The sequence below is a fragment of the Typopeltis vanoorti genome, chromosome 11 (genome assembly GCF_054136105.1).
Source record: "Typopeltis vanoorti isolate ZY-2024b chromosome 11, IOZ_Tvanoo_1.0, whole genome shotgun sequence".
Classification (NCBI taxonomy): Eukaryota; Metazoa; Arthropoda; class Arachnida; order Uropygi; family Thelyphonidae; genus Typopeltis; species Typopeltis vanoorti.
In genome coordinates, this window is record NC_143559.1 from 75258822 (window position 1) to 75330910 (window position 72089).

Here is a 72089-nt window from a genome sequence, read left to right on the forward strand (position 1 = left end):
CATTAACATTTATTTTTAATGTGCATTATGAATAGGCTCAAGGGTTTTAGTAACATATTAATTTTGCAAAAGTCTGCCAAACCTCCATATCGTAAAAACGGATATTTAAGTGGAGTATTCTAAACACGATAGAACATTTATTATTATTATTATTATTATTATTATTATTATTATTATTATTATTATTATTATTATTATTATTATTATTATTATTATTATATTTTTCCCCTTCTGATTTTTGTTGAATGGGAAATCATCTGTTGTTCACACCATTAGCGGGGGCTGTATGTTAAATCTGACCTGTCGCATCGACGAAATGTAGAAGGCAAATAGGGAGAATTTTTTTCAGCATTTAGAGGATGGGAAGCGGTTGCAACATATAAAAATGTCTCCGTGGCTGGCATGTGCCCTTTTATTGGAAAGACCTGGTTCGAATCTCAGCAAGAATGCAACATTTCTGAGCCGTCTCTTCTCGAAAACTTGAGAAGATAAGGATCATAGAATCCCTCGAAAGAATGGAGTCATTTCCAAACTTTTGATACGCTTGTGAGGAAAATTTGCAGTAGTATTACAATATCTGGAACTCAGTTCTCGAGACTATATTTGAGAATAAACTACAAAAGTTCAAGGGGGGACCGTCCTTCCATGTCTCTGTTTCGTCTTGCGTAGCAGCAAACGGAAATAAAACTCTGAGGTATTTTTCTCTCAACGAGGAACTTTTCCTTATTAATGTCATCGTGATCATGATTTAGTTGACATTCGCATTTATCATTCAAAAGATTCTATGGATATTATTATTATTATATTTTTCTCCTTCTGATTTTTGTTGAATGGGAAATCATCTGTTGTTCACACCATTAGGCATATTTTTAAGCAAGAACATGAAAGCTGTTGAAATGACATGGTGACTTCTTGGATCACTCTGTCCAGTAAAAAAAACATTTCTCTCCTCAACTCAGTTTCGTATGACAATTCAGCATCTCGTGATTCTTCACCTGCCATCAGTTTCTTCTTTCTATACTGACGATCCATGACTATCCCCAGATCATCACACATTTCTTTGGCGTAAGCTATTGAATTGTTAACCATTTCATCCCTATTTTCAGTTAAAAATGCTTTAAAGCCTCGAGGTTTATGTCACATTGTTGTATGTTTAATCCTTTGGTTTGGAGGTACATTTGTGTGTCGTTAATTTCTAGAAGGACGGATTCCCACTGGCCAAGCAGGAAGGACAACGATTGTAACCCAACAAGCAGCACGCCTTGTAACCTGACCTGGTAACTCTATTTTCTTCTTCACCAATTAAATGTTCTACAGCACATAAGATTTTCGAGTAATTTTTTTACAACACTCGCAGCATCTCCCTGTGCACTCCACCGAGTTTCTACTACACGCTTGACACTTTGACCAATGACTGAAGTCAGAATATCCAAGCGATAGGTTGAGGGGAAAAAAAACGTGAACAAACGCTCCACAGTTCCAAAAAAAAGATAACAGAATTCACAGCAACAGAAGCTGCATGTACACCCGCCAAATTCAGCGAGTGACTTGTACATGCGACAAATTCTGCCTTTCCATTAATTTCCTTGATGCATCCCTGAACGCCAGTATGTCGACCAGCCATCACAGCAGCATTATCATATGCTTGTCCTCTACAATTCTGAATATTAATTCCATCGTTTTCTAATTTTTGCAAAATCATAGTTGAAATATTTTCGGGGGGTTTCACCTTTTGTTTCAATGAAATCAACAAATGAATCCACAACCTTCACTTTATTTTCATCGATCATAACGTAGCCTAAAATTTGGCTCGTTTGATCCTTATGAGAAATATCAGGGGTGCTATCGAATATTACAGAAAAACACTTTGCTTCTTTTATAATACTATTAATACGTAAGTATTAATAGTATTGTAATTATTTCTGACTACATATAATGTAGTCAGAGTTGAAAAGAAATTTTTTTAAAAAATCCAAAAAATTCTATTTGAAAAATAAAAATTTTCCTTTCGATTCTTAATGGTGCATCGATGTAATAGATCGGATGACGTTACACTTCTAAAGAAAATTAGAAATATTTTTTTCTTTGGACTGTAATGGTATTACACTGAGATCTCATGCTTTGCAGTCTATCAGTTTTCTTCCCTTTTTTAATTATGAATCTCTTACTTGATAATAATTAGCAATGTACCGTTGTTAGACGCACTGGTGTGGCCCGCAGTCAACAGTCCAGTTCATCCGAAACGATTTTCAAGCGCTTTTTATAGTTATCCCGAAAACGTGGCATAGTATCCTTAATTCAATAACGACGATGATGCCCTTTGGTTGAAAAGATCTGGGTTTGAATCTCTTATCAATTGCTTAGATTCTTCGATCGGAGAATCTAAGAAATTGATAAATACAGCAGATGTAGATATAATTAAACCCCCCCCCCTACCATAGTATTAATTAGGATAATACGAAGGCAAGTTACTTGACCATGATAGACATACATAGCCTTTACCAATTCGTAGTAATATGAGTCAGGTATTTTGAATCATTATTGCACCGGTCCATGTTGCCCCGTTAAGGAAAAGATAATTCGAATTCGTTTTTCAATTATCAGACTGCATTGGTTTACATTCTTAGGGGGGGAGGGGTATTTGTTGTGAAGAAAATCTAAACTTATACAACGAACTCCAATCCAGTTCCGTCCCTGCTGAGTAAACCCGCATCCTACGGTGCCACTTGGGTATCAAATATTAGAAAAATACATCGAGTCAAATTTATTTTCATTTGACACCACGGTGATTACTTCTCACCCAGTGTCTGATCAAGGAGGTTTCCCAAAACTGTTGGATGAAGTTCAAATCCGGGTAATAATGAAGTGGCCCCCTGATGTTGACAGCAGGTTGTTAAATTAGTGTCAAGCAGTTACCTCTGGTTCAAGGTGCTCGGGTCACGTGGACAGGTGAACGACACCAAACTACCACCCTTGTAATTCCCCCTGGTGTGCTGACCCCACGAAATAATTTCTAAAGTTTTCGATATTATTAATTGGACTGTACCACATGTCAGATCGTATCCAATAATTAAGGAGGGTCTCTAGCTATTAGGTTACGTCACCAGGACACTTTTTCGATGATCAACCCCGCCTAACGAAGAATGACGAAGGTTACTAGAAGGTGAGGGATGGACCGGTTAGTCAACAACAGTTGTTAACGAACTGACCTCACCGATCCCGGTCTTTGATGGGTTTTTAAGAGACTTTCCTTCTATGGAAAACATCTGAAGGAACGATAATTGGATGGGAATAATTATTTCACCTTCGGTTAGAGCTTTAATTTGTCCTCTTTTATTCTTGGGATGTTTTGGATTTTTTTTTTTTAAATAGATAAATAAACAAAGAATATCATTTTTTATACCCTTGCTCCAAATATATGTGGTTTTCTTTAAGCATTTCTTAAAGAAATATTAACCTTGAATTCCAGTAAATCAGTTTTACTTCTTTCGGATATAACTGCAAGTAGATCATAATTTGTGTTTGTTATTTTTAATCACCGACATGCCATAATAAGTATTTAATTTTAACTTGTTAAGGGCAGTTTCTACAGCGTAAGGAAAGGTGAAACAGTTTCAGAAATAGTCATTAATATAGTCTGAGAACAACTTGGAAAACCATAGGTTCCACAGTCTTCATATACACAAAAAATCTTTCTCATTAAGATAGCAGTCGAAATCGAGTTTGTAGTAGCAGTCATTACGTTAATTTTGTTTAGTCCAGAATTCGGAATCTTTGAATGTTTACATTCGAGGTTCTGTCGACTGCATTAAATTTTAGGAATTCAAAAGTTTGATTTTCTCTCTCTCTCTCTCTCTCTCTCTCTCTCTCTAACTAATACTTTTATGCGCCAGCTGAGAGAGAAAGAGAGAAACCATTGCATTTAAAATAAAATAAAATTATACTGAATTGTACGTTAATGCAATAAAATCATTAAGTCACAGGTATCGGTGTGCATTTTATATTGTGCAATAAGAATCCCAGATAATCCAGGTTATATGTTCGTTTTTCAACCAATCCTTAGTTGTCATGTGTATGCTTTCATCTGTATTTAACCATCAGTGTATTGTATCATTTTACTTTGTTCCTTCTCTTTGGATTTAAATTAAAGGCATTTCTTATGGATTAACTCTAAGGAAGTGAAAATATTAAGATAGATCACATTCTGAAAAATGTCCTATTCAAAGATAACAGTTTATAATTATTGATTTTATTAAAACATGAAGACGTTAGGCCCTACCTTAGCGACTTTTCAACTCATTATTCGTGTCAGTTGGTCTCTGATAGCGGCTCTCGAAACTGGGTTAAGAAACGTTTTTCGTGGGTGGCGGTGATGTAGACTAGCCTCTGATGAAAGTAGAGGATTTTTCCCTCTCCTTCTGGATAAACTTGCTTTTCCTGAGAACACTTGTATGTTTTAGCGATAACAAATGACTCATCATCGTCATTTTTTCCCTTTTTTTCTATGAAGCTTCCTCTTTACTGCCGCTCCCATTCTGTTTTCAAGTCACGTCAACAAATGGGACGGTCTCAGTAATTTTTATTTCTCTCTTCCTAATATAAAGATTGATGTTTTCTATCCTTTTGATGCAAGCACGTTCAAATTCGAGTTACTGTAATAACATTTTTCCCCAATGACTTCCATTCCTTATTTCAAGCTAAATTCTCTCATTCTTTGCCCAAATTTTGGTTTATTAAATAACATCTAAACAAAAAACAAGAAAAGAAAAAAGCAGTGGTATTTCCGTCTTCTGGTTCTTTGTAAATCCACTGCAAATGCTTTCGAAATCGCTCCCATCTCTTCTGCTGCAACAATCGCCTAAGGAAACTGATCTTCTGACGCCCGCCTCTCCTTCAACTCTTTCATCGAGTCATAGACGGATCACTCCTATCATGGCTGTAATCCACACCTTTGCTAGAAAAACAATCTTGTCCACTCTTCATCCGATACATCTTCTGGTTCTGGTGACATCTTACTATCTGTGCTCCACATCACAATTGGCTCCTATTTTGTTTGTTTTTTTATTTTATTTAAATTCTTATTTTCACCGACATCTACTTGTCTTGGAAGTTAATCAGCGTGTAGGTTATTCTTAAGAGGAACTACTCTTTACCGTCGAAATGTCGTTCCACAGCTCTTATTTCCATTCAATCATTTGAAAATAATGAAAAAATCTATCAGCAGCCAATTTCTTCACCGACTGATAGTAATCAATATTGTGGATTTTCCTACCACTTTCGATCATAAAGGGAATCTTTTATCCAGCAAGCAATAATTAAACTAGAAACGGTAAAAAATGAGAGGGGAGTCTTCTTAGATTTATGTTTCTTATATTGTATAAGCTCCAATGAATTCTTTGTTTCTTTCTGTTTCATTCTATGTTTCTTGCTATTTTTGACTATGAACTCTGTACATTCAGTATGGAAATAATAATAATAATCTATCCCGCCTTATAATGCCTTTAATCATTGCCTATGCATCAATATGGTCTTTCAATTATGGCAAATCCTAAGTATGGTTTCGCTAATGAGAATATGCTATGTGGTTCTCTTTCTTATTTGGCTAACATTACGGTAATTGTCTAGTTTTGCTTCTCACAAGGAAAGATGTCTCTTCCTCTGCCATTACCTGTGATAATACTGATATCTTCTGATATCTGAGATTCATATTAACACGAACATAAACATTATAGCTGCCTTAGCCTAAAGTTGCCCTTTCTCTTACATGCAGCAGGTTATTTAACCTGCTGCATATAAGTATACACTTACTCTTCTCAAAACCATCGTAAACTAGGAACGCTGTGTCTACATTTCGAGTGGCTTACATAATACTTTAAAATCATCGATTCTGATCATAAAGCAGTTCATTCACCATTCCTTCCTTTCTTAACTGTCCCATTCGTTTTCACAGAAAAGTCTTTGTCCATAAGTACTGTTTGATGGAACCGGCAACATCATTCCTCCATTTTCCATTAAACCTTAAATAAACAGCAAGTAATCGACATTCCTGCAGAGTCTCCCCAACCTGTTTTTGTGTTTTTATTCACTTATTCCCTTTGCGACTGTTCTTTAGGAATGTGTTCTTCCTCCGGTTGTCCCTGTGTATTACAATCCACTGTTAAGAAATCAAATGCCAATAAGTTCTTTATCTTTTATCAGTTACCAGTACATGCACTGACAATTTACGCATTAGATTGGTATTAAAAACTAATATATAAAAGTATATAAAAAACCGAAAGACGAAACGCTTAAAAAAAAAAAGAAAAAAGATTTTCGAAGAATAAGGTAAATTTAATAACAATGTTGGTTTATCACAAGACTTATAACACTACAGTGCCATGTATGGGTAAGTGATTAAGGAGTTACGTAGTCTGTTGATACCTTTCTTAAAGAATGGGAGGTTGTTCTCAGTGGGAAAAACGGTATGGGGGGGGGGGAAGATTGTTCCAAAGAATAGAGGTGGATGAAATGAAGGAAGTTGATGAGAAGTTAGTTTGGTGTGTTTAGGCCTGGACAGTGTATGGGTGTTGAATAGTGGCCTTGTTCTTCTGTGGTTAGAAGAAAGTGGAAGAATGATAGCAGTAGTTCTAGGCGAGTAATGCCAGTGAAAGTGCCTATAGAAAAGGCATAGCGCTGAAGCAAAGCACCTATGGTATAAAGTGAATGAAGGGAGTCTATGAGGGAAAGAGATCATCTAATAAGCAGATTTTCCTCTTCTGAATATCATCAAGAATACATAGGGAACTATTGGGTGCTCCACCCCAAATGTGGGAACAGTACTCCAAAATTCGACGGATCTGAGACTTATAAAGTGTTAGAAGTTGAGAGGAAGAAAAGTAATGTTTAGAACGGAAAAGAATACCAAGCTCTTAAGAGGCTAAGGAGGCAATGTACGAGGGTGGACTGAAACGTTCTCGACCTAACAATGAAAACAAGAAATTTATAATTTCAAAATTATTTTTATTTTTCAACATAATCTCCCTTAAGACTAATACGGTACATTTATCCCATCGTATTACTCCAGCGCCATTATCCCATCCCTGTAGTAGTTCTCAGTAAAATCCACAAAATACCCCTCTACAGCTGCAATCACTTCTTGATTCGAAGAAAAACGCTGACCAGCGAGGAAGAGTTTTAGTTTGGGGCAGAGATAGAAGTCAGAGGGAGCCAAATCTGGGGAATAGGGTGGATGTTCCAACAATTCATGGTGTAGATCCATCAATAATTTTCCCATTGCCACCTTTGTGGGCAGGTGCATTATCCTGATGAAAGATGGTTTTTTTTTCCTTCTGCAAACCGGATCTTTTCTCACAAATTTTTTCGTTTAGTCTGGTTAAAAGAGCGGAATAATGTTCCCCGGTTATTGTTTTACCCTTTTCAACATAATTAATAAACAAAATGTCTTTAGCATCCCAAAACACCGATGCAATGACCTTTCCTGCTGATGGAACCGACTTTGTCTTCTTTGGCGCTGAACAACCTGCTTCTGTCTACTGTTTTGACTGCTGTTTGAATTCTGGTGTGTAATGGTAAATCCAAGTCTCATCTATAGTAATAAATCGACCCACAAAATCAGTTTTATTCTTGTTAAACGCTCCAAGCACTGTTCAGAGATTTTTATGCGAGTGCGTTTTTGATCTGCTGTGAGCAAGCGCGGCACCCATCTTGCACAAAGCTTTTTCATTTGCAATTCTTCATGCAAAATATATCCTACACGTTCTTTGGAAATGCCTATAGTCTCAGCAATTTCACGCACTTTGACTCTTCGGTCATTCAATACCATATCGTGCACTTGATGAATGATTTCTGGTGTTGTTACACTTTTTGGACGTCCTTCACGTAGATTATCTTCAAAGTTGGTACGGCCACGTTTAAACTCGGCAGCCTATTTCTTAATTGTCGAAAACAAAGGAAGAAAAGTGCTCATAAACGTTTATGAACTCGAATGAATTTCTTTTGGCGTTAAACCTTCTTTTACAAAGAATTTTATAACCGCACGATACTCAATTTTATCCATTTCAAGGCATACAGACAACACCTTTGCGTCAGGCAGCTGTATAAAACAAACTACTTGATAGAATGAGCTGCAGTTTCACGTGGATGCTTATGACAGATGTACCAACTTAGAAAAAAAATCTTCTCGACAGTGTTGCCATTTATGGTCGAGGCCTAGAACTTTTCACACCACCCTCGTAAGTAGTGTGTTTGTGCCAGGATAAACTGGATGTGAAAGTCAACCCAATATTATGTTATGAATGTAACGCTCACCCGACGCTCCAGTTCATCCCACAGATGTTCAGTAGGGTTGAGCTTAGGGCTCTGTGGAATCCAGTCCGGTGTGGTGACTGAGAGAGAGCAATGGTCATTTCCATAGAAACCACAAAATAGGAAGTATTGCATTTTTCCAGAATGTTCAGATATATACCTCTCGGAATTTAATATTCGTGGCATCACAAATCCAGGTCAGAGGCCATTCCAGAAAAAACAGAACCATACCATCACACCGCTACCTTCGAATTTCATAGTTTGGGTTACACACTCTGGTAAGAAACATCTACTGGACATCTGCTTGGTAGAGGATGTAGCGTGATTCGCCGCCGCTCCATAACACAGCTTTCCAAGTTTCCACGTTCCGCTGTACATGATTTTTGTACCACTGAAGACGATGCTGCATGTTGATTCGGCTAATGTGGGGCTTGCATATTGCGATTTCTACCATGGAAACCCATGGTAGGAATCGATGTGAACCTCGGTTCTGAATGTCTTTTGTGCAGATGCATGTTCCAGTCGATGCCCGGAACTCTGCAATTACCGTGTCGGCCGACGAATGCGGTTTTTACATATTATTATTCGAAACAACATACAGTCACGTTCGGTGAGTGGTGGGTCGTCCACTACGGATATCACTTGTAGTTGACTCCCTGGGCTTCCATCTCAGTATGGTATCACTGACTATGGACCTGGGATGGTCCAATTTGTTGAAGAGATAGGCTTGCAGAATGCATCCTGGCATAACGCCTCTTTCAAACTCCGTCAGTTCCCTTCCCGCAGCCATTTCACCCGAACACTTCTTTTTGTGTAATGTGTACCAGCATGCCCAACTGACGGCCGTAGGCTACGTCCCGCTCATAAAAGTGGTCTATAAATAAATACAAATTTTATTCATAATTGGAGATAATAAATTAAATACTACGATAGTATGTCAGATTCTTTTGCATTAAAAAATGCTAAAAGCAGTAGGCAAGTTGTACTTAATCGCAGAGTCAGTATCATTCGTGAATCTGTTTTCGGAAAAGTAGCTCTTTACTTGACTTTAGGCAGGCGACAATCAGTAGCACGTATTCTATTATTTGGTTTGCTATCTGATTCGTTTTCGTTTGCTATGTGAGTCCGTGGTTAATGATAAGTTATATTTGTTCAATACATTATTAAATGTATATTGTATCGAGGACACTAAGCTTGAACAGATACGTCGAATCGAATCACCACAACTGTCGACGTGAGCATAAAAAGTACTTGAAGCATTCAGTAGTTCATTATTATTATTATTATTACCAGAGACCTCCAAGGAGTCAGAGACTCATCGAGGGAGGCCACATACTACACAAACCAGCTATCATACTTATTCTTAAATTTATTCACACTGCTTACACTCACAACATCTAATGCAATCCATTCCCATCACGCATCACCCTCTGAGAGAAAAATCTAGCCCTTATACCCTTCTTTGGCAGCCTTCATTCTCAGCATTCCAAGGCTTTCAATCTCAATCTCAGCTTTCAGTTTCGTCCATAATGCTATCATTAAGTATTGATTTTATGAGTAACCTTTGAAATTTGTTTAAAAACTAAATTTTCATTAAAAATTCATTGTACATGACTATTATAATTAAAATTACATCTGTAATGAATTTTATTTTTTTCAATTATCCATCAGCTAATTTACCTTAGATGATTTTTTTAAAGTTTCGTAGCCTTCATCTATATTTGGCTCTTGGATGTATAGTTGTATAGCGTTGACTTACCATATTTCAATTGTTTTCTGTCGCTTCCTTACTTGACCGTCAGATGGCAGCATAGACCATTTCTTAGTCTAGTCCAGTGATGGCGAACCTTTTTACACAGGTGTGTCAAACATCTTTTTTTTTTTTTTTAACTATTGACGTTGTTGATGTGCCACTTGCCTACATGCATTATAAATTTAACTACTTAATCATAGATGGTAACTTATACATATCATATTAGGCTATTTATTTAATAGGACATTGATATACAATCTATGAATTCATATTATACAATTAATTTAATTAACTGAAATTACTGAAATTAGTTTTTTCATCAGAATACCAATATTTTTCAACATCCAAGGTGTGTCACCTGAAATCCTCAAGTGTGTCAGTGCTGACACGCGTGTCATAGGTTCGCCATCAATGGTCTAGTCTGTACTGTACAACACAGTGCATTCAACACCTGTAAAAACTGATAAAGTTTAAAACATAATCTCATCAGAATTTGAAAATGACCTGAAAGGTCATGTCGAGTTTGGGATCATCCTTAACAGGAGAGCTTCATCCCCTTATGTTTTTTAATGAATATATTAAATGTTACGTTTCAGATTTTCATGTACAGTTTGTGACAGAATACAGAATGTATTTACTTTCGAAAAAACTCTCTTTTCCCGTCACATTCCCTAATTATATTTGGACACATTTTTGTTAATGTGGAACATTTTGAAAATTACATGTCCCGCGTTATATTTCTCTGCAGCAGTCAGAATTTAAAACAAATTATAAATATTAGCTGAAATTCTATCATATAAACACTGCGCTCGAAGATATTTTTCTGTGATATGCAACCCGCTGTTTGTTCAATGTGTCATTCTGAATTGTATCAAGGAATTATCTGGTGAAAAAATGCAGAAATTTGTTAAGAGAATTGTTTTCGAAAAGTTGGCGAAGAACCAATGATGCCGTCGGAGCTTCCCATAACATGTTTTTGGGAAGTTCTGTTTTAATAATTAACATCTACTATTCTTTAAAACTATAGTGACAGAATCATGGCGATAAGCATTCAAAATGAACCAGTAAACCTCAATATTATAATGGTCTACATGCCAACATCACAACATAGCGATGAAGAAACAGAAGAAATCTGGAGCAGCTTTAAAGACAGAGACAATACAATAATAATGGGAGATAGATTGGAATGCTATAGTGGGAGAAGAGAGCAATGATAATGTTTCAGGAAGATTTGGTCTTGGACGTAGGAATGAAAGAGGAAAGCAATTAATAGAATTTTGTACACAAAAACAGTTAGTTATAGCAAATACACTATTTCAAGTTCCAAAAGAAGAAGATACACCTGGAAAGCACCTGGGGATTCAAATAGATATCAAAGGGATTATATATTGGTCAAGAAAAGATACAGAAACCAAATAAAAATAATGCAAAAGCTATCCAGGTGCCGACATTAGTAGTGACCATAATCTTGTCTTAATGAAAACAGAACTGAAACATAGGAAACAAATCCAAAGATACAAACCAATAAGATGGAACCTTGAAAAATTAAAGCGTAAAGAAGTAAAGAGAGGATACCAAGAGACAACTGATCATAACATTCCAGAAAACATAAATAGTCAGAATAATATTGAAAACCAATGGAATATGATTAAAGAGTTAATTACAAATTCATCAAATCAATTATTGAAAAATGCAGAAAAAAAAAAGAAAACATTGGATAACAGATGAAATACTTGGCCTTATGGATGAAAGAAGAAAATATAAAAATGCTGTTAAAGAAGAAGATGTGGCCAAATACAAATATCTTAAAAATCAAATTACAAGAAAATGTAGACAAGCCAAAAAAGAATACCTGGAAGAACAGTGTAATAACATAGATGAATTATATAAAAAAGAAAACATAGAGAAAGCCTATAAAGAAATTAACAAACTGACTTTCAAATTTAATAAGAACAGCAAAAACAATGCCATCAAAGATGAAAATGGAAAATTACTAATAGAATCTGAAGATATATTAATGGAATGGAAGAATTATCTTGAAAATCTCTATAATGGCGACGAACTTGATGTTGATATCAGCATAGAAAATCAAAATGAAGATAATCTAGGACCCCCAATAATGCGAGAAGAATTTGATAAAGCACTGTCCGAAATGAGTAAGGGAAAAAGTCCAGGTGTAGACAATATTCCTATAGAACTGCTACAAAATCTAGGTGATGAGACAAAAACCTTACTCTATCAATTAATAGCCCAAATCTATGATAGAGGAAAAATACCAAAGGAGTTTATGAAATCAACCATAATACCAAAAAAGAATAATGCAAACAAATGCAGCCAATTTAGAACAATAGCTTTAATCCCACATGTTAGCAAAATTCTGCTAAAAATTATTCAAAATAGAATTTATTCAAAAATAGATTGTCTATTGGATGAAGACCAATTTGGATTCAGAAAGAATAAAGGAACAAGAGAGGCAATACTCTGTTTAAGAACAATAATAGAGAGAAGATTAGACCTTAGTCAAAATACTTACATTTGCTTCCTTGATTTAGAGAAAGCGTTTGATAAAGTAAACCAGCAAATACTCCTAAATTGTCTAACTAATATCGGCATAGATTTGAGGGATAGGAAAATAATTTATCAAATTTACAAAAGATAAAATAAATAGTGGCATAAAGATAAATGGTGAGCAAGTCATGTGTATAAGATTTGCTGATGACATAGCCCTTGTAGCAGAAAACAGAAGAACGTTAAAAACAATGCTAGAATTACTAAATAATAACCTTGAAAAATATAAAATGAAAATCAAATCAGATAAGACTAAAATAATTGTTATAGGCAAAATCCCTATCAATAGAAAGCATATAGACATCAGCGGGGAACAAATAAAACTAGTGAAAAGCTTTAAATATTTAGTAAGCCTAATAACAGAAGATGGCAGAACAAGAGAAGACATAAGATCCAGAATAAACAACGCAAAAACCCAATTCGCTAAGATGAAAAGCATTTTAACAGGAAACCTCAACCTACAATTGAAAAAAAAAATTAGTACAGACATTGATATGGAGCATTGCACTGTATGGATGTGAAACCTGGATTCTAGGCAGAGAAGATGTAAGAAGATTGGAAGCTTTTGAAATGTGGTGCTGGCGTCTCATGAACAAAATAAAATGGACAGAAAAAAAAATCATACCAACAATCCTGAGAGAGAGATAAACGAAACAAGAACTCTAATAAAATCGATCAAAATTAGAAGGGATGGGTGGTTTGGACATATACTTCGACATGATGGACTTGTGAAAAGAATAACTGAAGGCAAAATAGAGGGGAAAAGAAGAAGAGGTAGACCAAGGAAAAGCTTTCTTGACAAGTCAAAGACAGCACGGGTTTGAGGAGTTACCAGGAGGTTAAGAAGAAAGGCCAATGACAGAGCGGAATGGAGGAAATTGCTGCTGAGCTACCAGTCCCAAGACTGATGCAACTGATGATGATGATTCTGTAAAATTATTTAATGTCCCTTAAAAATAATTATAAAATAAATATTTTTAAAAAAAATAATTATTAATCAGTATTTTTTTAAATTTAAAATCTTAAATATTTTATTTAATTAAATAATTAAAAGATAAGTTGTTTAATTAAAATGAAATAAAAGTAAAGCCAGCATATCATCCGTAGCTATTTTTTTGTTGTACAGAATCTGCACAAAATAAGGCAGTGCCTACATTCTCTCTCTCTCTCTCTCTATCTCTTTCTGTGTGTGTGTGTGTGTGTGTGTGTGTGTGTGTGTGTGTGTGTGTGTGTGTGTGTGTGTGTGTGCGCGCGCGCGCGCAAAGATTCTGCAGACAAAATATTTGCAGAGAGAGAGAGAGAGAGTGAGAGAGATTTTATAAACAAAGCTGAACTGCTGTAATGATTGTTTGAAATTATTGCCGACACAACTTAGAATATGAAGCCGGTGTGTTATGTCTGTTAATTGAGGTTAATTGAGTGTGTTCTTCTTCTTCTTCTGGCCAGTTTGCCTTCCGCAGGATAAAAAAAAAGAAAAAGAATTTCCTTAGAGAAACCTTGCCACAGTCATTTGAGATCGGATAACTGATCTTCTGTTGGAAAAAAGTTCCTTTTGAACTAGCTAGATTTCCCCGAATGGTTTAAAATTGGTAACTGTTTCCATTCAAGAAAAAAAAAAAGTAGGGGAGGGGAAGAAACTGCTGATTTGATTCTTTCAAAGACGAGTGAACGGTTCACTGACTCTGTCAGACGTATGGTAATTAATTTCAGTTGCCTCCGAATTATTATTACACGTGAATTCAGAATCTAGTAATAATACTCATTTGTGTTATTTTGTCAGTTCGATATTCAGTTTTTTTTTAAATTTTTTTTTTTTTTAGTTTAATAACGTTTCATGAATGTAGTCACTTTGCCGGATACAACAGAATTACTTAATGATATTTTGTATGCGGGATTTTTACTCAAATTTCCAACCTTTTGGTAATTTTTTTGATTCATAATGCTAGAACACTAAAAGAAAAACCAATATAAGTTTGATTCTAACAGAGGAAGTTTTTCTAGACATTTTCCGAATGAGTTGCTCTTTTATCACAGGCAAGTACGCGTTTTCCCCCTTCTGAAAACTCTGGTTTTAACCCCGCAAGTTAGAAAATCTACCGCTACGAAGTGGTAGCAGTTGTATGTATGCCGTATTCCAGTCCCGAAGTCTTCGAAATCATGAATAGTATGAGCTCAAGTATTGGTGACTAGTTAGGCTAAGAGTTCCGCCTCTCACTTTGGGGAATAAAAGACGTAATGTTATTTATTTGCTTTTTTTTTGTTTTATTTACTCTTTAAATGTGATTAAATAACCATAAAACTACTATTTCTATTTCGCATTTTCTGCATAATTTAAGTTTTTTTCTAAATTTTCGAATAAAACCATTATTGCAAGATGTAATGAATCTTCAAGGGTATGTTCAAAGAAATGATACTTCAAATTTCTATCCGAAATATCTCATTTATTTAAAGTAAGAGCTGATGCAAACGCAGATACCCACTTTGCATGTGTGTGTGTGTTTCAGAGAACGGGTCTTATGATTTTATCAAACCTGGCAATACCACTAATCTGACATCAGTATATCGGCAATGATATAGATTTATTTATATGATTGAATTCATGATTTAATAAGTTTCTATATATCAAATGAAACGCTTGCCATACACAAACGCATTCTTTACAATACAAAAACATCACTGTCAGAACATGGATTATTTACAAAGCTGAAATGGTCGCATATTTATTTCGATACGTACATTGCCCAGTAGATGGAACAATAGGCAATAAACCCGACAGGAAACAGAACTCTGCATACATAGTCGATGGCATCTCCCGTGATGATGAACTCGCTCTCATTTGAATCATTTTTTTCTTTAACTTTCGGCGATGGCTGGGATTCTGTCCACTTACCTGAATTATTACTTATTGTTTCGGGTTCCACCTTGGTGAAGTACAAAACAAATAATGTTTTGACATATATATATATATATATAATGTCAATTTTTAAATACTCATAAATATTATTTTGCATTTTAATCAAAATAAAATAATATCTATTATGTACGCCTCTGAATAAAAAAGTAGAATAATCAAAGAAAATGTGTTGAATAATTTGCAGTTCTGATTTTTTTTTTTTTTTACGTAGAAAATAATTATTACCAAATATGAATTAACATCATCTAAATCTACGTACTTTGTAGATTATATAACCATGGAAAAATCTAAAAACGTAATAAAAATTATAAGAAAACTGTTATTTGAAAACATTCACAAAATTAGAATAATTTTTAATGGTTCAAAATATTAGAATATTCCAAATTTTTCCGGTTGGTTTTGAAGAAAGCATAGAAATCGCGTATATTTCAGAGCTGCATTACTGACTACTGTGTGAGGAATTGTTTGCGCGTGATTTCAGTTAATCATTTGCTAAACATGAGTCGAACGAGTGACATATTAGAAGCTAAGAAGTTTCGTATGGTGTCTCTACACAAAGAAGGCCAAACTCAACAGTTTATACTAAGGAATTGAATGTTCTCAAGCAAGCATGTGTAGAGTATTGAGACAATATTCTAATAACCAGAATTTTTAACCTCTGTCATGGTATGGGCTTGCATGACCACAGAGGGTCCATGTAGGCTGTGTGTTGTGTACGAAAGAGTCAATTCCAAGGTGTACCAAGAAATTATTAAGCATTTTATGTTACCGGCATCAGAAGATTTATGTGATGATGATGATTTCCTTTTTCAGCAAGATTCAGCTTCTTGTCACACTTAAAGTCCACTAGCAGATGGCTCAAAGAAGGGCAAATTAACGTAATTCCTTGGCCGGCAACCTCACTAGATTTAAATCCCACTGAGAATTTGTGGGGAATTATGAAGAAACATATTCAAGAATTGCCCAAGCGATAATAATGAACTTGTTTCTAGTCTGCAGACCATATGGGCATGTTTTGATTAAAAAAAAAAAAAAAGACTGTGAACCGTTAGTAAATATATGCCCACATGGGGATGCAACAAAGTACTAATTATCATGTTGTTTCTCTTTGTGATTTTTGTGCAGTTATTTTCGCATTATTATAATATTTCGAACCACGTTAAAATTTATTCTAATTTTGTCAATGTTTTTAGAAATAACAGTTTTATTTAATTTATATTACAGTTTTATGTCTTTCCATGGCTATATAATCCACAAAATACGTATATTTAGATGAAGCTAATTCATATTTGTAATAATTATTTTTTACGCAATAAATTACAATTGCAAATCATTCACTACATTTTCTTTGATTATTCTTATTTTTTGATTCGGAGGTGTAAAATAATATCTAAACGATGATTACAGATAATAAACAGCAGAAAGAATAGTTAAACACGAAGAAATATGATAAAATGTTGATAGCAACTGACGACCTAACAGATAATGAATATAATAAAATGTTAGCGAGTTTACAAACGGACCGAAGTGTCAGTTACCAAAGTGCAGCGTTTTGGTTTTTCTACTATTTTTAATGTATTGCAAGAAAGATCCCAATAAACGAAGCAGAATGCTTTTCATGATGAACTGTGTTATTATTATTATTAATTATTATTTGCAGCGATATCACCATACTCCTCAAGCCCATTCAATGTCGATACACTCACCACCCCTTTGGAAATTCATTCTATTTTACCGCCTTTCCCTTGCAAAGCATGTACTCCTTTGTTTAAGCAATCTTATTTAAATTCCAAATATAACTTCTTGTTTTGCACCTCTTTACACAGTGAAACTGTTTCCTGCATCCATCTGGTAAGCTCTTCTTGATTTTTTAAAATCTCACTCGTATTACTTGTTTTCTCCCATATGCCAAGCTCTATAGATTACTTTTCCTTGATCTGTTTTCATAATCAATACTCTTGATGCTGTCTTGTTATTCGCCTCCGAAGTCTGTCTAACGTAATTCAAGTAACCAAAATGTGCATACGTCCAGGTGGGACCTGATCATTACTTTGCATAGCAACATTTGCTTCCTGATGGAAACTTGTCAATATACTTCTTATCATTACAACAATCCTCAGAGTTGCCCTTAACTACTTTGCTTATATGTCTTCTTAAACTTAATCGCCTGTCTACTTTTAAATCCATTATCTCCTTCAGCTCTTGAAATCCAGTTCCACTGGATTTCAAGAGCTGAAAGATTTTGAAGTCTTCAGTTATATGGTTTCCATTCCATGTGCAAACCATATAACTGAAGACTTCAAAATTATATCATCGGCCTTGATGTCAGCGTATTCAAATTTTCTTGAGAAGATATCACACCGGAGTAATTATTCACACGCCATCCTACCAAAAGTCGAGGCATCCTCCTTCCGATTGCAGGAAAATGGCTTTTTTTCAGGTGTTTCCAACCAAAGGGCATCATGATGCCACATGTGCTACGGAGCTCCCTGCAAGATAACTAAGCCTATAATACAACCAAGTAGGCTTAAAGTACAGACTGAGGGGGGGGGGGTAGACGGGTTGGATGAATCTTGAGAAAGATATTTTGTTGTCAGGCCTTAGAAATCTATGTTTGGAGATGCGAGCAAGTAACCCCTCAAGTGTTTCTGTGACATATAGAGAAAAACTTCGTGAAATGAATTTTCTCGAAATGATTGCATTCACAAGTTTTAATGATCATTGATCATACCTTTTTGTAGGTCACTCAGGTCTGACATTTTGCACACTGAGTGCGGCTTACAGGAGCTGCCATAACTAAAACTGCAGAAATTGTGCATGTATCACGAGCCACAGTATCGAAGATTATGACTAGATATGGAAACGGACAAGGCAATCCGAGGTTCGATCATATTTTCCGCCTTCAACATCACTGGCACTTAGGACATATTTTGCCTGAAGAAGGGTCCCAAATTCCATTGTCTTATGTACGTAACTTGTATCAGTCTATTCCACGTCGAATTCATAGTGTTCTAACAGCCCGAGGTGGGCCTACAGTTTATTAATAAAAAATTCTCCAAAAAAATTGTAGATGTTTCCTTATTTTGATAAGCCCTTGTATTTTGTTTATATCTCTAGGTGTCCCGTAACGTTTCATAAGACAACATAAGTCTCTACAACTTTGTATCGCATGAAATAACTGAATTTCTTCTTTTAAATTACGAACTATATTTAGAGCAACACATTTTCTCAACCGAAAAATCAGGATGTAGTCTCTGAGTTTGTTTTATACTTAATGGAAGTCAGTCATGATTGACTGTGGAAAGCAAGTGCGTGCGCACACACACAAACATCTGAACCATAGAACAGTGTTTCACAAGTTATGAATAAATAAATGTATTCAATACAACTTCTTCAAAACGTTTTATTTCGATCATCACATTGAAATGTGTAGTATGTTTTTAGCAGCCTAAAATGTGGCATGACAAATACACGGAGGAGGAGCCATGGGAAACGTATGACAGACCATCAGGTTGAACGTACCCAATATTAGGCTGTTAATTCAGTTGCGTGCGGTTCACAAGTTTTGCGAGTAGAAACGTGTTGACAATCAATTGAATGGTCGTCTCTCACAGACGCATAAAAAGCACGTAGAACACATGTACATAATAATGAGTAATTATGCGGATGTTTCGTGACTGATTCTTCTGTGATCCTATCTATATTGTGTATGCCCGTCTTTTGCGACTTATATTTATTTTAATTTGCAACATTGGGCTTCAATCTTTCAGTTACAACTTAGGAAAAAACGTTTGAGTCTGAGGGACATTTCCCCCCCCCCCTTAAATGTGACTTCCACCGACAAACGATATAATACATTGGTACCGCACATGCGCCAACAACCTTATCCATGAAGCTCACACGTTATTTTGATTGTATTAGTAGATGTGATAGCTACGTTTTTTGAAATGCGTTTGCGTTAAAGCGTAGAAAAAGCTCGCTATGGCAAATTATTACTACTTTCACAACTTTACAAGTGTCTCCGTCATATCTGACGAACCTAGATTCATATTATTTAAGATAAAGAAATTCGAGTAGAGTTCGAGATTGGAAGAGTTTTTTTTTTTTTTTTTCAATTTTCTAACACGAGCTTACCTTTATCTTGGTTTTACTTTCTGCCAACTTATTCTGTGCTCTGCTGACGAGAGTAATCACAACCGCATATTCTAAAAGACTGCAAAAGACAAATGTTATGCAACCCGCAAGCCAAACATTGAGGCCGACAATGTAAGACACTTTTGGAATGTATGTCTGGTACTGTTTAGTTATGATGGTCAGCAGACTGGTCACCCCGAGAGTTACTCGAGCAGGTACTGCCTTCGGAGGGATCCAAAACGTGAGCATGGACATCAGAACGATGAGTATAGATGGAATGTACACGTTAATCGTGTAATAGCCACCGCGCCGTTTGAAGATGATCGTTCCTCCAATACAAGGAATCCTCCAAGCGATACCTAAAGTAACAAAAATAAATTTAATAATATATAAATAAAATAAAAACAGTTACAGCTGTCATGATTATTATGGTTACTTGCAAAGGCTAAAGCAATTACGACATTATTACAGTACCAGATGACACACACACACACACACACACACACACACACACATATATACAATATAATTAGTACTTACGATCATCCTTACATGCGCTTGTAGTGAGATTCACGATGTCGAACTGTGGCAATATTGTCGTACTGTAGATCATCAAGCCATCTTCTCCTTGTATCCAACTGAGTTTCAGTTCGTCCACGGAATGGGCCACTGTTATACAGAATCACAAAATAATATAAATAAATAAATATAGCTATAAAATACTAGCCACGTATTTTAATAAGCAGTTTTCGAGATCTGGAGGAATTAATTCTTATTCTGCTTTCATTTTCAAACTAAACAAGTAGAGCTCATCCATAAAAAAATTATCTCTATTGTCCAAACATTTAAATCTCTTCTCCTCGTTATCACAAAATGACGCAAAGAATAAATTCCTCTCAACAATTAAGTAACGAATATGCAACCTTCGATTCACAATTTTTGTAAAAACTGAATAATATTATTTTAGTTTTGTAATATCAAATAAAATGTGAATTGGCGAGAGATTAGTCATCAATGGATCTAAATGCATTCTTCTGTACCACGTTAAGTATTCTTAGAGGGCTCTTATTGGCATAACTCCAAATGTAAAAACAGTATTCTACAATTAATATACGAGTTTGTGATCTGTACAGAGGTGGCGCTGCTCAGTTGTACAGCAACAGCTTGAGTGAAATGAAACGGAAGTTCTAATTTCTTGGATACTGTGGAGGGGGGGGAATAACATTGATGGGATAAAGTTTATTTTTATTTATTTTTTTCCTTTTTTTTTTGCAAGAAATAAGTAAGGATTAAGTTTTACTATCTTTTGAGTTGAAGTTGTTGTTATCGGTGGTGTTATTTGGGATTAACGCCAATAGTAGTAGGGGCACTTCTGACAAGATCAAGATAAGATAAGGAATCGTGACATGATTGGTTGTTCATTTGATGACTTCATTCTTTGTGTGACGTCATGAGTTTGGAATGTTTGGAATTTTTCTGGGGGGACAATCTGTGTGCGTGACGTCACGTTGTTTGTTTTCTTCGCGTATGGAATTATGGGTGATGGTAGCGATAAGGATTCGTGTCGTGATTGGTGGGACACTTCTGACAAGATCAAGATAAGATAAGGAATCGTGACGTGTATGTGTGTTATTTTCAGATGTAGATAAGTGACGTAATTGTTAGTTGTAAATAAGTGACGTTATTGTTTTGAATGGAAAAGGAAGATATTAGTGGATTACCATTCGTGTCGTGATTCGTGGGACACTGTAAACCAAATAGGGGTAGGGTGAATGGGGAAAGCAATGTCAGTGTCCTAAATGTGTGTTGTTATGAGTTGTAGATAAGTAAATGATTTGCATATGGAATTATGGGTGATAGATAGTGATAAGATAAAGTTTGGATATATTTGGAATTTCGGTGGGGGGCCCCCCTCATCTGTCAGGGACATCACATGATATGTTTGGTTCGCTTATGGCCTTGTGGGTATTACTTAGAGATAAAAATCGTGACGTTATTTGGTTGGAAATTTCTAGGGAACATATGTCTCTCTGTGATATCACATGGTGTTTTGGTTTGCCTATGGAATTGTGGGCGATATTTTTGAGATAAGATATCTTAGAATTTTCCCAGGGTGACACACATCCATCATTGTTGTCATGTTTTGTCTTTGGTTGTCTATAGATGGCTGTACTAATTTTCCAATAGTGTTTGGGGTATTTTCTTTCCTGTTAAAGGGTGGGAATTCTTACAGTAGAGTCGTAATGGCGGCAGTGATTAGGCTTTTCTGAATTATTTAATTATATGTTCGTGTCCCTCAAACACACATTTTTTTAAATAGCTCATACATATTTTATTCTATATTCATAATCTAAAGACTATGGGAATTCTTTCTAGAAATTCTAATGATAATTTAAATTACTCACAGTCTTTCCAGAATGGCTCTTCTAAATGCGAATATTCCAAAATAGTTATATTTTATATCCACAGCACAACACAAACGCTCACACAGAACAATATTTCTGTAAATTACCAGAAAATATAGTTGACTACATCGTTTAGATTTCCACCAGTTTGGTTCCATTCGTTTTCTTGGAGATGAGTCATTGATTTCCTGTCTTAGTTTTTGACCTCTATCACACTATGCAACTGTTTGTATTAATCACATCCTGTAATATATGAGTTGCAGTATTGTTCAAAAGGTATCGTTTTCCCATGATTTGATGTTTCTCAAATACTTACATATGACTAAGTGATTAGCATTCACATGATTGTTATGACACATATTCTAAAATTATTCATTCCTGATTAAGGATTTTATACACTTATTGTTTAAAGTAGTTGGCTTGTTTGTTTGTTTACATTTTGTGTAGTTAGGAAACTGGAATTTATTTCAAATGAATATTAGCTCTGTAATATATATTGTTGGATTCTGAATATATACAGATTGGAGTAATTATTATTTGCTTCAGAATCCAATATGATCTTCCATCACAAAGACTAGACTTGTAAATATTATTTAATGTAAACAACTTATTTTACAAATTAATATTCATATAACTACCTTTAATTTTATCTAATATTTAATTAATTATTCAAAGATATATGTATTAATAATGAAAAGACTGTATTAAATATTATTAAGCTATTTTATTTATTACTATGTTAATATTATAAGAACTTGTATTTGATAATTTAACTGCGCATTAATTGAAATGTAAATATTCTCTATTTATTCCTATTTGTAGAAGTTTAACGTTATGCAATAGCTCAATTTTATTATATTTTGTTTTGTTTTCATGGAGACGCATGTAAGTAAGAGAGTGCGAGTTTTGGAACACCATGTGAGGAGAAGGTTTATTGAAAAGAGTTTTAGAAAGAAATCACGAGAATAATTTAGGCGGGAAGAATGGATATAAAACGGGAAGAACGCTGAAAATATAGAGAGATTAGATTAATTAAGAGAGAGAGAAAGGAGAGGATTGGCATTAGGTTGGAATCGGAGCATTCGGCATTCGAGAATCACAGTGCGATAATAGCGAGTTGGCAAGTCACTCAAGCAGCTAAATAAAGTCTACTAGTAGAGAGGCGGTTAGCTAATAAGTTGTAGAATGACAATTATAGCTATGGAAGACAGCTGAGTGACTACTAAATAGACTAGCAATACTTGAGTTGAGATTTAATTTCAGGGCTGACCTGTCAAGGACACAGAATCTTGAAATAAAGCACAGAGTTACTAGAGTAGTAGAGGCTGTAAAGTTGAAGTTTACCGTTAGCTGTGTTTAGAATTATAGTGCCTAAAGAATTATTTGAATGCAGGAGGAATGAACAACTGTGCATATACAACCTCAAGAATTATTGTGTGTTGCCTTATTTCATGAGTGATCAGTAGTACTTTATGCAACAACATTTGTTTATGTCTACTGTGACCAATGATTAATTCAGTTATTGCTTAGAAGAATTTATTTAATGAGTGCCGTTTACTGTTTTAAGTATTTACAATTATAAAAAGTGTATATGTATAAGTAGATGAAGATAGAAGATTATCGGTAAGAACATTCCAACCATTAATATTCCTATACAGAGAGGTGTGTTAGTTTCATCCTAGAATTTCCTTATACTAACAGTAACTATTGCCAAAGTTAGCTAAAGTGTAAATTTAAAAGTGTTTGTTTGTGAAGAGGTATTACTGCAATTTTTGTCGTATTTGGAACTTAAGGAAATGTAAGAAGACTGTGTTATAGAGATGACAGATTTACAATGGTCTGAGTTTGTATGATGGAATTTATCAGAGAAGTTAAAGTATTTGTGATATCTTAATAACTGATTTGAATTTAAGTGTAAAATTTGTGATTGTAAAATTAAATATTTGTTTTTGTTAATCAAAGGATGTATTTTGCCTGAATCTCTTTTACTGCACCATTCATAAAATATTCGAAAAAAAGCAGGTAAATTAAGTAAGTTAAATATACTCGGCCACTATATATAATAACAACATATAAAGGAAAGGTAGATGAGAGTTGGTTTATCTTCAGTTCTTGAACTAATTCAGATATAAGGTGGCGCAGTCTTTAAATATAAATTTTCTTTATATTTGAATTAGAAATCAACTTACAACTTATCAATTAGTTAAGAACATCATAATAGTAATCATGTTGGATCCAAAATATAGATTGAGAAGAAGTAGGATCCAACAATATACTTTGTTAATTTCTATGTTACCTTTTATTTGACTGTAATATTATTAACAAATTGTATTTACTGAATCTAACATACAAAAATTAAATAAAGTGAAAAATACAGTATTTTTTTCTCTTATTCTTCTGATTTCACATTTGCACAGATGTTCATAGTGTATGATTTCCCACTGGTGCTTACGTATAATTCATGCGATTTTTCTCCATGTGACATTTCAAAACAAGTTGAACTATGGTTTTTTGCATAGTTCAATTATGTAAATCTCATTATCATTAGTCTCAATTGACTGTTATTCTCTCAGCCCAACATTTATTTCACAGTAGGGATATTTACATATATATTTTAACACAATTATTATATTAGATATTCTTTCCAATACAAATAAACAATTATTTATTCTTATTTCAAATAAAAATTAGCTCAGAAAGAAAGAAAGAAAAAATGTTTACCTTCAAATAAATATTTATGATCACAGCAAACAAGAAATTCATCTGATTTTTCAAAGTTTTGAAATTAATTCAAGCATTGTTTCCATCATTTGGTATCATTTAAATGAAGGACGGGTCTGGCTATTAAGTTCGTTAATGTTTTTTTTTATTTTCTCTTCCAATTATGAGTATTATTTGATATATGCATGTTGATTCACTTGATTTTATCTGCACACTATGATACCTTTTTTCTACAGTAACCTTTTTTAAGAGTTTTAGTAATATGTTGGTTTAAAACATCTAATGTCTCTCTGTAAAATAACCAAATTCTAACAGTATTGTGACTTTTCAGGTGAAATCTTCTTCACTAAAATTCTTATTATTAATTTAATACCCAATTATTCCTTTTGCTTCCAAGAGTTGACAGTTTCTTGAAATATTTGAGGGCTTGCATGAACAAATAAGACTTTTAATTCACCGAGTCAAAAAAAAAACAAAGTCTCTGGTTAGTTTGTGGCTGGCATGAAATTTCACATGGAAAAAAATGTTATGGTCTTACTTAAATTTGTATAACACATCAACGACACCCAATTTGTTCATTTAAATTTACCCATTTTATTTGAGTGAAATATCATTTACAAATTGTATTTACTGAATGTAACATACAGAAAATAAATAAAGTGAAAAATACAATGTATTATTTTCTTCCTTAATAGTCTTATTGTTAAATTTGCGCTGTTGTTCAAAGGTTCTTCCCATGCTTGTGGAATTGTCATCAACTGGTTTTTGACAATGTGACTCTCATCTGAAAGTTAATTTTCATTTGGTGATCTTTGGGAATTTATTACTGTAGTAAAATTAAGGGTTGCATATTTATTTTTTTGAAACCAATACATATATTTCTGAGCATTATTAAAAGCACAGAATCTTTCGTTATGTTTCCAAAAGCATTTTATATTTTCACGTTTTGGACATCCAATTTCATTTAAATGAAGAACAGGCCTTCCTATTAACCTTGTTAATGTTTTTGATTTTTCTCTTCCTTTGGCGAGTAATATTTGCATGTTGATTCTATCATTCAATTTCTTAGTTTGTCCAGCGATAGTGAAGCAATTTCCCACTTCAGCTGATGGTTATATTTTATTAACCAAGAATTCTATTTTTTAACTCTTTCACGTAATCCTTTCAAGCTACAAGGTGATTTTGTCAATGCATACCTTACAATAATTCCATCAGAAATACAAATTTCTTAGGAAATAAATTTGAAGTCTGATTCAAAAGAAATTGTACATCAATTATAGCAATGATAACCGAAAATTCGTATTTTTCACCCACTGTAGATTTTGCATATTCGTTTTCCTTCGTTCTTCTTCATACTTTACTTCATTTGGCACCACAAATAAATAGTTCTTTATTATAATTATTATTATTATTTCACTGATTATTAGCTCTGATCTTATATTTTATGTTAACATTCTGATACAAAATTCTGAACAATTAAAACTTTTCACAAAGAAAGTTTCAAAAAATTTTGTGGCTCACCCATTATTTTCACATTACCAAACACAAAACACCACAACACAATACAGCAGCAGCAGTGGATTACCTTAAGCCCAAAATCACTCGACTGTATGGTTTTTTCTTATAGTACTGTTTACCCTTACTATGCCCTACCATGACTGTTCCTTCAAAAATGAACCTTTTGCGCAGATGATTCATAGACTTTTTTTCACATGCTGTTGGATATACTATTGGTGTGTTTTTATCTTACTTTGTGTGGGAAAAGGTAAAATTTGTATATGTGTTATCTGGAGAGTACAAACATTTTTCTATACCTAACTTTAAGAGTTTAAGTCACGTTTTTGGGTTAATTATCTGCTGTCTCTCTCTGTAAAACAACCAAATTCTAACAGTTCGGATTTTCGATTATGTGAATGAATTGCTTTCAGATAACGCAAACAATGTCAATAGGTAGCATTAAACAATTTCTAAAATAATCAATTACATGGATATCAGTTTTCAACACTTTTTTTGTTTTTCCCCCGTTCCTGGCATTAATTTCAAAGTAGTGATTTTTTACAATAATTAAACAGAATTGCATTAAGGTATAAAGTTGTGGATTTAAATATCAATTTCTAATCAGAATAACTGAGTAAAAAATTCACTTTGGAAACACACAACAACAAAAGCACACATCTTTGTTCATTTAAGTTTACAAATACATATTTTATTTTGCTGAAATACTATTTACAAGTATATTCACAGAGAAAAATTCGAAACATGTAATTACCTAAAAATATTTCCCAATATTTAGTTTACACCCTTAACATTTTCCAAAGAGTTCAATGAATAAAATTTTTTACTCCTGTTTCTTGGTTACATTATATCAAAATAGCTGGTCACACAAAGGAGTTTTTAAATCAGATACACTGGTAACCACACTTCTATACATTTGATATTGTGTCAGTCTGGAAATGACACCATGCCTTCCTAAATATTCTGTGTATTCTTTTTTCAGCAAATATACACAAACAGTTTTCGTAAAATGTTTTTGTAAATGTCCCAAAATAAAGAAACTATTGAATTCGATTAAATCTTGAAAGTCTAATTTTACCATTGATGAATTTAAATGATAAGCAATAATTTTCCCTGTGATATGAATAGCTGGTAATTCAGTTGCCAAAAATAGTAAATGATTATCAATGTCATATCTCTCAGTTTCTTCACAACTAATAGAAACAAACTTTACTTGCATCAGTTCCTGTATCATCAAGTATTAGATCCCTACCTTGGCATTTCAGAATATAACACTCACTAAGGTCGATTTTGTAGTCAACTCTTCTTTGCAAGCAGCTGAGGATATCAGGACACTTCCTGCATAACTTTTCCCAAGTCCTGGATAAATACATCACAATGTACTTGTCTTCTAAAATAATAATCGGTTTCCATCCTTTTAGAGCTATGTGAAGAGTTTTGTCTCGTGCTATTTTCCTGAAGAAAGAAAATTTCAATGAATTTTGTGGCTCACCATTATTTTGCTTTACTTTCCTGGACACAAAACACCACAACACAATTCAATAGCGCACTGGATGAACGAATTGCCGTAACTGCAAAGACACTTGACTCGTTTGTTTTCCTTATAATACTGTTAACTTGACCCTTAACCCTGACCATTCCATCCAGAATGAAACTTTTGAGCAGATGATTCACGGACATGTTTCTACATGCTGTTGGATATAATGTTGATGTGAGATTATCTTACTTTGAGACATCATAGGGCAAATCTTATCTCTGTGGCTCGAAGGGTATTTTATATTATTTGTCCTTATTATGTTAAGTATTTTATCCTCAAAAAAGTGTTTTTGATGTTAGAACATGTGACTAGTTTTTGATGTTAGACCATCCAAACACTTTTGGACATATCTTACTCATATGTCCAAAATTATTGGGTTGGAAAAAAAATAGCATTAAGTGGTGGAAGTGAAAAGGTAGTCAAGAGGCTGACAGAGGTCTTCCCTGCAATGCTCCCCCCACCCCTTACCCCATCATACCCTGTTCGCCCCCCCTCCTCCAGAAGATGTCTGCTCAGGCTAGTGGAGATGAGTGACATTGGAGGAAAAAAAGGCATTTTTTCCCTCCAAAGTTATCAGTATCAGTTTGAAGTTACATCATTAAAAGATATCTGCAAATGAGGAGCTTGCTTATCTCCACTAGGCTGAGCAGATATTTTCTGGAGGAGAGAGAGGGGGATGAGGGGTTACACTATGGGGTAGGGAGCATTGCAGGGAAGCGTTTCTTTCTTTTTTTTCACTCTGCATTTATCAGTATCAGTTGGAGGTGACAGCACTAAAAGATATCCGAAAATGATGAACTCACTCATCACCACTAGCCTGAGCAGACATCTTCTGGAGGAGAGGTGGAGATTAGGGGGATGATGGTGTTAGGTGTGGGGTGGGGTGGGGGAGTATTGCAGGGAAGACCTCTGTCACCCTCTTGACTACGTTTTCACTTCCACCACCTAATGCTATTTTTCCCCATCCCAAGAATTTCGGACATATGAGTAAGAGAACTAGTCAAATGGTCTAACATCAAAAACACCTTTTGAGGATAAAATACTTAACATAATAAGGACAAATAATATAAAATGCCCTTCTAGCCACAGAGATAAGATTTGCCCTATGATGTCTCAAAGTAAGATAATCTCACATCAACATTATATCCAACAGCATGTAGAAACATCTCCATGAATCATCTGCTCAAAAGTTTCATTCTGGATGATTCCATCCAGGTCAGGGTTAAGGGTCAGGTTAACAGTACTATAAGGAAAACAAACTAGTCGTGTCTTTGCAGTTATGGCAGTTTGTTCATCCAATGTAGCTATCATATTGTGTTGTGGTGATTGGTATCCAGGAAAGTAAAGTAAAATAATGGGTGAACCATAAAAGTCATTGAAATTTTCTTTCTTCAGGAAAATGGCATGAGACAAATCTCTTCACATAGCTCTAAAAGGATGGAAACCGATTATTATTTTAGAAGACACGTACATTGTGATATATTTATCCAGGACTTGGGAAGGGTTATGCAGGAAGTGTCCTGATATCCTCGGCTGCTTGCAAAGAAGAGTTGACTACAAAATGGACCTCGGTGAGTGTTATATTCTGAAATGCCAAGATGGGGAACTAATACTTGATGATACAAAAACTGATGGAAGTAAAGTTTGTTTCTGTTAGTTGTGAAGAAACTGAGAGATTTTCACCAAAAATGTACGACATTGATAATCATTTACTATTTTTGGCAACTGAATTAACAGCTATTCGTATCATGGGGAAAATTATCACTTATCATTTAAATTCATCAATGGTAAAATTAGACTTTCAAGATTTAATCCAATTCGATAAAGTTTCTTTACTTTGGGACATTTACGAACATTTTACGAAAACTGTTTATGTATATTTGCTGACAAAAGAATACACAGAATGTTTAGGAAGGCATGGTGTCATTTCCAGACTGACACAATATCAAATGTATGGAAGTGTGGTTACCAGGGTATCTGATTTAAAAACTTACATGACCAGCTATTTTAATGTAATGTAACCAAGAAACAGTGAGTAACAAATATTTTATTCATTGAACTCTTTGGAAAATATTAAGAGTCTAAACTAAATATTGTGAAATATTTTTAAGTAATTACATGTTTCGAATTTTTCTCAGTGAATATACTTGTAAATAGTATTTTCAGCAAAATAAAATATGCATTTATGTACTTTTTTGTTGTTGTTTTTTTCCACAGTGAGTTTTTTAATCAGTTATTCTGATTAAAAATTGATATTTAAATCCACAACTTTATACCTTAATGCAATTCTGTTTAATTATTGTAAAAAATCACTACTGTGAAATTAATGCCAGGAACGGGGGAAAAACAAAAAAAGTGTTGAAAACTGATATCCATTTAATTGATTATTTTAGAAATTGTTTAATGCTACCTATTGACATTGTTTGAGTTATCTGAAAACAATTCGTTCACATAATCGAAAATCCGAACTGTTAGAATTTGGTTGTTTTACAGAGAGAGACAGCAGATAATTAACCCAAAAACGTGACTTAAACTCTTAAAGTTAGGTATAGAAAATTGTTTGTACTCTCCAGATAACACATATACAAATTTTACCTTTTCCGACACAAAGTAAGATAAAAACTCACCAGCTGTATATCAAACAGATGCGAAAACATGTCTTTGAATCATCTGTGCAAAAGGTTCATATTTGAAGGAACAGTCAGGGTAGGGCATAGTAAGGTTAACAGTAATATAAGAAAAACCATACATTCGAGTGACTTCAGGCTTAAGGTAATCATTCATCCAATGCAACTGCTGTATTGTGTTGTGGTATTTTGTGTTCAGTAATGTAAAAATAATGGGTGAGCCACAAAATTCTTTGAAACTTTCTTTGTGAAAAGTTCTAATTGTTCAAAATTTTGTATCAGAATGTTAACATAAAATATAAGATCAGAGCTAATAATCAGTGAAATAATAATAATAATTATAATAAAGAACTTTATTTGTGGTGCCAAATGAAGTAATGTAAGAAGAAGAATGAAGAAAAACGAATATGCAAAATCTACAGTGGGTGAAAAATACGAATTTTCGGTTATCATTGCTATAATTGATGTACAATTTCTTTTGAATAAGACTTCAAGTTTATTTCCTAAAGAAATTTGTATTTCTGATGGAATTATTGTAAGATATGCATTGACAAAATCACCTTGTAGTTGGAAAGAATTACCTGAAAGAATAATTCTTTCAGGTAATTTTTTAAACAGAATTCTTGGTTAATAAAATATAACCATCAGCTGAAGTGGGAAATTGGTTCACAATCTCCGGACAAACTAAGAAATTGGATGATAGAATCAACATGCAAATAACAAATATTATTCGCCAAAGGAAGAGAAAAATCAAAAACATTAACGACGTTAATAGGGAGACCTGTTCTTGATTTAAATGAAATTGGATGTCCAAAAATGTGAAAACATAACATATACTTTTAAATGCTTTTGGAAACATAATGAAAGATTGTGTGCTTTAAATAATGCTCAGAAATATATGTATCGGTTTCAAAAAAAATAAATATGCAACCCTTAATTTTACTACAGTAATAAATTCCCAATGGTCACCAAATGAAAATTAACTTTCAGATGAAAGTCACATTGTCAAAACCCACATGATGGCAATTCCACAGGCATGGGAAGAACTTTTGAACAACAGTGTAAATTTAACAATAAGAATATTAAGGAACAAAAAAATAGATTGTGTTTTTTTTACTTTATTTATTTTCTGTATTTTACATTCAGTAAATACAATTTCTAAATAATATTTTACTCAAATAAAATGTGTAAATTTAAATAAACAAATCGGGTGTCGTTGATGTGTTATAGAAATTTAAGGTAAAAAACCATAACATTTTTTTACTCCTTGTGAAATTTCATGCCACAAACTAACCAGAGACTTTTTTTTTGACGCAGTGAATTAAAACTCTTATTTGTTCATGAAGCCCTCAAATATTTCAAGAAACTGTCAACTCTTGGAAGCAAAAGGAATAATCGGGTATTAAATTAATAGCCAGAATTTAATGGAGAAGATTTCACCTGAAAAGTCACAATACTGTTAGAATTGGGTTCTTTTACAGAGAGACATTAGATATTTTAAACCAACACGTTACTAAAACTCTTAAAAAGATTGCTGTAGAAAAAAGGTATCATAGTGTGCAGATAAAATCAAGTGAATCGACATGTATATATCAAATAATACTCGTAATTGGAAGAGAAAATAAAAAAACATTAACGAACTTAATAGCCAGACCCGTTCTTCATTTAAATGATACCAAATGATTAAAAGAATATCTGCATTAATTTCAAAACTTTGAAAAATCTGATGAATTTCTTGTTTGCTGTGGTCATAAATATTTATTTGAGGGGTAAACATTTTTTTTCTTTCTTTCTTTCTGAGCTAATTTTCATTTGAAATAAGAATAAATAATTGTTTATTTGTATTGGAAAGAATATCTAATATAATAATTGTGTTAAAATATATGTGTAAATATGCCTACTGTGAAATAAATGTCGGGCTGAGAGGACAACAGTCAGTTGGCACTAATGATAATGAGTTCTACATAATTGAGCTATGCAAAAAATATAGTTCAACTTGTTTGGAAATGGCACATGGAGAAAAATCACATGAATTATATGTAAGCACCAGTGGGAAATCATACACTATGAACATCAGCGCAAATGTGAAATCAGGAGAATAAGAGAAAAAAAATACCATTTTTCACTTTATTTAATTTCTGTATGTTAGATTGAGTAAATTCAATTTGTTAATAATATTACACTCAAATGTAAGGTAACATAGAAATTAACATAGTATACATATTACAGAGTTAATATTCATTTGAAATAAATACCAGTTTCCTAGCTACAAAAAATGTAAACATACAAACAAGCCAACTACAGGGTGTCCCAAAATTCATCAAGAAGTAATTTTGATAGAAAACACAGGTTTTTAATTAAAAATTTTAATTTCTTATTGATTCATAAAGTATACAGTATAGGGTTATGCATGGAATAGCATATCAGGTAAATGGCCTCCATGGCTTTGCTGGCATATACGAACTCCTTTGTCGAAATTTTCCATTGACCGTTTTGTATAAATGTGGCTGAATTTCGTTGATACAGTGATCAGTTTCCTCCTTCAAGGCGTGGGTGGTCGTGGGCTTGTTGGTATAAACCTCAGACTTCGAAATACCCCAAAGAAAAAAGTCCAACGATGTTAAGTCACATGATCTGGGCGGCCAATTCTGATCACCAAAACGGGAAATTACACGACCAGGAAATGACTCATGCAGTAATTCAGTTGTTTCTCGGTCTGTATATCATGTGACACCGTCTTGTTGAAACCACATGTCATCCACATACATATCTTGCAATTTAGGCACAAAAAACTGGATTATCATGTCGCGATAGCGAGCACCATTAACTGTTATTGCCTTACCAGCCTCATTTCCGTAGAAAAATGGACCGATGATGATGCCTCCAGCTCAAAATCTGCACCAAACAGTGACACGTTGTGGATGCATTTGCTTCCCAACAATCACTCATGGATTTTCTGAACCCCAAATATGACAATTTTGTCGATTAATGAAGCTATCAAGATGAAAATGAGCCTTATCGCTGAAGATGATTTTGTTCCAAAAATAAGCATCCACTTGTTGTTCCATAATCCATTCAACGAACTCTCTTCTCTGTGTGTGGTCATTTTTAATAACCCTGAACTGTCAGCTGTCATGCTGTCTTTTTTCTTGTTGGCAACACTTTACCGCACAAATGGCGTTAAGTTTAAATCTTGTGTGAAGTTTGGGACACTCTGTACTTGAAAACAATCAGTGTATAAAATTCTTAATCGGGAATGAATAATTTTAGAATATGTGTCATGACAATCATGTGAATGCTAATCACTTAGTCATATGTAAGTATTTGAGAAACATCAAACCGTGGGAAAATACCTTTTGAACAATACCGCAACTCATATATTACAGGATGTGATTAATACAAACAGTTGCATAGTGTGATAGAGGTCAAAAACTAAGACAGGAAATTAATGTCTCATCTCCAAGAAAACGAATGGAACCAAACCGGTGGAAATCTAAACAATGTAGTCAACTATATTTTCTGGTTATTTACAGAAATAACCAGAAAATATTGTTGACTACATCGTTTAGATTTGAGTTCTTTTGTTGTTTTCTTTTAGAATATGAATATAGAATAAAATATGTATGAGCTATGGGGGGGGGGAAAGTGGTGAAATATTCGCATTCTTAAGAGCCATTCTGGAAGGACTGTAAGTAATTTAAATTATGATTAGCATTTCTAGAAAGAATTCCTATAGTCTTTAGAATATGAATATAGAATGTATGAGCTATGGGAAAAAAAGTGTCTGTTTGAGGGACACCAGCATATAATTAAATTATTTGAAAAGCCGAAACGCTCCCGCTACCAGACTCTACTATACTCTAAGAATTCCCATAGTCTTTAGAATATGAATATAGAATAAAATATGTATGAGCTATGTCAAAAAAAAAATTAATAAAAGTGTGTGTTTGAGGGACACCAACATATAATTAAATTATTCAGAAAAGCCTATCCATTGTCGCCATCACGATTCTACTCTAAGAATTCCCACCCTTTAACAGCAAAGAAATACCCCAAATTGTATTGGAAAATTAGTACAGCCATCTATAGATAACAAAGACAAAAGATGACGACAATGAGGGACGTGTGTGTCGCCGTGGGAAAATTCCTAGATATCTTATCTCAAAAATATCGCCCAAAATTCCATAGGCAAATCAAAACACCATGTGATATCACAGAGAGACATATGTTCCCCAGAAATTTCCAACTGCATAACGTCACGATTCTTATTTCTAATATCACCCGCAATGCTAACGAACCAAACACACCATGTGATGTCCTTGACAGATGAGGGAACCCAGCGAAATTCCAAACATTATCTTATCACTATCCATCACCCATAAAGCCATGCACAAACCATTTACTTACTTATCTACAACTCATAACAACACACCTCCAGGACACTGACGTCGCTTACCCCCATTCACCTTACCCCTATTTGGTTCATAGTGTCCCACCAATCACGACACGAATGCTTATCCGCTAATATCTTCCTTTTCCGTTCAAAACTTATCTTCATCTGAAAATAACACATACACGTCCCGAATCCTTATCTTATCTTGATCTTGTCAGAAGTGCAAGGTATGATAGATACTGTGTGAATGTTGAATAGTTGTTCTTGACATGATGTTAGGGCCTCCCTCATCGAGGGAGGCCCTAACAAAGCCCGGGAAACTCCAAGGAGTCGACAGACTCCTTGGAGTTTCCCGGAACAATAATAATGATAATAATAATAATAATAATAAAAAGTGTCCCACCAATCACGACACGAATCATTATCCACTAATATATCTCCCTTTTCCATTCAAAACAATAACATCACTTATTTACAACTTAGAAATGACGTCACTTATCTACATCTGATAATAACAAACATTCACGACACGAATCCTTATCGCTACCATCACCCATAATTCCTTACGCGAACAAAACAAACAACGTGACGTCACACACACACAGATTGTCCCCCCAGAAAAATTCCAAACATTCCAAACTCATGACGTCACACGAAGAATGACGTCATCAAATGAACAACCAATCACGTCACGATACCTTATCTTATCTAAACGTGTCAGAAGTGCCCCTACTATTACTAAGGTCCCGAGACTAGCATATTATGTTAATTGTGTTCTCTACAGTCTGCGTATTTTGTTGACGAAAAACTACTTTACAAAGGAAAAATCCTGCTACCGCCATATGAAACATACAAACTGGCCTTTAGGGGGAATAGGCCTTATAAATAAAGGTTCTTCATATGCTACACCGGATTCGGACTCATGTTTTTCAAACAGAAGAGCATCTTCAATACTGACTAGCATTGAAATTAACAGAAGATTGTCAGAGCACTACTCGAGATTTGAATTTTCTGTTATAGAAGCGTATATATTCTAAACATTTTGTTGGTTTGTGTATAACGAAATTTATCTAATGAGAGTAGAGTGCAACGTGAGGTCATCAACTATGGATTGGAGCTGTAGTCAAATGGAGAAGGTCATCGATATACCAAAGAAGAAGAAGCGAGAGAGAGAGAGAGAGAGAGAGAGAGAGAGAAGGAGACTAGGTGAAAAAAAAATGGAGCCCTGGTAACCCCTCCAGCATTATTTGTCAAGTTTGAGGTTAAAGATGCACTCACTACAGTGCATCACTCACAATAGTGAGAGAATCTTTAACCATTTATAAAATGCACATTGCGTATCGCATTCCATTATCGTTGTCGTATTGTTATCCGAAAGCTGGTAACCCATTTGCAGAAGGCGAAGCAAAGAACTTATGATGGTAATACTTAATAGGCCGTGCTAAACCAGATCAGATGTCTTTAGAGATATCAAGACTAATGACTGCAGATCGTCTCCAAACTTTTCATTGACAATTGTCCAAAGTGGATGAAATAAGAAGGAAAATCATCAACCTTTGATGGACAGCGGAGGAATTCATGCTGGTGATCGTTTATTGCTTGAGAGAGGTTTCAAAGTTGTATTGAATTTGAAGATTTTTTTTTTCATTGCTTTAGAAAGAATTGAAGGGATCGTAATTTGATGGCCGAGAGTTGTTTCGGAATGGCTTCTGCCCTTCTCACGCTGCATGATAGACACCGCTAGAATAAGAGAGAATAAAAGGCAACATAGAACACGAGTCAACCTTGGATTACAAGCATTGGAAACAATTGGAGAAATGTAATCATCATCGATTTACTTTAATTGTAAGTAAAGTAAAGCCGATGTTGATTGCTCGAAACACCTAGCATGCCACTGACGATAATTGCTTCTCGTGTATACTATCGGTCTTTACACTTTCTATTTGTTTTTAATATATATTTTCCTTTTCACATTTATTCCATAATTTCAAATTTAACTGGTTATTAATTTAATAAACCAAAAGGCTATTTTACCGGCGAACATGTTAATAGAAAGGGGGATGGCAAAATTTAACACGTTCGCCGGTAAAATAGCCATTTGGTACACCACTTCGGCAATTCGATAGTAGAGGTATGTAAGTTCTTGTTCACTTAAAACCTTGATATTCCAGGTCTACCTACTCACTGATGAGACCTCAGAAAAAAAGTTGAAACCGGTCTGGGTAGTGACCTCTTCTCATAATGTAAAACAATATATATATATATATATATATATATCATTTATACTTGGGCCTGCCGATAGTTTTTTTTTTTTCGGCATGAAACTCTATGGATTACGATGGCTTTCGATCCGAGTTTCTTACCCAGCTATTAAAAACAAAAAGGGATTTTCCATCCCCCCCCCCTTTCTATTAACTGGTTATGTTCTCATTTCTTATTATTCCATGATTAGGAATTATTTTTCTATCCCATCATAAATATTTTGGTTTTGCATTTATATTTCATTTAACATTAATTTTCGTCCCAGTCATGATTTAGTACTAAAAAAACTCCCAGAAATTAGTTAGAAATTTAAAATTATCATCATTCCTTTTGAAGAACGGCTGTGAAATAGAACCTCCCCACACATTTCCAATCCACAAGGTTAATAAATCTATTAATTAATAATTCATTTTGGAATGTAAATTCATATCGAGACATATTTAAATAATGATACTGCTCTATATAAAATACGTATTTTTGATACGACGTAAGAACTTGAGTGAAAGCGAGTTATCCACTCTCTCATCAGAGATGACAGTTTTTCCCTTTTGAACCAGTCAAATGGAGATCATCGATATACAGTTAATTAACAGTGAGGCTGTTTTGTCAGCGCAATTACAGAATGACATTGCGAATTTAAGGTAGCGTGAGAATAATTTTCTTACATGTGGTAACTGCACCGAGCAATTTGAATATGAATATATCTTAATATATTACATTATAATTTTGAAGAGAAAATAAAGAATAATTTATACTTAAAATTTTGCTTTACAACAACATTTAAACATGCGTGAAAAATCTTCTCTAAGACTGAAGTTTGTTTCTTTCGGTTACTTACAGCTTTCCACAGTCAGATCACACTCCTGCATGTCATGTGGAAAATTCTGAAGTTTAAGGTCGCAACTGCTACTGATAGACAACCTGTAAGAAGTTAAAAAAAAATAACAAAAACGTGAAGAAAATATATTTTTGTGAATATATTTAATATACATGGAAAAAAGAGAAATTGGTAGAAGATATTGGACCCTTTATTGCTAAATAGCACCGTCATGTATAGGTAATTATATAAGGATTTTCTGTTATATCTTATTGCATTAAATTTTAAATAATTTAAGGGAAATTTTTGAGGGAAAGATCCCTTAAATTTTGAAACGAGAGATAAACTCGAAATGACTTGTGTACAAGTAACCATGGGGAGTAAACAGTTTTATTTTTATTTATTTTAAGTTTGGGAGATATCGGGTTCCATTGATACCTTGTGTGGAAAAACGTCCACTATTTCTTTGCAGTATATGAACCACCCACTCACCCGCTAAATAGTATCAAAATCTGCATTTTGATTATTCAAGAAATCAGTCGGGCAGCAACTGCATTAATATTTAATAATAATTAAACTAATATTTGAAAATAAATTCCTAAATGGGGGAACAACGAAATTTAGAACAAGTCTCAAAACACCTTAACTGTCTCTGATTGCCTGCTTGGGTTTAAGACTTACCTGCAACCAAAACGCACTTTCTTTTCTCTAGTAAGCCACATAAACATGATAGGGTCAATGAACTCCCTCACTTTACTTTTGATGACGTTTTTTAAGTGCACTCTGGGCCTCCAGAAGTCTTGGAACCAATGAGGATTGATTTCTATTTGACTACTTTTGAGTCTACTCGGATAGTTCAGTCTGTAATCTATCCAGCTCAGTATAAATACCACATCGAAAGACAGCATCTGGAAGGGGAAAAAAGTGATTATTCACTTGAAGATTGCTTCACAGTATCAGGTCCATATAGTTGATAAATAAATCTCCAGAGAGGTATTAGTATTATATACGGGTATCTCCATGGAGTCATAAACAAGAAAGAGTTCTTATAAAACAAGTCCGGAGGAAGGACTTCTTCCCCTTCAATAAATCAGAACAAAATCATATTGAGAATTTGAAATTCATTTATAATATTGTGAATTTTCAGTTAAATGACGAAACCTATGTAATATGCTTTTTTGAGTTACGATGTATTTTAATACATTTGATTTAATTACCTGTGAATCATTCTTGAAAAAAACAAATTAAAGTATAGATCTGCACTGCATAAACTGTGTCTAATCAAATTTTACGCTGTTTTCAAAAACGTAAATATAAGAGGTTTCTGATTATTAAGTATAAGGCTTTCATAGTTCAGTGGCAACCACTCTACCTCATCTATTGTCTGTTGACTCCATTTGTGGTTGTTCATCATCTAAGCTGATCAATGCTGATGAAGTGGCTTTTCTTCTTCATTCATTCCCCTACCTCCATTCTTTTGAATAGGCTTTATCATCTATCGTAACCCGAAGTTTATAACCTTTAGATCTTCAAAAAAGAATGCCAATAGATGCCTTGGCTTTCTGAATGCCACTCCCATTCGATACTAAATACGTCTAAAAGTAGAGCAAATACAACAGCTGTTGCATTTGCTTTGCATACAAGCGTTTACTCCGTTACGTAAACCATGCTAAGCGGGGGAGGGAGTAAAGATAAATTAAAATACTTGCCATTTCGGATTCATCAACACTACGAAGGCTTTGAATTTTGATCTGTACGTAGACATCTGCTGGTTTTCCTACAAATGAAAGAAAAATCTTGTTTTATTCTGAATTCATGACTATTTCTAATAGTCCACGTGAACATTGCTGGTCCAAAACACACACACACACACACACACACACACACACACACACACACACACACACACACACACACACACACACACACACACACACACACACACACACACACAATTTATTGGCCTCAGAGTCAATTAATCGTATTCATCCATTAAATCAAGCATTTAGTTGGTAAGATAGCTTTATTGCTAGCCAACCAGAAAGAAAAATTAAAGCCAACAAAAACATTTGACGTGTAATAAACTTGCCTTTTGTTAAAATCGGACAACACTGTTGCTAGTTTTTAACAAAAGTACCTCACTTAAATAGACTACCGAAACTTTGTTCCAGATCATGATAGTTCTCGTTTTCGCAACAGTATCGAAAATAGACATTCCCAACCGCGCGGTTAGCCTAGTGGCTTTGCGCTTCGCAACCATATGCCTGGGGAAGGAGTGTCCCAGGTTCGATTCCCGTTGTAGACGTGAGGAATTTGAGGATCTTCCTCAGGCATAGCCAAGTTAGCCGGTCTTGGGCGTGGTCAGTAGGGTTTTTTCCGCCAGTTTATCTGGCGTTTTCATCCCGCAAACAGGCAAACCGGCCCCGTGAACATACACCTCTACAGTCAAAAATATATCCCCCTCCCCAGCGGCAGACCAGGCGACGGGTCAGTTGGGAGTAGTACTAACAAGTATTCGCATCTAAGTAACACGCGGACCCTGCATAGGAAGCGGGAATAACGCGAAGAAGAAGAAGAAGATCGAAAATAGACATTCCCCCCTTCTGCACAGTGTCAATGTGTATGTAAACAATCATGTAAACTTGCTGTCGGGTTGTCCATTTGTTGGGTGGGTATGCTCGGAGCAGTCATTTCTGTTGTGAAGCCCCATCTCGATACAAGAACTGATTCTACTTTTTTTCTCTCGTTATAATTCCTTTTTTAGTGTGTGTGGGGGAATCCATTTGAAATAAACTTCTTTCCCCTTTTTTTCGCTACTTTTTAGAAATTCCTTCCTGGTTTGAAAATGTTTAATGAACTTTGGTATTTAAACTAATATTTGTCAGTCGTTTCATTTGAATCAGTTTATCAAACTGTCTACACTGCATAAGTCAAAAATCGTTCAAGGTTCAACTCCATGTTTCGTGGCCATGCATGCCAAGCAGTCATATTGTAGCATTGCGATATACAATATCCTTTCCATGTTTATATGGATTACCTCGACTGAGGTTAGTTGGTATCTGGTAATGCATGCAGTCTGTTCGTAATCAGATCACGGGACAGTCATTGAAGTATCGTTTGGTTTCAATTTTACCTCTAGGCACACACTATCCATAACGAATAGTGGATCGCCCGTAGAGCTGTCGTCTTCTTTTTTAATGCTTTTTATACCTCGAATTTTAGAGCCTTTCACAGTTTATTTCATTAGGTTACAAATTTCTCTAGTTAAAAGGCTTGCAGAAATCTGTATGGAGATTGTGCCACGCGTACCAGTGTACATACGGTTGAGTTATTTTAATATCGAACTGTGACATGCTTGGTTTCTTCATTTGTTTGTAAATCGTAGAACGTGCACTACATCCAGATAAGGAATTGCCTGGCCTTACAAAACAGCTAAATCGATAATTTTAGGAGTTTTATTAGCGAAAAATAGTTTATGGAAGCAGCAGTAACAGATAGTGTCAATATATGGCAGTTTTGTGCTAGCAATGTTGAAATATATGTTATTATTTCCTTTTTTTTTTTTTTTTTTTTTTGTCCGGTAATAAAGAGAACGTGCTTTTGATGCACTTCCTGCATCTACAACAGTTTCCGAAGAGTCCTGTGCGTCAGCTGAAGAGAGCACACGTGTTTTCCATAATTTTGGTTTATGATGGTATTTTTCCAAGACTTTTTTTTTTTTTTCGAATATTTTCATTTAAATATTTGCTAAAACTGGCGAAAGAGTACTGCCCACTAGATCAGATTTGTGTTTGTATGTTGAGTTCTTGTACTTGAAATACCTAGAGGATATACAATGCTTAAGGAGTGCCATAACCTTCTTTGAGAATTTATCTCGTAGCAGGATGAGTAGATTCTCGATCGGAACGTTGGTAAACACATTTACATTTTAGCAAGCTTTGATATAGTAAATTTGTTTACCAAAGTTCCGATTGAGGATCTCCTCGTCCTGCTACAATTCCTTTCTCAAAGAAGGTTATGGCAATCCTTAAGCCCTAATCCCAAGTATGCAAACAATTAAGTTTGCCCCTGAAACAAAGTTCAAGTCTAAAGATGATACAACACCAGGGCAACTCATTGTAAAGGTGAGTAAAGCTCTGATCACTATTCTTAGTATTTTCCCATAACGTAAAGCACATCTCACTAGAAGATGTATACTGCAATGTATTATGGGTGGGGTCACTACCCAGACCGGTTTCAACCTTTTTTGAGGTCTCCTTAGTGAGTAGCTAGACCCTAAATACCAAGGTTATAGTAATACGGAGCTTTATCAACTTTACCTATAGAATGCATTGCAGTATACATCTTCTAGTGAGATGTGCTTTACATTATGGGAAAATACTAAGAATAGTGATCAGAGCTTTACCCACCTTTACAGTGAGTTGCCTTGGTGTTGTATCATATTTAGACTTGAGCTTTGTTTCAGGCGCAAACTTAATTGTTTGCATACTTGGGATTAGGAGTTAAAATAACCAAGTTTATAAAATAACTTGGTTATCTTAATATATATATATATATATATATATATATATATATATATATATATATATATATATATATATATATATATATATATATATATATATACATCCATCCATCCATCCATTACTCATTCTTCCAAGAGGGGGTTGACTCTCCTGATTAGGACTTTAAGCAAATTTAATGCAGCCTGCTTTACATTCCTTTGCTGCATTCCCCTAGGGATAAGTATTTTATGTCTGTAGAACTGTGTGTTCACGGGGCCGGTGGACCTGTTCTGAGGGACAAAAACTTCGAGTTTCCTGGATAAAATCCCCTTCTACCTTCGTATGAGATCAGGTAACTCATCATTTGATTGAAAAGACCTGATGAAGGTTCCTCAAGTCGTAAACGGGATGCGAACCTGGGTCTTTTCAACCAAAGGGCTCGTCTGTATCAATTGAGCTACGGAGGCTGTTTGTATATATATCAACGGAACAAAAAAATATACCAAGAGATAATTTATCTTGCTTTTAGAGGAGCATTTTTTGGGCAAACAGGTTAAAACAAAGGACAATCTCATGTTAATATTTGCAAAGGTAATAATTAAGTCTTTCCGCAAGCTATTTCTATTTGACCGTAACAAAAATGTTCCGGAGATGTTTGCCAGGACTGTCAGAACAAAATTTTACCTTATGTTCGAAACTTCTCTCTCTGAAACACGAGTGTGTCCTTCACCCTTATGTGAGATCGTTAACTTTCCATTTAGTTCCGAAAAGCCATTATAAAGGATCCTCGTGCCTAGACGAGATCCGAACCCAGTCCAGAAAGCATTAGAAATAGTAAAATATAGCAAAGATCAAGGCACACTGATTTCGACTTCACTATGGAGGGGGCTTCCCATCTTTCGCATTAATTTTGTGAGTACTGAAGTGTCGTAGCGCAGTCACGAGGACAACGAAGCATTTATCATTCAGTTGGAAAAAAAAGCTGGATTCGAATTCCGTCCAGGAAGCAGTAAACCATCATTTTTTTCCGTTGAAGGCGAATCAGTTGGTTGCATACAGCGTTTGAATGATATCTCTCCCTCAAACTCGGGTTTTATCACCGCAAAACAAACAAACCACGTATTTAACATACGCATGTAACCGTGGTTCGAAAATTCGGTAGAAGAAACTAAGGTTGATGAGGCACAGCTAACAGACATGATACACATCGACCTCAGCTTCGTAGGTCCTAATTGCAATCAGTATACGAATAGCCCTTTCTGAATGAGCAAAACCTATGCAACTTTTAATCGAGCCTTTAAAGAAAAGGCATACATACGTATGTCCCCGTGCGGCGGCCGGGGAATAAGAATAGCCCCACTGTAGTCCATGCTTGTCGTACGAGGCGACTAAAATGAGTACCCAGTGCCTGGGGGTATAGCTGGGTCACCCTGTTTCCTGGGTGTCAAAAATAAGGAGGTCTGGTCCTCCAGGTTGGGAATTGGGCTGACGACTCCACCCTGAAAAAAAAAAAAAAAAAAACTTGTTACGAAATCTAAAGAAATAACTGCTGGATGAACTAAATGGCGAGAAAATGGGAAATGTCTTAAGGATATGATACTTGGATCATGGAACTTACTTTTTCTTTACCGATCTGGAGCTTTAAAAATGCTGCTGGAGCAATTGGATAAATACAGGATGCTTGTTACGGCTATACAAGAAATGAGATGGACAGGAGAGGAGATTATGGAAAAGAAAAATCATACTATTTTTTATAGCTGCCAAAAGAAAGATCACATATTTGGAGCAGGTTTCATTGTAAACAAGAGGATAAAACATCTTATCATGGACTTCAAAGCAAACTCATCTCGAATATGTAGGTTACGAATTAAAGGACAGTTTTTTAACTACAGTTACACAGTTTTATCTGTGTACATGCTCCAAATGAAGAAAAGAATGATGCTGAAAAAGAGTTGTTTTATGATGAATTAGATAAGATCTATGGGGGATGTCCAAAGAGGGATGTAAAAATTATTATAGGCGATTTAAATTCCAAGATAGGCAAAGAGGATACACACAAGCCAACCATTGAGAAATATAGTTTACATAATGAGATTAATGATAATGGGGCTAGATTGATCAACTTTACTTCTTCAAGAAATGTGGTTATTGGTAGTATACAATGTTTAATCATAAAGATATTCATAAAATGACCTGTAAGTCCTGATGGAGATACCTTTAACCAAATTGATCATCTTTTAATAGATGCAAGACACCTATCCAATTTGATAGATGTTAGAACCTACAGAGGAGCAAATATTGATTCTGATCACTATTTGATTATATCAAAGATTAGAAGCAGAATCTCTGATGCAAGGAAAATATATCGGTCCCATGCTAAAAGTTTAATACGGAATTAGAAGGAATTTGAAGGAATTAGAAGTTAAAGCCAAATATGGTAAGAGAATCAGTGAAAACCTGTCTGGTCTAACCATTGGTGAGAATGCTAATGAAGCTTGGGATGTTCTTAGGGATGTCATAGTGACAACAGTAGACATAATATTAGGAAAAGTCAGTAGAGTTAAGTATAATCATTGGTTTGATGCAGAATGTGAACGTATGACTGTATTAAAAATGAGGCATATAAACAAATGCAGCAGAGGAACCACACTCGTAAAGCTGTGGAGGAATATCATTTGGCTAGAAAAGAAGAAAGAAAGAGTGCATAAGAATAGAAAGAAGAAATACTATGAGGATGAACTTAAGAAACTAGAACATCTCAGAAGTATGAATGAAAGTAGATCTTTCTATCAAAAGTTAAATAGTAGTCTGAAAGAATTCCGGGCTACATGGTGTAGAACAATGTTATGTAGGGATAAGGAGGGCATATTTTTTGAGTGGGAAGACGGGCAGAGCATTTCGATGAATTATCGAATCCAAAATATCTGGTCAGTTAGATGATATGAAAGAGAGGAGCCAAGATCTAGAAGCAGTTGAACCAATACCAACAGATGCAGAAGTGGAGACAGGTATTAAAAAACTTAAGAACAACAAAGCCCCAGGAATGGATGGGATACAAGCAGAACTAATTAAAAGTGCAGGTACAGAACACTTTAAGCATCTGCGTCAGCTTATCAAAAAAAAAAAAAATCTGGATTGATGAAACACTTCCAGACGAATGGAATCTGAGCGTCATATGCCCCATCCATAAGATGATGTAATGATATGTTCTAACTATAGCGGAATTAATTTACCATGTACAACTTACAAAATTTTCTCTAACATTCTATTTAAGAGACTTTATCCCTATGTAGAAAATGTATTGGCGATTATCAGTGTGGATTCCGACAAAGAAGATCTACAAATGATCAGATTTTAATATACACCAATTACTTGAAAAGTGTAATGAATTTGGAATTGAAACACACCATCTTTGCATAGATTTTAGAGCCGTATATAATAGCATTGATAGATTTAACTTATTTAATGCAATGGAGGAAATACAGATCCCACGAAAATTTATTGCTTTAGTTAAAGCTACAGTGAGAAATACTCATTGTCAGATCAAAATTCAGAATATGTTGTCTGATCCAATATGTATAAAAAATGGTGTTCGACAAAGGGATGGCTTAGCTTGCTTACTGTTTAACACAGCACTTGAAAAGGTTTTCAGAGATTCTGGCATTAATACAAGGGGAACTATTTTCTACAAGTCAGTACAAATTATGGCATATGCAGACGATATGAATATTATAGGAAGGATACGAAAAGCAATGGAAGAAACTTTCATCGGTTTAGAAAAGGCAGCAAAGAAGATTAATTTGCAAACCAAGAATAAACAAAGTAAATGCCAGCAACTAGAAAGATTTGTGATAATAATCCTTCTCAAATTAAAATTGGTTTCCTATAAATTTGAAATTGTACATAGTTTTATATACTTGGGATCAGAAGTTAATTTTAAAATGATATCAGTGCTGAGATTCAGAGATGTATTCTTTCCACAAATAGATGCTTCTGTGGGCTTGGGAAACACCTAAAGTCACATCTGATCTCAAGAAAAACAAAGATAATGATGTTCAAAGTACTTGTAAGACCAGTGTTAACTTATGCCTCTGAAAACTGGGTATTATCAATGACAGATGAAAAATTGCTAGGTCTGTTTGAAAGAAGAGTTCTCAGATATATATTTTTAGAGCAGTACAAGAGAACAGTGTGTGAAGAAAAAGATATAACCATTACAGATTATTTAATGAGCCACACATTATTAAGTACATAAAAATAAATAGATTAAGTTGGGTTGGACGCATGGATAGTAATAGAACAGTTAAGAAGATGTTTAATGATAAGCCAGAAGGGAAAAGAAAAATTGAAAGACCTAAATTAAGATGGGAAGATGGAGTGATGCAAGATATTAAGGTTTTAGGAGTCAAAAATTGGAGGAGTTTTGCATTGAATAAGGAAGGCTGGCAGAAGTTTCTGAAAAAGGCCAGGGCTGTTGTGCTATCATTATCATTGGCTCAACAGGCCACACAGGGCTGTTGAGCCAATGATAATGATGATACATACATATGATGCTATAACATTATTATTATAGCATTATTGGATGTACGACCACAACAGTCATGACATTCGGTGGACAACCTCTTCTGCACGCTCGCTGTGAGCGTACAGTAGTAGTGAGCACAGTACATTTTTATTCAGAATCAAACGAATCACTTACTTACCATTTAATATCGGTGGAGTGAAATTGTCATACTTGTCCGGAAATATTTCTTCTTTCGTTATTGATTCTGGTATAGCTTGTGACCTGTTCCATATTTAAATATTAATTAACTTCAATAATTTGGTTAAATGCATTGGTTTACAGTAATAATGGGAAAAAAATTTAAATATGGTTTCCACACCTCAGCTATACAACATTCGTAATAAGAATCATTATTTAATACTCAGTGAATGCTTTTATTATATTTCGAAAAATAAAAAGAAATCATTTTAATTTTAATAAGTGTATTTGTGATGGATGGGAGTCCATAATCCAAATCCAGATGATTTAGACGAGAGCTTTCATCGTACTACTAATTTATATAAAAGGTGGAGTGAGGATATACATACGAGACTTATAGAGGGTTTTATGGGTAAGATTTATGCATGCGGTCTTGAGAAAAGACTACGAAAAATTTTTGAAGCGAAAAAAATCTGGACCCCACTTGATTTAGATCAAACAATGGTTGTCGAGACCAGATTTCTGCCTTATACATTTGCCGCCCAGATCATGTGACTTAACGCCGTTGGACTTTTTTCTTTTGGGTTTTTTGAAGTCTAAGGTTTATGCCAACAAGCCCACGACCACCCACGCCTTGAAGGAGGAAATTGAGCGCTGTATCAACGAAATTCAGCCGCATTTATGCAAAACGGTCATGGGAAATTTCGACAAAAGAGTGCGTATGTGCCAGCAAAGCCGTGGAGGCCATTTACCCGATGTGCTATTCCATGCATAACCCTACACTGTATACTTTATGGATCAATAAGAAATTACAATTTTTAATTAAAAACCTGTGTTTTCTATCAAAATTACTTCTTGCGTGAATTTTGGGACACCCTGTAGTAGCAAATAATCAAGAAATCATAAAATATATTAATAATACCTGTTTAAGCTATTGATATCAAACATGTACGAAAAAATAAACACCAAAAAAAATTCAAGACATTAATCTTTTATATTTAATGATTTGACGTAATAACTTCGGCCTTAGTGAACTGCTTTAATGAGATTTTGTATACCAAGAACCTCTGCTTAAAATCTTCAGGATATTTCTATTTTCGGTTAAACGAAACCGTTTTCATGAAAAATCATTTAGAAAGAAATGTGCTTTTCATTAATATAATTTAACAAATCCTGATCATCAAACTAATCAGTCTGTCCAAGCAGAAGATCTGTCGCCGATCTCTGGACAAATACCATGGAAAAGTTTTGCGAATCTTAAGGGGTTTTGTCTTGATAAATGCCAAGGATTATAGCTGGGTATGGAATAAGAATTTATTAAGTAAACTTCCATCATTTGGTCGGCTCCTCGACTTCTTCTGCAACTGAGTTCTCAGCTTTCTTACTTTATGCACAGTACAGGGGCGTAGCTAGAGGGGGGGGGGGGAGCAGCACTTTGCTTTTAAGAAATCTTGCCATACTCTCTAGAGAACAGCCACTGAGTGATGAAATAGACTTCGAGAATGTCATCGACAATTTTGGTAACGGAAAAGCAAGAAAAATAACATTTTAGAATGCTGGAATTAAAGTTTTACTTCAAAAATAAACATAGTGTTTTAATTTATTTCCCTATATGTCGTTTTGACTTTCTGTAGTATTTTTGGTGTGTGTATTGAGAGGGGCAGCAAACTCAGGGATCGCCCCGGGCCGCAAAAGCTCTAGCTACGGCGCTGGCACAGTATGCACGTGATGGAGGGCAGTTTCTTATTTTCTAATCATGCAACTAATGTGGTTCTGCAGTGCTCTGTTTTCTCGCCCTTCCTCTTCCACTTATATATCAACGACCTAAATCCAGTTGATTGCGAGTCCAACACACAAGGTGCTAGTGATGACAGTACACTACATCTCTCTCTCCTCAAATCGCCAGCATCAACCTCTACTACCTTCAATTCTCATCTCATTCTTCGTCGGAACCATTTTTCAATGGTGTTCGGATAACCTCGTCAACTTCATCTCTATCAAAATACAGTTCCATATGTAACCAAATTGTTGTAGGATATCGGATTTCGGAGGTTGTCGGATATCGCGCATTTTTAATGTTTGATTCCTATTTGTTGTGATCTTACTACTATCCACTCATCGGGCTTATATAACGAATTCAAGGTCTTCCTTTTTGTCATGATCTTTTTTTCTATTATGCCTCTACATCGCTTAAACATTACCGTTTCTTCTGATATTCATTAGCCGACTTTGTACTTATATTGGCTTGGTGTATTTTTGTAAGATGCCTACAACACTTTTCATTACAAATTATCACAAGGTACATTTGGCTTGACTAGGGATGAAAGCTTAATAAGAAAAGCATTATGTCCAATGAGAGAGAGAGAAATGATGCACTTTTCTTATTTAAAAATATCATCCAACCATAAAATGAAAGAAGAAACTTACCTGTCACAGCGTAAACTTAAGGTGAAGAAGAAGACGGACATGATCGCTAGAGATATCACAATCATTCAAAGTGCTGAAAGAACAAAGGTGGGGAACTTTGATCAGACCACTGCCATAAACAATCATAATGATATTCAGGATATACCTAAACTTGAATATAGTATAGACTAGTCTACGATTAGTAAAGTATGCATCATGTACTGGATCTTAAATAATTCTGCTGCTTTGTTGTAGCTTTATTATTAATGCAATGTTAGTCTACATTTGAAATATCAAGAGATGGCTGCTGTCTCTTGATAGCACGCAAAGTGAGCAGCATTGACTGCATGGCGAGGTGCTACCATTCTATTCGGACAGTGAAAGTAAAGTATATAGAAAGGTAAATAGCTAGATAGACGCACTCACACATACACAGAGAATTATATGTATATTATGAACAATCACAATTATCCGAGTTAACTTTCAAGCATTGATATAAAAAAAATAGAAAATAAAAAATCCGCATAAATAAAATATATTGCTCAGCGAGGTTGTGCAATGCAATTAATATTTACCAATTTTCGTGCCAGGTAGAGTAAATTCCACTGATATGTGGTCACACAAAACAGTTTTTGATTATTATGTATTTTTTTTAAATAAACACGTTTCCATTTTTGTAAAAGGTTATATTAATAACAGAAAAATAAGTTTACTACTGATAGGCGATCCTGCAGTTTTTTTTTTTTTTTTTTTTTTTTAACCCCAGAAAAATAAAATAAACTAACCTCCAAAATATTTTAGCTAAATACTAAAGACAGGTCATTCATATCCTTTTTTTTTTTTTTTCCCACTAAACGTATTTACTTTTCTTTCCGATATAATTCTTCTACTTGACAGAAATTGAATTTCTCAGTGATCTTTATTCTGAAGCTTAAATTGACACGATGTTAGTCAGTATAGCATTTTTGTAAACAAGGAAAATTCACGTAAAAACATAAATACGTCAATAAAATGGCAACCAGATGTAATGGTTTTAAGAACACTATAATCAAATGCGATTAAAATTTTCAATTCTAACTGTAGAACAAATCTATAACTTTATACATGGGAACACTGATGCGAAGACCATTAAATGCTTACTATGGCAGGAGACCATTCGATTTCAGTTTATGTTTACTCCGTTCGAACTCTTCATTAGTAACCGTAGATACGGCACGGTGCCTGATGTATAATCGGAGTTTGTTGGTCAGTAACGTTGATCGGGCTTTCGCAATTCTGCATCTCTGTATTTGACATTGCTCGTCATTTTTATCGAACATCTGGCTGCAGACAATAGTACTGCCATCAGAAATTGTGAGGTAAAATTGACGTTTATTACATATAACCAACAACCAAATATCGTGTGCACATAATAATGAAATTGTTATGTGTTTAGTTACATTATCACGTGCAAAATACTAATTTTAAATTTTATTATTACTATTAGTATTTTAATTATTAAAATTAGTATTTTACTATTAGTAATTTAGTATTTTAAAATGCGAGTTATTTTCCAAGATCATTGTTAAATTGCTTTGGAACAAATGTATAAGAACACCAGTTATGCGCCATCTTATGAATTAAAACGAAAGTTTTATTTCAAACTTAATGTCAAAGTTGAATTTAAAGCTTTGTGTTCCTCTCATATATTATCCTATTTCTATCCCAGTTACTCCTATAATAGTATGTTTTTCTGAGGACAGAAAAATGCTGTCATAACACTACCACAAATCACTGCTTTCAACAACATGAGAATGTGCGTATGCCTTGTAAAAGGCAACAGTTTATATGAATTTCTTCACTGATATTATACAGCAAGTTTCTTAACTTTGATAAAAAGAATGATTTTCGGTGAAGGTAACTTGTGAGTAGCTTACAAGTTTTTTTTTTTTTTTTTCGAGTTTGTCACGAACAAGAGCGAAGCTTTCTCGAGTCACACTGCTGTAAACTGGACAGTGATTATATGAAATAAAAATTGCCACCACTTTCCCAACCCTGGAATGTTAATGCTGCCATTTAATAAAAAAAACTAAACAGTTGCTGTTCTGTTTATTTATAGAATTCTCAACGCTCGTATTCTGATTTGACAGAATTTACATACTATCTTAAACGTTTAAGCGCATCTAGTATGCTCTTCGTAGTGACTCGCATCAAAGCTCTGTTATAGGAATAACGTTGCATTTTTGGCATTTGTACGAAGCAGATCGACTGTGTAATGTCACGCATCCACATTTGGCAGCAAGAAGTGCAGTTGGCATGCAATAAACATTAAAGGACTCTGCTCCAGTATTTTCAACTATTGTTGGTGTTGTGATGAACTTAATTAGATGCCTTTGACCGGCTCAGCATCCATCAACTTCTGTTTCTGTGTACAACATAGGGAAGGCGTGTAATCGTGTCAAGAACCATTGGCGATCAGGATATATTAGCCTTTCTGAATATATTAACATTCCGTATAATAATGCGCATTCAGTGACCGCTGTGAAAGGCATCTTCAAAATGGATGCCTCGATGGATGGCGAAATACTTTGATTTCGTTGACAACAAAATTTCTTTTACTTTTTATAATTAAAATATGAGTAGAATTATAACAGACTACTTTACAATATGAGCCTCCTTAGCTCAGCCGTTAAAGATGAAGCCCTTTGGTCGGAATGATCTGGGTTCTATTCCCGTCAGTGACATGAGGAACCTTTATCTGGTCTCTTTCTACTAAAGGTGAGTTAGTCGGTCTCATACGGAGATAAGGTTTCTTTTCCTCCCAGAAACTCGAGTTTTTCGTCCTGCGCTTAAGGTCCTGTTAGGACCATTGGTAGTAGTAGTAATACTTTACAATATAGACTAATTCAAAATCGAACCGTATTAATCGTAAAATTGCTGACTACAAACAGAATGCAGTTCCGCTAATTTCAAAAATAGAAATAAATTTATCTAAAAAATTTAATGACAAAACTTTTGAAGTGACAACTTAAGCTATCCTGAAACTTAGTGACATTTTGAGGAGGCCATTAAGCGCATTCCCACAGCTTAAGACCACTAGAATAAACGCATCTGTATGCTATTAACAGTCGGAAAGACAAGGATTCGAATCCCGTTTTAGTAGTACTAGGCAAACCTTTAGAAGGATTTTGCCACTGAATGTGAGTTAGTCAGATGTTGTTTTTGGAATTATAGAAGCTAAAGGTCATGAGGCCAGGGTATGATATCTGTAATTGCGTGTATTCTTCTGGTTGGTTTGTCTGTTTTGCGGAATGAAAAACCCGAGTTTCAGGGAGGGAAATATCTCATACGGAGGGGGAAGTTTCCCCCCCCCTCACCGAAACTAGAGTTTTTCATGCCACCAAAAGGCCCAGAAGAATACACACAGTTAAGAGACATAATCAGCTTCTGCTTTGGCTGTAATTCCAACTAACGACGGCAACAACTGGCGTAGAATCAGGGGCGCGCCGACCATATGTGCAATGTGTGCGACGCACACAGGCGCCAGGATAGTAAAGGCGCCAAAGAGGAAGAAATACTTTAAAAAAACGTTTTTTTAAGTGATTTTTTTTATTGGAGGGGGGGGGTAGGGGCGGCAACTAAAGTTTTGCACACTGGCGCCGGACACTACTGGCGCACCCCTGCGTAGAATATATTATAGGATATACGGTTAGTGAGTGTTATTTGAATATTCTGCTTTTAGTAGCTACTGGCATTGTACATATGTCTGATACCTGTATAGGATGTACAGATATATATTCTTTATTAAAACTTAAGGAAATGATGTTACCATAACTTTCTCACCATCACAAATGCCTTGATTTAGGCTCAAATAGGCTTAGTCGTACCATACCGTGTGCGTGGAAGAGATGTGGAATAAGAGAAAAATTAGCCAAAACAGCAAACTAGCAGTACGCGAAGTATTCAAACCAATATTGATATTTTGATCTACTTGAAAATTGGATTAGATATAAAATATTGGGTGCACCCTACGGATATGAGAATCTACGGCGAAAGATGCATCACGGGAGAACCGTATTAAAAATGAAGATATCGGAGAGCAGAACACCCCAACCGGCCACGACGTCTATAGACGTCCAGCTAAATCTGGATACGATTCGGTAACACCTGTTGAATAATATGGATAAGAAGTGCAATTTAGTCTCACTGTTTCATCCACCTCGGCCGGTAGGGAGGTACAGTCAATTAAATTAAAATTTCGAAATTGGCAAAAGGGATGTTCCAAGTAAAAGTGGAAAGGAAAAAAAAAAAAAAAAAAACAGAATCTCAGAGAGAACAAATATAAATGAGTTGATGCAGTAAAAGTGCTTCAGAAGATAGAAGAAATCTAAGGAGTGATCAATTCGGAAGTTTGCCAAATAATGCATCAATCCGGTGATCAGAAATTAGTTATGAAATCTTAATTGCGTTAGATTGTTAGAGACCCTTTGAAAGGAGGTGTCTGATGATTATATACTGTATATCCCTTCAAAACAGCAATGTTTAGTGTTACCTTATATAATACCAGAGGACTTGTATTTGCACACACTTAAAATTTAAAGCCCCACATTAATTATTATCCAGACCCCACATTAATAGTCGTGAAAGTGTGTGCACAACTTTCACCAGAAGATGGTGAAAGTATATCAGCATAATAGGAATTTTCAAAGCAATTTCAAGAAATGCAAATAAACGCTGTATTTATATAATAATTTTAAACACCAAATGGTAATGTACTGAGTGATATTCAAATTCATCTATAGCTTCCTGTATGAGATTTTAAACAAAAATTTGCAGACGGTCACACTTTCTTCGGGAGTTTGAAACCTTCTCTATCATAAAGTATTATAGATCTTCAAATCTCCTCTCTTGCATGTCAAATTACAACTTGAGGCCGTTTAGTCCTAAATAACTTTGTGAAGGGAGGCCCATAGCCATCATAGATAGCTGGCCTAAAGCTATCAGTGATTTTCATAGGCAGCCGGGGAGGAGGAGGAAGAGTAGCAGACAATAATTGTAATAATATCATAGTTATTATTGTATGTAATAAGGTAATCCAATAAATGGATTCTGTTTGTATTTAACATGGTTTTTAAAAAATCTCGTTTTAAAATTTTAAAACGAGATTTTTTAAAATTTTAAAACGAGGTGATCAATGAAATCTTGTTTGTGGAGGAGGAATCGTAGCTATTCCCCCCCGAGAAAATCCACGACAGTTAACAAGGGGACACTACGTAAAGACAAGAAAGCATACTCACAGTAAGTACTTGGAGAGCTAGGCGAGTTTTAAATAATTATCTTACAAGTATGACGTTGGCAACACAGATAGAACAGTAGTAATGATGTGATCACTTTTGAAACAATTTAAACATATTTAACATAAATGACCGTTCGAACCTGTTCTATCATCAAATTGCCATCCAGTGACGCAGACTGTATCAGAACGCTATGCCACTTATTTTCCTTACCTCCCGTTTTGTTTGGATTTACACATGGGTTGTTTGCAGCCGAACTACTCTAATGGATATGCGCTGGTCTATAATATCGATCTTTGCATTAAATGAAGATCGCGTTCTCTCTCTCTCTCTCTGACAATGTTGTGAAAGTGTCCATTATGATGTGTTCCGTTAGATTCATGTGGAGTACGTCACTCGTTGTATGCGGAGAAAAAAATAAATAAAATAAACAGGAAAGAAATGTGCATCACGAGCGACGCACATTATGGTCATATCGATACTGGCACGGATGTATATATAGTTTATACGATAATAAATTATTACGACATGCTTAAAATATCTTGGAATATTAGAAAATTCCTGTGCCGTGTACGGCAATTCTGGGAGGGGAGATATTCTGAAATGGGCGTCACATTAACACAGATTAGGACAAGGTCGATTTGAGAATTGTTGCTTAGGCTGGACTTGGCATGAAAGGTTAAATATTAATACGTTAAAAAAAATAAAGGAAGAAGAATTTGTTTTGGTATTGTCTTGAGAAAGACAAAAAAGTAATGCAACCATATTCTTACCCCCCCCCCGCCCAGCAGCATTTTGGTGTGTGTGCGTGTGTGTGTGTGTGTGTGTGTGCTCACATTTCCAGTGGCAGCAAATTGCTTTTCACAATTCTGAGGATTGTGAAAAGCACTTTGAGCGATGTTTGGAGAACATAGAAAGAAGTGTATATGCTTGTGTGTGTGTGTGTGTGTGTGTGTGTGTGTGTAGGGGGGGGGGAATAGCTTCATAGCGATATCATAGAAATCAAGTCAAAACATTGTCGTTTAACGATTTTCGAAATCTTTTAAGATTTTGAAACCCGATCATAAACAAGATTCAGTTTTGATTTGTCTTATGGTTTCTAAATGTGCTAATATGAATTATTGTTGCATGTTGCGTACTATTTAACTGACAAATATAGAATGTTTTTTTTAAAATTAAATTATGTCATTAGGAATGATAAGCTAGCGACGACTTATAAGTGAGCCAATATATATACGAGTCTATCAGTGGTCTCCATAACGGTTGGGTGTGCTGTCATGTGGCTTTTACAACCCGTGTTACAAAATTCAAGTCAATTCGACCGCATTTTTATGGATGTGTGAAAGTTTCGAGAATGCATAGGTCATCAGCGCTCATCTTAATTGGTCCCATGCAATTAATCGTAGGATAACTTTGAATACGTTAATTTATCAGTTAATTGTAACCAAATCTGCTCAAAGTGGGGAACAACGTTTTTGTTTTGAGATATATTAGAAAACAATAATGAAGGAGAATGCCATATTTGGTTGGTATATTTGAATTACTCAATGGTGTAAATATAACCGTAATTTTGGAAGAGGAGGAGGCTTACCTCCTTCGACTACAATCATGCAATCCGCAAAAGCTCTGACAGAAAACAGGACATTAAGTAGATCGTCAACATTGTTTCCCATTGTAAATATGGGTAAAAAAGTTATAAATTAGTTATAGAAAAGTATATATTAAAAACTTGTTTACATTGGTGCCCTAAACACGTCAGTTCACACTTCACGCATGCAAAACTGATGAAACTCGGAAAACAAAAACAGCAACTCGTGACAATTGACAACGTTCGATTGGATTGGTTGACATAATAACCAATCACAGCCACTGATTTCTGGCTTCTCTTGTCTCAGCGCACAGCCTTCCTCGCTGTCTGGGTGTTTAAAATTACTGGAACGCTAAGAATTTGATCCGTTGCGCCATCTGTACGTCTGTTCAAAGACAGAGGTTTTGTGACCTCACATCCTGACTATTAACGTGGTTTATGTTTGCAACGTTTACTCGTTGCAAACGTAATGAGTATGCGATGCAGCGTTTGCTAGTTGAAAAGTGTCCTATTCACGAAGCATTAGTATCTTTTTTAATTTTAGGAATCACGCAAAGCCAGGAAACAGTTAGGGAAGTCTTTATCAGAATAAATGCAAAAAATATCGGTGATATTGCTATTCCGTGGGTGTGCACTTCACACTTAGCACATCCTGAATGTACGCCCCCCGATATATATATATATATATATATATGTGTGTGTGTGTGTGTGTGTGTGTGTGTGTATTCTGATGAGGAAGCATTCTTTCCCCCCTCTATTCACTTATTTTTGTCGTGTTTCTGTTATTATTTTAATTATAATTTTTTTCTCATTTCTTAATCTGTTTCTGTATAAAAAGCAACCAAACCTTTGCTAAGATATGTCTAAAATTGAGTGCGTTTAAAAATAAAAAGTAACATAAAAAGTAAACATTTATAAATCTGAAATCCCATATATTAGTAGTTTCCAGTTTATTTATTTTTTAATATCAACCCCCTCCCTCTTTAACTATATTGTACTGTCAATAAAGAGGTGTGTTAGGAAGTGAACCGTGGTGAGTGTTGTCGTTGCTTACGTTGGCGGGAGTTTTGAACGATCACCATTTCAGAATAGTCAGAAATAACTTGGGTTACAAGACAGAAACTGAGATAACATGGAAAGTTAGAAAATATTACAAAAACCTAATGTTTCCTTTTAACTAAATAACGTTTATCTTCGTTACTTAAATATAAATAGCCAATAGGCTTATGGAAAATACCAAGAATAGCGATCAGAACTTTACCACCTTTGCTGCGAGTTGCCCGAGATTGTACTTCGTACTAGGATTACTTGCATTGGCTCACGCTGGTAATCGCCGATACTTTTATAGTTTACAATATTCGGCATGAAACTCTCTGATTCCAATCTTTGTGTTTCTTATTCGGTTTTAAAACAACGTGGGATTTAATATCCCCTTAATTTAAATAATGTTTATCTTCGTTTTTGTATCGCTTCTAATCCATAAATATGTGGATTTGGTCATATTTTTACATTAACTTTATTGTTTTCATGATTATTTAAAACATACTCATTTGTGTATTTTAATTCATTAATTATCTCGTTATTTTTAACTTAAAGAATAGTATAACACAATAGTATAATTCCTTTGATGCCAAGTTATGCTGGGTCGAGATTTTAACTAACTGGGACAAACATTTTTAATGCAAAAAAAAAAAAATTAAATGAAAAGTTAATAGTGGTAGCTCAGCCGTATAATAAAAATTCAGTTTTAAAGACATATTATTATTATCATAATTATTATCGCAGATTTTATTCAAAAATAGTCTGAAAGAGTAAAAATATCTATGCCTTTTTTTTTTAAATATATGTAATCATTATTATCCGAAACCTCCATGGGGTACAAGAACTCATCACCAGATGGCATGCTTCACCACTACATAGTCCACAACAACCACACCATAGTTCATCGTCTCTCTCTCTCTCTCTCTCTCTCTCTCTCTCTCTCTCTCTCTCTCACACACACACACACACATAGAGGACCATTTCTACCGCTTTTAACTGCGTGTGTTCTCCGGCCAATTTGTCTGTATGCGAGATGAAAACCCGAGTTTCCGAAACGTAAAAAATCCTGCTTCCTCCATATGAGAGCGGCTAACTACCTGCAATTGAAAAAAGTCTATATAGAGATTCCTCTCATCATGACTGGGATCGATATCTTTTCCAGTCGAAGCGTGTTTGTCTCATTGTTCTTCTAGGCTGTGTTACGAAGCACTTAAGATGTTTTTCGTATTTGCGACATGCCAATCCTTTTTTCTATTTGGTACCTACCAGCAAGGGTACTTACAAGAAATGATTAGCTACCACTACTTCAAAGCAAAAATCATTCATGGCCTTTTCTAGCTTACGTATCGATCAATGTTCACAATACAAAGTCACTTTTTGTTTTGTTACTGTTTATTGTGTATGGATACGCTGTGCGCAGTAGGCTGAATGCTGAAAAGCATCTGCGCAGGTCCAAAAGAGAGTGTGTGTCTACAAGACTGCTTCATTGTTATCTATGCAAAAAAAAAGTGCATTACACTCCACGCCTAAAGTGACAAACATGAAACAGCTTTCATCATGATTAACAGATAGTCTCTAACAAAGAGAGAGAGAGAGAGAGAGAGAGATCAAACAGGAGTGACCATGGCCTTGCTATTTCAGTCTGCAGTACGTTATAAACACACAGCAATATGCATTCACTCAGTGAGTTCTTACAAGCATTCTGTTTGTTTTTGTAATATCGTTTGTATCATTAGAAAATACTTAATGAATTTTTCTTCTTTTTTATTTATTTTTGGAGTACATTTTCTACAGATTTCAGTTCTGGTTTGCTGCAGACTTCTTATGGATCATCTTCCGATCGAGTTCTCTACTTCAGTTTTAAAGTACCTCAATTTTTTTTTTTTTTTTTTTTTGCTTTGATTAATGCTGCAGGTTGCAATGTATTTGTGCGCCAAGGATTTGTGAATCAATCATTACACGAAGCGGTATAAATCTTTGAATTACAAGAATTTTTAAATGTGCATCAGAGGTTCTGAAAACGCACTGTCAAAATACGTAAACTTGCATTAAGCCTACCCTGTGAATTAATATAATTTAAAAATAATTGTTATTTTATTCTGAAAATGGTTCCCTGTGTGGATGTGATAACGTTTCTGTGACGCTAGACAGCCAAAAAAAAAAAAAAAAAAAAGGTTGGAATAGGTTCGATGCTAGTCACCAAACAGAGGAACTAGTTCGCCTTTTTTTTCGGTCGGTTCCGAACAGAAACTTAGGGTTTTTATTCTACCGAAAAGTCGGGTTTCTAACCCCGCAACTCAGAAAATGGAAAACTGTTTGCCGTATTATCACCAATTCTAAGTAAGCAAACAATTACCTGTTGATTTCCAAAAATTGGGCTGAAAACGTTCTCCTATCTCTTTGCGTAATGGGAACAATTTGAAGCTACTTTTGGCAAGGGTACTTTTCTTTTTCTTTGTGTGTGACTAAGATGGTCGACTGCCTTCTATTACGTTGTAGTAAGCGCTTCGGATTCTTAATCGGATTAAGGTCTCGAATAGTAAAAGGTCATTGATTTGCTCATCATGTCCTCAGATCATTGAATGATAATCTAATTCAATGGATGGGTGTGCATTATAAAGGATTCTTCCGCAAATGTAATGTGGATTTGTGGAGCATTCAAGGATATTAGTTTGCACAGGAGAGAAATATGAAAATTCTATCTGTAGTGTAATTGTCTCCACACTCTAAAATTATATCATTCGAGATTATATCACACGAGATGTTATTTGATATACAGTCATTGTGAGAATATTGCGTTTGCATTTTAGCTATTATTATTATTATTATTATTATTATTATTATTATTATTATTATTAGGTAACTGCGTGCTGAGCCTTATTTTAATGGAATTATCACGATATTTCTCAAACGAACAATTCAATGCTATATCATACTTCCCCCATAATTCCATATTCTCTTGTAACTTCTGTTGCTGGCTTCGCATAGTTAGCTTTAAAAAATTATCTTTTGTTTCTAACAAAGGAAATAAAAAACAGGCGTTTAAAAATAATTACAAAACTATAGAAACTGAAGAATGAAAAAAAAAATATTCGAATGGTTTTTCTCAACGTGACTACTTCTAAGAAATGTAAGTTATTAAAAATGCAAAAAAAAAAAAAAAAAAAAAAAAATGCTTAGAAAATCGACTGGATTATAAAATTACAAATCTAATTGCTTTACAAATAAAACCAATTCTTATAGTGTAGTTTGTTATTGCTGTAATGTGTGCTGTATCGCAGTGCACAAGTATAATATTATATTTTATGTCTTAGTTCTGCGTACTGTATTAAGAAATCACTTAAATAGTTAAAAACTCCACTTTATAAAGGTTATTTCAATAACAGATTTATATTAGATATGTGAAGAGCCAAAGGCTTCAATTCGGCGACATATAACTTGTTTAAGTTAAGGGATATTACATCCCATATAGTTTCTTAGCCGTATAAGAAACTCAAAGAGTTTCATGCCGAATATAGTAAAAACTACAGCCTTTAGTTTAAAACTATAGTCCAGTGCTGCAGTATCCAGGTATTTGCTCACGCTTGGAATCGCCGAACTTTATATAGTTTCTACTATATTCGGCATGAAACTCTTTGAGTTTCTTATTCGGCTAATATATATAAAAAACACGTTTTATATATATATATATATATATATATATATATATATATATATATATATATATATATATATATATATATATATATATATATATATATATAAAACGTGTTTTTATGGCAAGACTTTGAGCATTCGTTTTTAATGTTGTGCGTAACCTCATGATGATAAATCTCATGACGCTAGGTCTGCCGTAGAAAGACTTAAGACTCGATTTATAATTAGAATTAAGAACACGAGATGGCAGCAGTTATTTGACATACAGTCATCATTCGACTTTTCTATCATGCTGGTTACAGTTGGGATTACTGGAGGAGCAACTAAAAATAAGATTTCTTAATATACTAAGACGTAAAATATAATGTTGTGATTGTGCGCTGTGGTACAGTTCACATGAAAACAAGCTTATTGTGGCTGTTAATTACTTGTGCTCTCTCTCTCTTTCTCTCTCTCTCTCTCTGGGGCGTATGTTTTTGTTTTAAGAAATGCAACACCGAGTTTCATCCACTTTCGTAATCGGCCAACTCACATTCACTTGAAAAACTTAAGATTCCTCGCATCGCAGACTAAGTTAAAGTTCTTTCTGACCAAAGAGAAAATGTCGTGATGTCCTCGGAAATTACTCAGTTCGCTTCGATGACGAAGAGCAAGGAACCCTACTGTCAATCGACTTCCGTTCGCTCCTTTTGAGGAATGAAAACGCGTTACGGGGTTTATTCACTTCATATTTTATTTATTGTGCTTGTTCGATTTTAATCCATCATTCAAATTCTTTAGAAATATTTACTGATAACCCAATTGCATTGTCCCAAAAAGGATTGGCAGATTGTTGAATGCCCCCCCCTTAATATTTCATTTTTTTTTCTTATCTTTCGGTAATTTATCCATTTTCCCCCCTTTTCTTTATCTTTTCACTTCATTTGCCTATTCAATTACCTGAGGAAAAAATGAATCTTATTTTTTTTTCCCCAAGGGCAATCCACGGGATCACTGACTGATCTGCCATTTGTGCTCTGATTTTTGTCAGTAGCATAATTCGTTTTTGACTTATCGCATATCAGGTTACTAGTCGATTCAATTGCTCAAGTTATTTAGTGCTATGCTAGTGTCATAAAAAATTCTTTTCTCGACAGGAGAGGACGATTCTTCATACAACTACGGTAATCGTAGACCGCTTTCCAATCTGCCGTTTCTGAATTGCATCATCTTTCTGATAGCTGATGTTGATGCTATTGACTGTCTGCCCACATTCTTATTCATAATTAAAGACAGATAATCTGTACTTCTGGGGGTATACTAGAATAACGTCATTTACCTGATGTTACTGTACTTTCCAAGATAAGTACCCTGAGTTCATCACAGAATTTATACTGGAGAACATTGGTTTTTTTAAGAATAATATATATATATATATATATTTTAAATCAAGAATAATTAATTTCCTCTTAGCAAAAAAAAAGAGGATACAACTTCAGTATACTCTATATATGTGTGTGTGTGTGTAGGAAGTTTTTTACCTTGGGTATAATATACATTAAAGATACCAAGCTATTTTAAATATAAAGCTGGTTTTAATCCATTTCCCAAGTAAGTCAAGTTTGCGCCTGCAAGTAGTGCAAGTCTGGGTGACCCCGCACGTAGTGCAAGTCTTAGGCAACTCGTGGTAAAGGTGGAACAAGCTCTGATCACTATTCTTAGTATTTACCCTTAATGCGAAGCACATCTCCTGGAGGAGATGTATGATGTTATGCATTAAAGGCAAGGGGCCACTGCCCAGACCGGTTTCGACCTTTATTGAGGTCTCATCAGACTTGCACTACTTGCAGGCGCAAACTTGACTTACTTGTCTGTTTGCTTACTTGGGAAATGAATTAAAACCAGGTTTATATTTAAAATAGCTTGGTATCTGTAACGTATATTATACCCAAGGTAAAATATACGTTAAAGCTGTCTCCGACGCCTTATGTTCGGTCCTACGGACCGAACATAAGGCGTCGGAGACAGCTTTAGTTCCAATTCCTGAAGCAGCACAAGGGCTTTGGCTATGATATGTATTAATCTTTTCCGTTCGGGGGGGGGGGGGGGGAGTTGCCCTTCTGAGTTAAATGACTAACTGAACGAGAATTACAATACGGTGGAAGGAAACCGAAGAGTGGAGTTACAAGTTTTTGGTATCCGAGTAACTATGCATAAATTTCAGGGATTTCTACATTTTTACTCGGGAGCTTGATATACACAATCTCGCCATAAATACTGTTACAACTTGTGCAGTGCATAAACCTCTAATCTATCAGTAAATCATTCACAGCTTTCAGCACATATAAACCACAATAACGTGCATACAGCAGCACTCCATGTTCGAAATGTCCTCCTTTTGCCTTCACGCACGCCGAAGTCTGTGAGGCCACATATCGATGGTGGCACGCACAACATCCAGCGGAAACGCTGCCACTGCTCGCTCGAAATCCACCTTCGGGTTGGCGATGCTAGGGTGTCGTTTCTTGCAGGCTAAGCCTCTCAAGCTCTGACCACAATTTGAAGTCCAATCCATTTCGAACAAGGGACTTCCAGATGACCAAATCAGATAGTGATATGTGGTCGGGCACATTTGCCTCAGTGCAGCAGCTGAGTTCTGTTGGAAGTTCCACTGCCTACCATGAAACAAGGTGTTGTTCATCGTACCACAGGTTCCAGCACGGTGTGTTGATACACTTTGGTGGGGGACCCCTTTCTCGTAGAAATGCAACTTTGAATACTCCCTGATACGTCACCCCATCCACACACCAAACCATCATTGACGTGGGGTGATGACCTCTCCGAATCCTGGGTGCTATTGCACGTGCTGCGCGACCATCCGAGCAGTACCGTAGCTAGAGCTTTTGCTACCTGGGGCGATCCCTGAGTTTGCCGCCCCTCTCAATGCACATCAAAAATACACAAAAAGTCAAAACGACGTATAGGGAAATAAATTAAAACACTGTTTATTTTTGAAGTAAAACTTAAATTTCAACATTTTAAAATGTTATTTTTCTTGCTTTTCCGTTAGCAAAATCGTCGATGACATTCTCGAAGTCTATTTCATCACTCATTTGCTGTTCTGTAGACAGTATGGCAAGATTTCTTAAACGCGAAGTGCCGCCCGGGGAGGACCCCCCCCCCTCTTGCGATTAAACGACTCTTAAATAGTGAAAATCTTTTCATCTGTGAAGAGGATATCTCTGTGTCTGTTGTTCGTGTACTGCCGCAGAAGTTCTCTGAATTTATCATCTTCTGCCGCATATAAGGTATGGTGTTAGGAAGTGTCCAGTAGAACGACGATAAGTTCTCATCCCCAGGTTATCAGTTAGTACATGTGACATCGTTCTCTGCGAAACGTTCATCTCGCGAAACATCACTTTCTGCGTTCTCACAGGATTACGACAGAGGCTGGCCTTGACAGCCCTCACAAACTGTTGCTTCCTAATGCAACGTGGTCGACCTGTTCTTTGGTGATAGGTTTCTGCAACCTGTGTGCCGTGTGAAAGAGGAAAAAAGAAAGAGGCCGAAGAGAAAGCCGGAATCTACTGTCGCGTTTCTTTAACACTTGAAGGTTTTACTGGAAAAAAAAATGAATATACGGATTAAGGGAGGCTGTTCCAAAGAAGAGCGATGGATGGAGTGGAAGAGGAGAACGAAATATTGCTGCAGTAAGTTAAAAGCTACTGTATATGTGTGGATGTTGACCAGCAGAATATTGTTCATGAAAGTACCTATGTAAGAGACAACGAGTGTGTGTGTGTGTGTGTGACCAGAGAGAAGAGAGAGAGATCCGTTAACTGCAACTCCCTATTCTGGAGAGCATCGAGCATTCTTAAGGAGGTGCACCACTCAGAATGTGTGAGGCAATTCGAAGGTTAAGTTGATTTAGAATTTATGCAGGGATAGCAGTTTTGTACAAGTAAGAAGTAACACCTTAAACGAAAAAGTATATATATATATATATATATATTTTTTTTTTTTTATTTTTTATTTTTTTTTTTTTTGCGGAAAATGCTACCAAAGAACACTACGCTTTGGTTGCATTGAAGATCACAAGGTTATCCTTGCCCATTGAAGAACTGAAATGAGAATAGTCTTAAATGTACAAATTTTGGAAGATTCTGAAGCTTCAAATGATTGTGCATCACAAAATATGGAAAAATGAGGAAAAATAATGGAAGGTTTGCTTTAAGATTTGAATCTGGATTCTACGACTGAAGAAACAGGCGTAGAATCTTTTAAGATTGCAAAACACGCTTTTGCTGTTTGAAGTAGAACCTGACACTGTTCAGTATGTTTTTTTGATTGAGCGGAAATCGCAAAGGGCATAATGTCCAATCGCACTTTACAGGCTATTATATTAAAAAAAAATAAGAAGAAGAATGGCACTGCAGATTACACCCTACCTATGCCTAATGAAGCTGCTTTGTTACCAACTGCTGTAGCCAACTAGCAGTAAGTCACATGACACTCTGCCCACCGAAGGTTGGCAGAGTGTCATGTGATCAATCCAACTAAGGTTGGATTTAAAAAATCAAACCTTAGTTCACACGAAGGTTGGATTTTATAAATTCTCTGAGAGCACTGAAAAATTTTAGTGTATGCTAAACAACTGCATCGAAAATAAAACCTTCAGACATTTTTTAATCATTTTTTTATTTAACCAACACAGCAACCAAAATAAACAGCTTTTAATGTTTTTATTGTTAATGGGACTAAATTTTTAAGTACCAATAAAAATATTTCAAATGAATTTTTTCCTGTATCAACACCTTTTTTTTTTTTTTAATTTAAAGAAATGGAGAAATTCCCATCTCTAGCGTCAGTCCTGACTGTAAGATAACGATGTCTCTGTCAGTGTGGAACTGTAATTGTTCCCCATGAGTCTATTCTTTACTTCACTTAGCTCGTATCTTCCGAAGTAATCATCTTGGGATAGTCACATAGTTATTTCGAGGCGGCTATTTATGCAAAGTTTGCTACTCCAGCTTATTTTACATAAACAGACCAGTAAATCGAGCAGTAGGAAACCAGAGCGAGTGGGAAGATCACTCTTGACACGTAATCGATCCGGTTCGTAACGTTCAGCTCCAGGGTCTCGTTTTCTTTGCCGGACACCCACGAATCCATTCGCATATTTTGCCTAACCTGCAAGAATAATTCCAAATACAATTACAATTAGTCTAAACAGTGCTAGTAATGAGAAACATATACTGTGTGTGTTTGTGTGTGGTCTCTGAAGTAAATATTTGTTGCCCATTGGCATTTCGAATGGCCGAATTAAAAATAATTAAATAAAAACCTCTTTCTCGTTATCATCAGAAATTCGCACATGTTCAGGCCCACTATACTATACAGATCCGGATATTCCAAGCCTGATCCGACTGAATAGAATCGCTAATCCTTATTTCCATCTGCGATGACTGTTAATTGCGAGTGTTCTTCTGGCTGTTTCTTTTGCAAGATGAAAAACACTCGAAAAGGAAAACTCAACCACCTACGTATATGACTGGTTAACTCACCTTCAGAATGATATCGCAAGGAGGACTGTGCGAAATATGACATTATGTGAACGGGGAAAGAAGTGTGCGTGAAATGTTTTAATGGAACTTGGAGAATCAGCCATTTTGTTGAATTTTCATATTAGAAAGATGACAACTGCACATAAAGAAAAAAAAACTGAAAAATGACTAATTATTAAGTGTATGGATTTCGTTAACAATAAGTGAAAATTTCTAGACAAAACCGCATGGATAAATAACCTTCACAAATACATAAATTAACTTGCGTTTTTCAAACTGCCTAGATTCAAACTGTATTAGATTCCCTTTGTTGTACGCAAATTGTTTCAGGACTCTGGTTGAACGGATATTAATCAAATTTCATGTTTTTATCCCAAAGACAAATTTGTAGTCATTCGAAGTTTTTTTTTTTTTTTTTTTAAAGAGGCTCACGCCCACAAAATGATTATAAACATATATTAGTTTAGCACTGTGACTTTCCCATTGGTTTTTCATTATTTTTAAAGTATGAATATTTTTTATATAATTCGGAAACTGTGCTTCTGTGCCTCTAGTATGGGCTCACACACAATATGTGATGAGCCGCAATCAATTACATTAAACAAATTTCCCCAAAAACTTTGGTAAGTGCTAAGTTAAATCATTGGCTGATGTGGAGCGTCATTATTAAACTGAACTTGATTTTCCCATGATTAACTGAACTGTGAAGATAATTTATTAAACAACAATGCGGGGGGGGGAACAATTTAACTATAAGAATATACAAGAAAATAATCGAAGCAGGTACTGTATCGTCTTTTTTTTTTTCAATTTATTTTTTTCAAGTCAGGTCAGAGTTTTAGTTAATAATTTATTCGTGACATTTACTTACCATTTTGTCGGCCTTAGGCTTGCATATCTTCACCTCGCTCTTTTTCTGCGCCTTATTGGCAATTGCGATGACGAGAGCATATTCCAATAGACTCAAGAAGACGAACCCAATGCATCCCGACAGCCAGACATTAAGGGCAACGACATACGACACTTTTGGGATGGATGTTTGATACTGTTTAGTGATGATAGTTAGTAAACTGGTCACTCCAAGGGTCACCCTGGCGGGAACAGCATCTGCCGGAATCCAGAAGGTCAGCAAAGACATGAGCACTATGAGCATGGAAGGGATGTACACGTTGATCAAGTAATATCCACCACGACGTTGAAAAGTGATACTTCCACTGATGCATGGACGCATTGCACGACCTAAACCAATAAACAGAATATTGAAACTCTTTCAAATAATAACTTTGTAAATCATTTAGCAAGAAAGAATTTTTTTGAATTTTACTGAAAATATTTCTAATTTTGAACTGGTCTGGTCTCACACTGCATTCAAATAAGCTTTTCTAGCTCTGTGCTTATGGATAATAATATGGTGACATAATTTCAATGCAGTTTCGTTATACATTAATGATATAATAGAGAAATACTTACGCGAATGAGCGCATTGGTCGAGAGAAAGCCGAGTGATGTCAAACTGTGGAAGGTGAGTATTTCCTTGCAGTGTGAGGGCTGATTTGGGCCACCACTGGAGCTTAATGTCTTTTAAGCTGTGAGTCACTAGGAAATATACAACTACACTCATTATTTGTACTGTCAATAAAAAAGCGATTTAATATGGAGAGTGAGGTAAGAAGAAGCATAAATGCAAGACACGTTAATTTACTCCAAAAAATCTTTAAAAAAAAAAAAAACTCAGCTTAGTTTCAGAAAGAAAATATAAATAAAGAAAAACGTGCCTCGGCAAAAAACGAGTTAAGTAAACTTTGGAATATTTCATGGTACAATTCTACGTGGATTAATTTTGCTAAATTAATCTATGTAGAGGGCGCTAGTTTGTTGATCAGATAGTTTGCGCATGTACGAACTGGACGTTGCAATATAAACATAAATCTATTTTCTATATAAACGCAAAATAGTTTAAAACGCTATCAAAGCTACGAATTTTCTTATTAAATAAATAAATAAAAATGTTTGGCTAACGCGGAAGTTCCCAATATGTTTTTTAGCATTCATTTTTGTAACTTTGCAATATTTTACTTAAAAGATATTTCGCCCAACATATTTCATTGAGTCACTTATTACTGGATTATTGTAATAAGTAGCAAAAGACTATAATTTTATGAAAAAAAAAAAAAAGCTGAGTTACATGGAACATTCTGTATTTCCTTACGATTCAAACCTGACATTGAATCATGGCATGATTAGATTGCGTGTCGTACACGTTATACGTGACGGAAAACACCTTTGCAAAAAAATAAGCTATTGTACTACACTTTCAGTACAAGGACAGAATGGCCACATATTAAAAATAAAAAAAAAAATCCAAACTAATTTGGAATATTCTATGAACAGTTTCCTATTGTCGTAATGAAGAGACAGAAAGACAGTGTCGGGTGATTGTGTTGGTGACCAGAGTACCCGGAACTTCATGCCACGGTTTATTCTGATAACTCAGACCACACTAAAGTCCAAACTATGCTATCGACCAACGTGCTATCGGCTATTTAGTATATTCTATTCTCTCATTCATATGCAAAAGCAGTTCAGTTCTTGACATGCTATTCATTATCGCACGCCTTTTAATCACGTTGTACTCGAATAATTGCCTATTAATAGTGTATCAGAACAAGAGAGAGAGTAATTGTAGTTATTGTAATATTCTACAGGATTTTATCGATGGATGGCAGCCTTCACAAAAGGAATCATACAGCTGTTTTGTTAATTGTTAGAAATACAAAGACTGCTCTGACAAATATGAACTTCTTTTAAAAGAGGAGTTGTGAGTTTTTCACGAATTCGCTTAGTCAGCAGCCACTTAATTTGCATGTCATATGATCTGTTTTCAGAGTATGTTTATTTTCGTACGTGATTATTATTTAATAAATAAATTATTAATAAATTCTCGGACGCCTTTTATTCCCAAAGGAAGTCTACGAGGCTCTTTGACTTTTTTGAAAATAGCTCAGCAACCAATCTCATCACTGATGATAGCCTTGATCTCTTAGGCATCAGGAGAGAGAGAGAGAGAGTATGGAAGACAGCTACCCCATCCTGCAGCACCTAACCCTATCACCTATCATTATATATTATTGTCTGAAATAGAGTGAGTTATACTGTCGATATTCTTGAGTTGCAAAATTACAATCCAAGTTCCAGTAAGAGAAAAAAATCCCTAGCCTGTGCTAAAGATCAAACAACTCTGGAACCGATTGAAAGCAGCCTAGAAAATTTTACTCTAGACGACAACTAGAATTGAACTTATAATTGCATGGTAGACTGGAAGAAAGACGTAATTGAGCTTATGTCTTTCTTCTGGTGGTCTAGCGCTATGGAAGCAAATGCAATTTTCATAGGGTTATACCAGCACCTGTGATTATTGTTATGCTAACTGCAACTAATGTATTCACTATTTATATTATAGGACTGGTCCAAACAGAGAAATCTGCCTGAAGACGATTACTGGAATCATAGCAAAACATTTCACATAAACTCACAATAGGAAGACATGCATCCCGTTGGTTTACGAGGTTGTGAATGCACCAAACTGATCCTCGGGTTATAACTTCATACCTAATTATATTTTTAAACATAATTTAATGTTAAGAAATACACAGCAGCTTTAGACAATTTCAACAAGAGCTAGTGCAAGAGAACTATACTGCGTGTGAGAGAGACCCGATTGTTATTACTACATGCAGTGGTGTAGGAATAACTTACGTACTATAGGCTGTTCGACTTGTAGTACATAATTATTGTTGATTAAGAAAGTTGAGGAGAAAGAAGTACCTTGTTAACATTGGGTTTGAAGATCTTTATTTATTTCGAAGCAGCAGCAAAGTAAACGAATGAATGGAGAGGAAGAAAAGTCAGTTTTGCGAATTTGTAGTTAACAGGGCTTTGTGCCAAATATGATCGCTTTAGAGATATCATGGCCAATTATTGAAATGCCCCAAACTTTGCAAGACCTTTGTCCAGACGGCACGACATAAGCAAGACTCTTCCGTATGGAATTCAGCTGTGATGGAATAATGATCATTTATTACTCGAGAAGTTTCTAAGTGACGTAAATGTTGTTCTCCATTACTTTCGAAGGAACTGAATTTGATGACAAAGATCTATTGCCCTTCTTATTTCCAACTTCTGGAGAGATACTTCTAGTATCTCTCCAGAAGTTGGAAATAAGTAGGGTAACTTCGGGATATATAATAGTGAAACAGAAAAGAATAAAAAGGCAGTCAGGAGTCAACTATGGAGCTCAAAAATTCAGAAATCGAAAAAATCTCATCAAGATTTAGGAGTGTTGTGATCACGGAGACGGTTAGGTATCCAGTTTGGATAAGATTCTTATGAACTGCTTCTGACGAAACAGTAAACGAGGAATTGAACTGAACTTTCTGTGTTTCGAATGGCGGGAGATCACTTAACAAGGGCATCACTGCAGCATTTGCAAAAAAGTAAAGGAAAAAGTCAACCTGAAGATTGACTTTTTCCATGATAAAGGATGCCGACAGAGCTGTTTTTCGGGTGCAAAAGAGGACGATGAAGAAGAAAAGGGTTAAGCAAAAGTTATAGCTAATAACAAGAAACCAAAACGTGCGACTGCCAAATTGGACATGATGCCTTTTTTTTCTTTTTTTCTTTTTTTTTGAAAATAAATTTTTGATGATTTTTTTTAATAATAATTTGCTTGTAACTATTTTTAGCTTAAAAAAATTTTTTTTAAAGGAAGATGGAGATTTAGTGAATGCCAATCGCGATATGTTCAAAAGAACCGAGTCTTAGCTGAGGGTTAAGAATTTAAATGGAATGGAAAAAAATGTTTCCATAACAATAAGAATTGTTTCAGTTACACGCTCAGTGCAAATGTTTGAATCAGAAAAATGAAAATAACAATTTAATCAAGGAATGATGCTCTGAAATCGGAAAGATCGTTCCACTCTGCCACCAAAGTGAAAATCTGGGCTCATGGCTGACTTTGCCGACAAGTCTCATGTTGTCACTTGGATTGAAATTATGCCTTTCTATAAAGATCGTTACGAATATTTTTTTGGAAGTGTCCTTATAAAACTGAAGCCGAATATCATTAAACTAGAAATGAAAGTCTGGATTCAAGTTCGAATTTGTCATTTACCTTGTCCTGTAATAAAGGATGACGACTATTGCTTCATCAACCAGTATATGGCCAGGTTAATCCAAACTGCTTTTTACAGCGCAGCTCATAACACGTGCCATCGCTCTCAACAATGAATTTGCAGTGTTGGCTTGTGTTTAGTTTGAATATTTGTGTAATAATAAATTCACAGCAAAAAAAAAAAAAACATAACGTTCTTAGGTGTACTTGCTTCTGGAATGAACTGGATTTTCTCTTAATACCGAATTTCTAAG

The 72089-nt window shown here is 35.0% G+C and overlaps 1 protein-coding gene across 1 annotated transcript; it reads right to left on the reverse strand.

Annotated features, from left to right (window-relative positions):
* Positions 1 to 1667: 1667 nt before the first annotated feature.
* LOC150101751 (glycine receptor subunit alpha-4-like) lies at positions 1668 to 49625 on the reverse strand. Its single transcript, XM_090399903.1, has 9 exons — positions 49585 to 49625; positions 47159 to 47241; positions 39660 to 39727; positions 38632 to 38858; positions 37972 to 38054; positions 20214 to 20342; positions 19674 to 20032; positions 17590 to 17771; positions 1668 to 1884 (listed from the first exon to the last, which is right to left on the reverse strand). Exons 1-9 carry the CDS (start codon positions 49623 to 49625, stop codon positions 1668 to 1670), a joined length of 1389 nt encoding a protein of 462 aa, XP_090256029.1.
* Between the last annotated feature and the right edge of the window lie 22464 nt (positions 49626 to 72089).

Bases quoted from the DNA above. Each gene is read 5' to 3' on its own strand.
- LOC150101751 (XM_090399903.1), bottom strand. From the start codon at position 49,625: ATGTCCGTCTTCTTCTTCACCTTAAGTTTACGCTGTGACAG. The intron at 20,343-37,971 runs GTAAGTAACCGA...TCTGTATAACAG, and splicing joins TGATCTGACTGTGGAAAGCT to TGGCCCATTCCGTGGACGAA. The intron at 17,772-19,673 runs GTAAGCTCGTGT...AAAATCTTTCAG, and splicing joins AAAGTAAAACCAAGATAAAG to CTCTTGAAATCCAGTGGAAC.